General features: G+C 42.7%; 2 protein-coding genes across 6 annotated transcripts in view; one reads left to right on the plus strand and one right to left on the minus strand.

Moving 5' to 3' along the window:
• Window positions 1-560: 560 nt before the first annotated feature.
• LOC119024720 (phospholipid phosphatase-related protein type 5-like) lies at window positions 561-50,682 on the minus strand. Of its 3 annotated transcripts, none has more exons than XM_037107760.1 (8): window positions 50,112-50,682; window positions 45,232-45,342; window positions 27,619-27,807; window positions 7,066-7,186; window positions 5,673-5,923; window positions 4,299-4,475; window positions 2,877-3,007; window positions 561-1,235 (listed from the first exon to the last, which is right to left on the minus strand). In XM_037107760.1, the coding sequence occupies exons 2-8, from the start codon at window positions 45,340-45,342 to the stop codon at window positions 1,127-1,129; spliced, it is 1,089 nt and encodes a 362-aa protein (XP_036963655.1). In that variant the 5' UTR covers window positions 50,112-50,682; the 3' UTR covers window positions 561-1,126. The 3 variants fall into 3 exon arrangements, with proteins under 3 accessions (XP_036963655.1, XP_036963663.1, XP_036963673.1); XM_037107768.1 differs by having other exon boundaries at window positions 2,861-3,007; window positions 50,112-50,680; XM_037107778.1 differs by lacking the exons at window positions 45,232-45,342; window positions 50,112-50,682 and having other exon boundaries at window positions 27,619-28,089.
• Window positions 50,683-58,292: 7,610 nt separating this feature from the next.
• palm3 (paralemmin 3) overlaps window positions 58,293-72,089 on the plus strand; it is a 37,646-nt gene continuing 23,849 nt past the window's right edge. The window contains exons 1-2 of one of the 3 annotated variants that reach the window (XM_037107731.1): window positions 58,293-58,966; window positions 59,100-59,133. The gene's annotated coding sequence lies outside the window, so the exon portion shown is untranslated. Of the gene's footprint in view, window positions 59,134-72,089 lie in introns of all 3 variants that reach the window. The other 2 variants (XM_037107738.1, XM_037107721.1) reach the window with 2 other exon arrangements.

A 72,089-nucleotide genomic window follows, 5' to 3' on the forward strand; every position in this document is an offset into this window, starting at 1 on the left:
GATGCCATACTACACTTATAAAACATTCATTTTGGAAAGCAACGGGAGAGAATAATTTAACATTTAGATACAGTTAAGGAAACAAAAGTGGAATAAATGTGCTGAAGTGGATTAGGGATAGAGAAAGTAAGACTTTTGTGCAAACCAACACGAACAAAGAACACGGTAATAGGCCGTAAGTAAAATGATAAAAAATGCTCCAAATATTTCACAGCATGGACATAACACTTATAAACACACACACACACACCTGAATAGTAAATACATAAAATATATTTGGAAAATTAATGGAAATCTAGTTCAGTTCACCTCAGAGATAATTTAAGTGATGCCCCCAAACAAACGTGGAATCACAAGCACAACTCTAGCATGTATAAATCTCTCTTCTGTCACTTCACACAATGTACAGCAAAAGATCAGACCCACAGTCCCCAACACAAAGAAGTTACAACACAGCTGACAGAACACTTCATCTGTGCTATAATTTACAAAAGTGCTTTCCTCTTTGACAGCATCTCTTCAGTTAGTTATGACGACAGAAAAAAAAAAATATCTGTACCATAACACTGGACGGTACCTGCATTTTGATTACGTAAAGGTCTTTGATTTTAATCTTGTCCCTTTTTTCCATTATATTGTCCTGAGTGTTACAAAATGGTCTTCTGAGGACGATACATCTGTGATTAGGAGTTTCTTTCGTCATTAAAAAACCCTCAGCTCCGCCGAGTTTTTTTGTTTTGATCAAGTGTTTTATCAAGTCATCACCAGCCAACAGTCTTTAGAGTCACTGAAGGGTGTTTGTGGGAAAACAGGACGAGCAAATAGGACACAGTATTGCTTCAACAGCTCTGGCTTTGGCGAGTCTTTCATTGGTTCTTTTACACCTGAAAGAAAAAGGAGGCCATCTTGGAGGACAAACAGGTCAGAAGAGGACGGAAGGACGCATATCCATCTCCTTTTGGTCCTTAGCGGATGACAGGTTACAGCCACGCTTGCCATGTGCACATGTTGCTGTTCTGCCTCCTGTGATTGGTGGACCTTCAAACCTGGGTGGACTTGACTCGTCGGAGAGGATGCCGTCCCTCCGGATGGGCGCGGCAGGGCGGGGGGATTTCAGTGGGCAGGTCTAGACTGCGCTGGTGAGGCAACGCCGTGAGGGAAGGAGCACATCGGGGGGGGTGGGGGACGGGATTGGCTGATGGTCATGTGATCTCAGAATACGGTAGCCCTGGAGCCTAACAGGCAGGAAAAGTACAAAAAGATTAGGAGAGGTAGTGAGGAAGTGAAGCAAAGAATGTAAAACAATTCCTACATTTAAGACATAAAACATGAAGGGAGTAGAGCGGATATACTTTACTTGGCTGAGATAAATCAGACAGTAAGAAGCATCTATTACATCCAGACACAATGAGACAACAAAAGTGACGACAGTTACAGAGTTACAGATACACATTTAGGACCACTAAGAGTCTACAGCCATGCTAGTATGTCTCTGAGGCTGTATGAGGTATGTATGCATGTGGCTAACAACACAGTACCTGACAATACAGTAAGGAAGGAACTTGTGTATGTGGTGTTATGTGCGTTCCATAGTTAACATTGGGAAACACCCATCGTATGCAGAAAAAGCTAGTTAAAGTGAAACTCTCACCAAAAAGCAACCAAGGCTTTATCTATGAGTGTATATGAGTCAAACCTTTGTGTAAAAGCATAATTACGATGAAAGAGGCACTTTTAGGATGTACCATGGTTTCGTTTTCGGGCAAGCTAATTTTCAATGGAGTGCGGGGGGCACTCTTATGCTAGCATCAAAATCACTGTTTTTAAAACACTAAGAAGGCTCGACTCAACATGAAGCTTTGCTTGTAGTATCACCAGGGTCTCTACACATGAATACGAGCATTAAGAACATTGTTTGTGTATACAGAGTTTACTAAAAAGTGAGTTTTTGGACAACTCACATTAGCGGTAGCATCTCCGGCTCGCCGTCGTCATGGCAGACAAAAAGTGTCAATCCCTGAGTGCAACCAGACAGGTAGGAGGTCCACCATTACCCTCCTTCCTGTTGTTGTCCAAAAACTCTCTTTTTAGTAAACTCTGTGTACACAAACAATGTTCTCAATGCTCGTGTTCATGCCTTCTTAGTGTTTTAAAAATAATGATTTTGATGCTAGCATAAGAGTGCCCCCGCACTCCATTGAAAATTAGCTTGCCCGAAAACGAAAATACAGTAAATCTTAAAAGTGCCTCTTTCGTCGTAGTTATACTTTTACATGAAGGTTTGACTCATTCACAGATAAAGCCTAGGTTGCTGTTTGGCGAGAGTTTCCCTTTAAGTTACGTACATAAGTATGTATGTACGTAACTTAAGTTACTTAAGTATGCTAAACAGAACTACCTACATACTTGGTCAAAGTACTAGAACTATAGCTCATGGGAAATTGATTCATTTTGGGTATTTGGCCATAAACCACACTGAAATTTTGACTAGATGACAGTGCTTAAGATCGCCAAAGTAACTACAATTCATCCTGAAGGGGGTATGAACATCTGCATCAAATGTCAGGACAATCTTCTGAATAGTTGTGACATGTGATAGTAATAACCACACATCAACATCATGGTAGCACTAGGGGAGAAATCTGGGGATCAGAGGTGAATGAGATCCATCTGCATTGGAGCATGAATTGTCTGATAGTAGGTGACATATTTAATCTGGACCAAAGTAGTGGACCAATATGTAGGCCTATTTGCCTCAGTGAAAGACACCTTTCAGTCAAAAACAAATACAACATGGACACTATCGATGATCTCTGCAATTTATTTATGTCCTCACAGAATGATTTCCCCCATCCCTTACCTGGAGGCCACTTAACTTTTCGAGTGGACTCTCCACGCGGGGCAGGGTGAGAAGAGGCATCCCCATAGGGGGTTCTTGGCGCTGTGGAGGTGGAGGAGGTGGCGCAGCAATCTGGGTTGGCCGGAAATTGTTGATCACACATGATACCTAATGGAGATCACAGCAAAAAGGTTAAAAGAAGAGAGGAGGAAGAGGGATTTGTTCCACTGCAGCACAGACATGGATGGCTGGTTCTCGAAATGCTCCGAGCGCTATGGGAACAGATTCTGAAGAGGACACTTGTGTGAAGGAGAGCGATAGAGAGATAAGAGAAAGGGAGAGGGAGAGGAAGAAAGAAATAAGGGAAGAGGTCTTACAAGATAGGGGGGGGAGGGGGGACTATGATCTTAAAGTTAACCCTAATGCTAGAAGTTTTTCCAGAAAATTGATTCAGTCCAAGAGATACCAAGACTTGATCGTGCCATTGTAAAGATACAGATCAGTCCATTCACATTCGTGAGTGTAAAAATGTCCTCTATCACACAGGCTCTTTTGCCTCGAGCTCACCTTAATCATCAGGCCATCCTCCCACCATCTCTCCTGCACCCACATCACACCAACACTGCTCTCTCTCTTTGAATTCTTCACCGATTCAATCTTTCCCTTTTCCCTTTATCATACCATCCTATCCTACAAAGGCAAAACACAACACACCCACGTATTTGGTCAAAGTTGAGATAGTTTTGGTGTCTGTTGCGCTATTTAAAAATGATTACATCACCAAAACTACTGCTCCATGGTTTGGACATCTCCGAGCACTGGAGGCTACTCTCAGCATATCAAGCTAAATCCAAAGAGCGAGATAGCCGGGACTGAATTGACAGATTTTTCCCTGTGACTGAAAAAAAAAAAAATACATCTAAATAATCAGAATCATCATTAGCATTTCTACATGACTCAAGGAGCCAGTACAGTAGCTAAATTAAACAGGATGGAGAAGAAAACTAAGCTCAGCTTCTGCTAAAGCTGACTAAAGAGAAGCTGTGGCTTATATGTTGACTCCCGTGAAATGAATCTGATTCCATTTAGATGTATAACAGTCTAAATTAATGTATTATCAAGGCAGATATTTAAATACTAATAACTATGGATTGTTGATAATCAAAATGAAGCTTACTTTCTTAAACATACTCGTAAAAATGGACCAGAAAGGTGACAGATCACATTTTGCTTGTAAATATTCACTTTCCCTGAAGATGATGAAAGGGCAGAGTGCAGTATCCTCTAGACGTTTACTTGTGTCTTTCTACCATTTCCATCCATCCATCCATCCATCCATCCATCCATCCATCCATCCATCCATCCATCCATCCATCCGTTCTCCTTCATCCTTTTTTGATCCCTGTATCCATCTCTTCTTCCACCCTCCTCTCCCTCTCCTCCGTCATCTCATTCTCACCAGGAAGGCAGCGATGGCCCCTCCGGTGATGAACCCAGCCACGACATCGTTCCAGTGGTTTCTGTGTTCGGTCACCCTTATCACCCCCACCAGCACAGCCAGAGACAGCAGCACCAGGCACAGGGTGGGCTTGGTCAGACGAGTCCCTTTGGTCCGGAACACCAGGGTCACGTACATCTGGATGACAGAGAAGCGTCTAACATAAATAAAATAGCATATTATCTGTTCACGGCGAGCTGAAACGTCAGCCAGTTGAGATCATTCAAACGTTGCTACAGCTCGAATGGCTTAATGGGCTGAACAGCTTGAAAAAGCCACAAGAGGCCGCACTCTGCAGCGATTTTAGAGCATCTGGAGGATTTGATGGGGTACAAAAAGAAAGCAGCATGAAAAGGCTGCCTTGACTGGTTTAATGCTTCCAAAAAAATAACGGGAACGTGGCACTGTAATTAAAAAGAGAACAAACGCTCCAAGGTTGTTTTTTTTTCCTGCAGACTGACTGTTGTGACACCGCATGTCTCCTGTGTTCAGGTCAAAAAGCCGTACTTGAACACAGCGCACAGACGACAGCCAACGCTTACCAATCCTGCGATTCACAGGAAACACCTCTGTACTGATATACAAACCGCAGCAAAGTTTTTAAACCACTCTTACTAACAAAGCCACTTCCAATCAAAAATGTGTCTGATGAAAAGTAGCAACTGGCGCCAGGGGAAGAGGCAGAGGAGAAAAACAAGGAGAAACTGTGTTAATGGGTGAAATCATGGATACAACAGCGACAGGCACAGGGGGTTTTTGACTTTTTTTCTGAGGTTTTTCTTCGCATGCACTGATCCGCACACCTGAACTGCCAATCAGAGTGATTACTCTCACCGCCAGGCCGCCAAGCCTTCTACATGCTCAATTGACGGAAAAGCTGCCAACAAGAACGAACGACAAGAGCGAACGACACAAACGTTAACTGATGCCCCGGCGATGCCTGAGGGTTGGCCTGTTGCGTCCGGGCCTTTGGGCTACATAAACTGACCCATCAGAAATAAGCCAGTTGAGAAGCAAGAAGTGTTGAGTCAGTAAAAATCACCCACCGTGTTTCTTCATTTTGAAATAATGTCTGATAATATTATTATACATTATTCCACTGAAGATACAGAGGAGATTGTAACATGTTGCTTTCTGGTCAGGCAACCTTTGTAAAGGTCTGATAGGTCTGATGAACTTACAGTACACTCAGACTGCAAGGCTGTGTGTTGTGCTTCGACCAGTCAAAGGATTTTTTTAGTACAATTTTAGCAAAGAATGATGATGTACAATCATTACGTCCCGCAATTATCCATGTGTGTCTCTTTCACAAGGTGCCTTAATAAAGTTCCCTACCACTGTGTAGATGGCTGAATAAAAGCTGAGCGCTGCGTCCTTGGAGGGGAAGGATTTGCGGGCAGACACCACCAGGTATGGGTTTCCCGTGCAGGCTCTGCGCTCTGCGATGTACTGCAGCGGAGACTGGCAGCCCAGAGCCGTGTAGTTTGGCCTGCAGGCGGACAGGAAGTGAGGCGTCTGGTTTCCTGTCACCACTTGACCTGCGTTGGCAAAGATGGTGGTGGTGAAGAGGCCGAAGGAGTAGACACCTGTGGAACAAAAAAAGAGGGACAGACTGAGAGACAGAAAGGGTGTGTGTGCGGCAGCTCAGAGTAGGTGAATCATTCAGGCTGGTAGGGGTCAAAAAAACAAGCACTTAGATGGGAAGTAAAGGGTTGGGCTGACTGGTGCCTGTGTGGGAGGGAAAAGGCCAGAGAGACGTAGCCTTTGCTTTTATGCTTCATATCTAAAGTCCATCATTCTAAAAGACTCATAACTTTGATAAACAGAAATGATGAAAAACATCAAAGAACATCAACAGAGAGGGACATGAAGAGAAGAGCAGGCGAAATTAGTCCACAAGAGACCTAAACTAAGCACGAGGGCTTTTTATGGCCTTACGACAGAGGAGCACCAGTGTAAGTATTAATGAGCCTTGGTCCCAGAGTACAATGTCACTATTTAGTCCACAGACTTGACTCAAAGGAAGTAGCCTCAGGGTCTGAAAAGTCAATGTGAAGTGCCTTAAACCTGTATTCTTTCTAATGTCCAGCAAGGGGCGCCTCTTCAGGTTCCAAAGTGAAACCCGATTGACTAGAAGGATATCAGCAGACCTGTACTTCTCATGTGATTGATCACCTCAGCAAACAGTTTCCTAATAAGTTTATGATCTCTGTGGCTTACTCAAAGTCTTGCCTGATTGGCTGGGGCTACCTCGTGATTCACAAATTGCTACCATGAGCTTATTTTTGGGTGTTGCCCCCTGTTTTCTCAGTTCATGAAAATTCATAGTGACATTGTGATCACCCCATAATGTCTTATTCAGTGTTTGGTTGCACTAAAAGGCTCTTAAAAGGGAGTCAGACTAAGGTTGGGCGGTTTCATGTCCACAGTAAAATATCATGATTGACGATGGGTAATTAGTGTTTCTGAATTTCTGGTAGTGTGTCCTCTCAGTGTTGACGTAAGACAGGAGCTGCTCTTTAACACACCCGTGCAGTCAAAATAATAAAGACATGAAAACGTAACGTTGCTGTTGATGACTGTCAGCCATCAGCGGTGGACGATGGCAAACACTAGTCAAACAAACCAATGGGTGATGTCATGTCGCGGTGACTGCGTCCACCTGTTTGATGCAGCTTGTGATTTGGTGGGAGCCAAAGAAATTGTGACCTTGAGGACTATTACTGACCCAGAAAACGTACGATCCTCCGGAGGAGAGGGTTGAAATAACAGCAGTCAGCGGTCACTATGGTCTTCTCCTGAGCGCCCTCGCTCTTCACAAAGAAACTGGTCACTTCCCCGATCAGAATCTGGGACAGAGAGAGAGACAGATTTTGTTGTTAAGGATTGATCATCTCCACTGAATATTGTGTCAATAAATATGGTGCACAGGAAAATTATTCATGAGTGTTCCTCCCTCAGCCATGTAACGATTACAGTTCTCCTTGGCCAGCCTGCTTTTTCTTTTTTTTTCTTTTTTTTTTTACTTTCCTCACCATTTGGCTGATTTTATGCTGCTTTACTAAATCCCAACATTAACACCTCCCATCCGCTCACTCGTTCTCATCAGTGGGAGTTTGTCGACCTCAGTGTCTCATAGATCTTCTTTCTCGCTGCTTCTCTTTTTTATTTTTTTTTTCCTGCGGCTCCATAAAACCATGACTGTACTTTGATTAATAATGTCATGTGGGCTAATAACCTCAAAAGGGAGGATTGGCTTTGGCAGATGACATGAATCAAACGCATCTTATACTACTTTTCACGGAATGTTTTAAATATATTAGCAAATATTCCACCCCACCTTTATCACACCTCAGTAAAACCTCCATTATCGTTACAGCCTTAATGCATTTTGAACACCCGTTTAAAGAGCACACCCCCCGAGCCTCTGGCAGACGTTTGAGAAGCCGTTTTAGGAGTTTAAGTCAAATCAGCAGGACATTGATCTCTTTTGACAGGCGGAATAAATTGACATAACACCAAGTAACACGTCCCTGGACACCATTACACCCCGCATACTGAAGCTGTCTGATCAGGGGACCCCCGCTGACAGAAGCATGGATAGATGTAGGTTATACGCTCATACAATATGCATGGGCCAGAGCCAGCAGTGTGGGACGACACTAATGCACCAAAGCTCAGTGCGCCCGGTGTGACGGGCGAAAGGCTGATGTTATGGACTGAGAACCACTGATGGAGGGTTTGGCGAGACTTGAGGAGCTTGTGTGTCAACAGAAATGATTTCTTCTTTGGAGTACAACATGACCTGCAAAACTAACCAGCCCTGAAGTAATGTGTGCTGGGCTGACAAGGTTCTCAGGTGTTTAAGACCTCATATCACGAATTTGAAGGCGGTGTGGTTGTTTTTGCTGTTCCCTTGCTCAAGTTTTGCCAGGTCCTTTTATAGGTTTATTAACTATGAAAGAACCAAAGAAACAGTGTATGTGTGACAGTTAGCTTTAAAAGTAAGGAAAGACAGACAAGTCATATGAAGAGGACAGCTTTTAGTTGGGAGGATCTTGTCTAATAAATATGAAAAGAGTATTCACAGCAATAGCTCAGCAAACCTGAGTAATAAAACTCAACTGAAGAAAGAAAAACGTGTACAATCCAATGCTACTGCACGTGAACACAGTCAGACATTGGCCTCAAATACTTCAAAAACCATGTGAATACAAGACTCAGCTTCTCTCATATTGGGCCTGCTTGAAAACTCTCCCCACCAGGCACACACACACAGGTTTGACTACGCTTCCGTCATTCCTGCAGGGACGTTCGAGTGAAGGGTCAACCATAAATCATTATCCCCAGAGCCGGTGGAGGTTCGCTACCCGGCTGCAGGCGCTGTCGCAGAGCTGGTGGGCGCCGAAGATTAGACAGCTGGATTATGTGTAGCACATTTTTACCTCCAGGCTGCTCCGAAATCACATCAAACACTGCCTGTGATGAAAATGACTCCGTGCTCCCACCAATGCTACAAATAAAAGCCTTAGAAATAACCACTTGAATCAGGTACTAGGTTTGGATATACAGTATGTTAACATTAGGCGGCGTTTGTTATGTCAGCATCGCTTTTTTCAGCCTTTTCTTGGAGGAGAAGTCCTAAAAACTAGATATTTCATCCGGGGTGGCACCTTACATCCTGCGTCACACTGTCTCTGTGTCGTGTGGCTTGTTGTGCGTTGTCACTGGCTCATATTTGGTGTCAATCTAAACCATGATCTCTCCCTAAACCTACCTAGGTAGCATTGTTGCCAAAACCTAACCAAACTTTGACTGATTACTAATAAGAGGTTTCTTTTAAACTTCTCAAAACAATAAATTCACGTCATGTCAAGTGCAAGATCCATTTGTCCAACACAACACGCTGTGTACAATGTCTCTGCCCATCTGACTCCCTGGAGGCATGACAGCGGAACATTTCTCATATAGCTGTCCAAGGCAGACTATAATTACCCATGCACATAGATGTGAGGTCAAAAACACAAATTATTAAAAAGCAAGGTGCACTCAGCCTGGAGCTTGCACTGCTACATCCTGCAAAACCAATCCCAAAGTTTTTTTTTATTTAGACCCACTGCTTGGGTCAGTCTTTGCTGAGCAGGGACTCATACAACACCTTCACCCTGCCATGCTGGTTTCAGAGCGAGATTTGAGTTTGAGATGCTTATGTAGTATGTGTTGGCCTGACATGCACTGTACAGTGATATAATGCTGTGAGAACACTGCCTGCATACAGACAGTGTATGTACATTTCAATGGTCTGCTCATGGTCACAATCCATTTCACTGAAGGAGAACTGCAAAGGTAGGTTATGAAACGAATGGTTTGTTATATAAATATAATTTTTTAAAAAAATGGCTCAATAAATACATGAATATGCCAAAAATAACCCTAACCCACATTGAAAGTAAATGTAAGCATCACTTTTTTTAAATTTCTGTCTTTACATAACGATGCAGAAATGCATTAAGAAAAGTAAAAAGAAATGCAGAAATACAATAGTGTAAACTGCAATAAATAACAGGTGCAAACTAAAGCTAATATCTATTTATGTCACATTTTAGAAATCAATTAATGCCTACATTTATTTTCAGTTTTATTTTCAGTGCATTAAATGGCGTATACTGAGGAGGTTATTTACTCAGGGAACGAAACCATGACAACATTCAAACATGACGAAAGGTTTCTACAACCGAAAACTATGTAGACCCACTTTGACATAAAGCTGACGTGCGCTCTCTCACCCTGACTCATGTCAAACTCAAGAGTCTTGACTAAACTGTTACCGTCGTCATGTTTTTCTGGGAGACGCTCTGGTGAAGTGAGTGTGGGGGGAGAAGAGGAGGAGTGAGTGGAGGAGACGGCAGCCACTGATGACAGTCAGCTCGCAGCCAAAGGGGGCAGAAGGCATAAGAGACTTGGAAATGGTGTTGTTGGCGAATAATCACTGTGAAACTGAGATAACGACAGCAAAGAAAAGAGGTTGATTGTAACATAATTAAAGCTATCAAAGGATCATTTTGAGTGCCAAACTGGCTTCAACAGCTGTCTTAGCAATATGGCCAAAACAAGTTTCTTCCTTTTTTTCAGCAACCCCAAGGCAGTTTTCCACCTTAAATGTGTAGGACTGAGGGAGATGCAGAAATATAATATAATGATATAATATTCAAATTATGCTAGCATATAATAACCTAAATTTAATAAACCGTGGTGGTTTTTGCTTCCTAAAAATCTGTACCTTTTATATCTTCAGGAGGTCTGCCCTGCTTTTACAATAGCCCAGAATGTACAAATCAAATGCTGCCTCGAGAGAGAGACTTTCTTGTTTATTTTTTTTTTTCTGTTTTTAGAGGCCGCCACAGGTTCTCATCCGTGTTTAGAAAGGGAGGATGAGGTGAGGGGTATCCAGTCAGCCGCAATCTGCAATCTCACCAATAAATGCAGTTAATTTCTAAAGACTAGACCTTTAAGTGTCGCCTTAAAGCAGGAGACACACATGTTAAAGGAGACATATTATGCTATTTGTTTTTTTTCCTTCAGTGTTTTATATGTGTTCTTGTGCATGTAAAAGATCTAGAATGCTTAAAAGGTCAAAGCTGGAAACCAACAGAAGCACCTCTCTGAAAACACTGGCCCTGAAATGTCTCGTCAGTAGTCCTGCCTTTAATTCCGTGACTTTGTGATGTCACACATCTGCCTAATTCATGCCTGGCAGCTAGTTTGGCACGTAATAACTGATTAAGCAAAGCTTCTCTATTCCTGTTGGCGATGCTTACTCAGGAGAATAGCTGTATCACTGGATGATATAAGAAAACTGATTTTTGAGCATTAAAGCATACAAACCTGTTCTAGCTGTAACCCGTAATTAAATCATAACCCTGAAATTGAGCATAATATGTCCCCCTTTAAGACAGTTTTAGAGTTGTCACATGCATTACATCAGAGTAGAAGACCTCTTTGCAGTACTACGTGTGCTAAATGGCTGCAGCACATGCATGTGTGTGTACATTCACAATGAACTAATCAAAAAGGTAGTGATAGTGAAGAACAGAATTAAAATGTGAATCTGCTGTCAGATCAATTTGTTCTCATGGCACTGAAGACTGGAGCCATTCTTACAATTAATTAAATGTAACTGCTGAAAGAACTGTAATTTGAGTAAACTGGAATTAAGAGCTTTTTGCCATATATAATATTATACCAGTTATTCTGATATATTTAAAAATGATCACTAACTAATTAAGGTAAACAGTAAGGTATGTTTAGAAGTGAAATCTAGGCATCTTACAGCTTATTGAGCTAGTCCATCTCCAGCTTATACTTTCCTGTACAGGTTTAGTTACACTGACTTTCATACTTTTCATGTTTTTGACGGCATGGAGCCCAACTTCCCTCATTATTCCTTAAAGTGGGACTTCAAACATAATCGGAGAGACTGAGGGGAGTGTAGAAACAGAGCGAGAGAGACGTTTGTGATGTGCACATCTGCACGTGCTTATTAATAATATAAAAGCTCCTGGTGCTGGTTGCTGAAACATCCATTTTAGGTTTTTGCATTTGAGATAATGATTTATTCATTTTGATATGACAACAGCACTGTTTGTAGCCGTACAGCCAGTGTTGTGTCGCCTAAAGCAGCAGCTACAGATAACACCACTGGACACTGAACGGTCTTGTTTCTTCTTCTCCGGCACGTTCTCTCCCTGTTTCTCTGCAAGGTGGAGAACGAAGTCTACGTCCCCATTAAGGAGGCAGTTGCCATGTAATGTCTTTCATCATTCGCTCATAATTACTCTTATATTTTTTACCACTTCCAAGCTAATGTGTTCACTCTGACGTTTGATGGGGATGGGCTCCCACTGAGTTGCCACAATTCCCCCACAGCCGTGTATTCAGAGGTATGTAGAGTCGATACTAATCCCTTTTCATACTGATCTCACTGAAAGGTTGCTTCCTGCTGCTCCACCGAACATCCACTTTAGTCTCGATAAAAGGTCTGCGATAGAAAGAACTAACAAATGCATTGATAGCAACAGGCTCTGATGTAACCAGGGCACTATCCAGCAGCTTCTAACCGAGAAAATTCTATACAGTAATCAATGGTCATGCTATGAATACACAAAAGCTACAATCTTGGCCTTTCACTAATGCTAGCACAAAGTTTGGAGAAATTTAACAGATGTTTTCATGGCAGTTCTGTGTTTACTTTTCTGCGTTTGGAAACAGAATGAAGGTTGGACCAGAAACATTTATCTTCTGTGCTGTTAAAGCGCTTTTTGTACACTCCTCTTAAAAAAACTGCATATTTCAAAACCTAAACTATGTAGACATTTCAAAACTTTGATCAATATGTTTTGTGTTTTCTTTTGGTAACGTCTGATGAAAATGTGTCAGATCTTTAGATTTGTTATTGATTCATGACATAATTTCAAACAGTCCCTGAGCCAAAGAATGAGTGAGAGGCAGCAGCAGAGACAGACTGTTGTTTGCCTGCTAACACCGTAGCACAAAGCACACTGCCCCCGAGACGAATAACAGACCAACTGGCAACAGACTCACTCAGACGCTAAAGTTAGCACAAAGCACACAACCACTGAGCCAAGCATAGGGTGGTCTTTTCAGACTGAGGTAGGTTTGTGACAGCTATTTTGCTTGTGCTTACATGATTGTGGCATTTATCAGAGGTGTTAATTCGTGTATTCATCAGGCTATACGAAGCAATTTAACTGCAAACACTTCTCCCAGCTGGAGAGCAGTTGGTGCCTGTTCATCTTTTTGGTTGGATATTTTCCATCATTAACCATCCTTTATAAATCATCAGTGTGGCTCTCTGTCTGCCTGCTTTCATCCAAACTACCGCCTGATGTCGGCAGAATTTCTGTCAGACAGCAGCAAGACGTCAAAGCAACTACAGTAACTCCCATCTGACATTTACAATACAGCAGCCGCTGATGTCTTTTTCTCGTCATTGTTTTTAAGCATCAAGAAATACACAAGCACAATACTTGTAAAACAAAAGGAGTGAAAGTACACAAATTGAAAACACATCTGATTTTCAATTGCACTAGTCTGCCTCTAAAGGGAGGGAGGGCTGGTGGGTGAAGTTTGAGAGACTTTTTGAGGTTCGGTGGATATGTTTTGAGACGCCAGCATGTAGCTCACAGCAAAATGATGCTCCTGTCAATGCTGAGGTGTCTGCTGCTACCTCTTTGTGTGTCGCCAATCATTCAGGCCTGCCCTTTTTCAGCAGGTCGATCTGAAAGGGCATTTTGAAGCAGCAGTGGCAAAACAGAATGAAGAGCTGAATAACTGTAATGCAAGTTTTCTCGGCACTTCTTTGCAATCACCGTGAAGGCGTAAACAGCGCGGCTCACAGTGTGGCACCCTCCATTTTTTCTTTCAACTCCTCTAAGCTCAAGTAATTGATTGAATGTGTCAGTCATTATGGTGGAAACTGGAATTAAATCTCCATCTAACAATAGTGCAGCAGCCTTCAAGTTTGGGTTTGTGTGTATTTCTTTCAACCAATCACAGTCGACTGGTGACAGCTGCATTATCATTTAAAGGGTAACTCCACCGATTTTACACATTAAAATGTGTTAACATGTCTTGGAGAGAACTACTGAGTATGTTAAAAAGTAGTATAAATGTAAGTGACTGCACGCAATGGCTATGTTGCATTTTGGGTAACATAGGAACCAGATTTTGAAGAGGGAAAAGAATCTGTGGAAAAAGTCGACATCACTAGTGCCATCATGAGTTTGACAGTGTTAACAGAGTACAATGCAGACTAGAGGTCTGCCTTTCGAGAGGTACCTTTTAAATTCATACCATTAGGGCCCAGCCACATCAAACCTACAGCAAAGAACTGAAGGCTGACTTTTCCATAAGTTCTCTTTACATCCCTTTAAAGCAGATGATTCTTCCTGTTTAGGAAAATACAAAAAAATGCATCCAGTTTCAGGATGTTTCAGATTTTAAAAGAGGCTGAGAATATGTTTGACAATGTGCTCACCACCAAAGAAATGTGTTTCTACAAACAACTGCTTACAACCCGCAAATCGGGCTCAGTGTTAACTTTCAAACTGTAATTTCTTAACCAAGTCTCAGTGGAAGAGAAAGTTTTATACTCCACTGGAAAGATACTGGAGCAAAGTGAAAATCACTTGGCAGCCAATTAGTTTTTGAGCAGATGTTGACTGCTTTCTGGAGGCAATCGCTCTGTTTTTTCGCGGGCCCCTTCCCTTTATTTCATCCTTGAACAGTCAGAGAAATCTCAACTAGTCAGAGATGGCGGTATGATTAAGATACAGGCAGACGTTTGTTGCGTAAACACCGGCAGAGACAGAGAGATGACGGAGAACAGAAAGAAAAAGGGCAGGAGAAAGTAAGAGAAAATGGTGGAGCAGGTGAAAAAAAAAGAGAAGCAGGTAAAGAGCAAGATGAAGAATGACTGACACAAACTGTCTTCTCCTGCCTCGGAGAGCAGAGATCACATAACCTTTGTTGAGTGCGTGTCTCTACTGTAGTTTCATCAGGAGGGTTGCAGCTCTGGAGTTTTCCACCTCTGACAACTATATGCGATAAGTTGAAAGGATGCCAGTGGGAACAGAGGTGGCACAGAGACATGGAGGTGTTTGTGAGAGAGTGATGGGGGAAGATCTTGAGGTTGAGTGGGTCTTAATTGGTTTTCTATGGTTTTTCTACCTATTGTGACACCGTGACAGCCAGTTGTAGGGCGCTCTTTATCTTTGTGGGCATGACTCCGAAAAGCATGTTTGTGGAGTCGTGCTTGACGAGAGTTGACGATTGGGATCCAAAGGAGGGAAAATCTGAAGAAAGAAGTTGATCACAACACATTACGGCGCTTCGGGAAAAAAAAAAAAAAAAGAATAACACAAGTTGAAAAGCTAATTCTCAAAGAATGTGTAGAGGGACAATAAAGCATGTGTGAGCTCTGACTATACTGACAGGAACAGCAAAGAAAGATGTATCTGGAGGCTTATACCACCACCACAAGAAAATATACACCAAACCACAGTTCACCACAGGGATGTATACAGAGATCCATACTGTTTTAGAAGAGTATAATATACTCACAGCATGTACTATGATTAAAGCCAACAGCAATCAGAACAGAGACAAGTGACGCAGCAGCAAATTCCTGATTGACGTCACAACATATAAAAAGCAACCTAAGCTCAAGGCGGGGTGTGGAAATGTACGCTACACGTGTAACGCGTGTATTTATTGCAGATGTGTCCGGGATTCTTCGCTCATCATTAACAGCTCTGAGGTATTGTGAGAAAAAAAAACAACAAAACACTAAATTTAGACACGCGCTTACGCCGCAAAGTGTTTCTCAGTGAATCATCTCTGTCGCAGTGTTGAATCCGTTCACGGATGTATGGTGTGCGCTCCGGCGGAAGTGCTTTACTCATACGCGCCTTCTGAAAATGATGCAACGCGGGCTGAAAGCGGCTCTTCGGCTGTTATTGTGAAAAGGAACACTGAAAACCTTCTTGAGTCTACATAAAGCTTCTGCAAATATCACATGACATTTGTTGACACTGCGAGCCCAGTGCTCTACTTTAAACACACACACACACACACACACACACAGTCATGTTCGCAGGCAGCCTTCTCACACACCAGCGATGGTAACCATGACAATTTAGCTGCTTCAGCTTCATCATCACCCACACTCTTTCCATCCATCTCCTTCTCTCTGTCTCACCCTGCTTTCATTCGCTAATGGCCGGGCAGCTTTCCCAGGTCTTTGTGGAGGAGAAACTAGGCTACCAGAAACATCTTCCTTTTTTTTTTTTCCTTTTTCTTTTTTTCTCTCCTGATTCAAATATAAGTCATCCTTTCTGGCCTCCTTCTAACTCTCCCTCTCTCGCACAATTCAAATCCTGTTTGTACCTCGGCGAGGTTTGAGGTATGACCCCATTCGCCTTCTCCCTGCTTTCCTACTTTTCTTTTCATAGCATTTCCCCTCCCCCCATCTGTCCCCGTGCTCCTCTTCTATCCACCTCCTCATATTCTCCTTTTCTTCCAATAAATTCTTCGATCCACCAGCCCGTCCTCCCCGTTCGGAGGAAACAGAGGGATCCTGGATCAGTGCCGGAAGGGACCTTGCAGCTAATCTGCCAGCGTTAGAGTGCAGCTGGATTAGGGTTCTCATCTATGGGATAGAGCGTGTCTTACAGGCTATCACAGTGGGAGTGTGTAGCTGGTCAGGCGCAGCGACATGGGGCTACATGGCCTGCTGTCTTCGCCTCTCAATCCCCTACCCAGTGTGATTGGCAGGGACAGGATAAAGCCGCGATTATCCCTTATTATCCGTGCCCTTTTGTCACTGCTGTGTCTCATGGGCATGACTGCTGCGGCGCTGATCTGCCCGTCTGCCTTTCTCTCTCCGTCTCTGGTTTGCACAGACGAGGAGCAACACATGGACGGACGGACAGACGGAGACGGACAGTTGGTGACAGTCAGTCGCAAAACTAATTATACCATCAAACTTGGCCCTTTTGTTGGGACGGTTAGGATCAGATCAGTATAATAATAGTAAGACACTGGCGCAGGCATTCTCGAGTCACATTTCCTCACATTTCTCTCACGGTGACTGAGAGCAAGGTGAATGTAAAGGGGCAGTTCACCCCAAAATCAAAAGCACATCATTTTCATATTACCTATCGCGCTTATTATCTTTCTACATTGTTTTTGTGTGAGTTGAGGAGATCTCAGTCATAGAGACGTCTTCTTTCTCTAGAATATAATGGACTTAGATGGTACTCAGTTACTCAAGGTAATCCACAGACCTTGTTGTGAGCAGTTTCGTGTTCTACTGCACAACATCCGTATCACTACTCGTGGATGGGACGCTAGCTAGTCTGACTCACCGGATGGTTCACTGTTGGTATGAAGCCTGTCATCGGGCACCATTTCAGGCGGCGTTTCCCTCTTCCTTCCACTATCTGGCATTACTGTTTTCAAAATCCCCGTCCCTATGTGGCACAAAAAAACCCCGTCCAACACTAATCGAGTCGTTTAAATCCTTTAACTGTGCCAATGTGACGGCCATGCCGGTGTCAGTGTCGTACAGTAAGTGAGACAATGTAGTTCATTGGGCAGTTATGCACAAAATGAAATGGCATTTTGTCATCATGTCATTATGTTACTGTTGAACGTTACTGGATGTCACTGGATGAAATGCTTGAGATACCCTCTGGTTTGTGGTTCATCGTGCCCAAACATGTAAACTCTGCAGCAGAGTAAGCATAAATGTGCTAAACTGCAGTGTCAATAACATAACTTGTACGGGCTAACTTTTCACGGCACCGCTAAAATCACTTTCGCCTTTTCTGACTAGGGAATCATCTGATGGATCAAAAGATGGATTGTGAATCCACCGCTTGGGACAGAGAACGAAAGGAGAGTTTCTCCCGCTCGATGGCTCACCCCAATCCTCTTCTGCCTGTCATCGTGACTCCATTATTCATAAAAGATCGTCCAGAGGCTTAACAGTATGCAAACGCCCGGACAATTTGCATATGGGCATTGGGGCTGATGTTTGTGTAAGAAGTCCGTGCTTGTGCGTGGGTGCTCTTTCCTGGCATGTGTGATGAAATACAAGAACGACGACAATCGCAATCAACTCGAAAATGACCAGGAGAAAAGGATGACTGCACAAATGATCAGAAAGACGATCTATGAGCACACTTACTTCAGCTTAACTTTACAGTGCGTTATGTGTAACTGTATGTGTGTCTAAGTGCATTGGTGTGCGATGTTGCCTGTCAAAGATGACAACTCTGATTACAGTGACAATAGGAGGTAAATATAGAATAGAGAAAGGCGTAGAATGAGAACAGGAAAGCCCGGATTTTCTGAACATAATTTGCTGAATATTAGCATAACAATGGAGCAGTCAGGGAACATGATGGAAGCCGTCTAATACAGGGGAGCAATGCTAACAATGGGGCTTACCTACAGCTGCCCAGCATGTACATGAGGATACACATTTCCACATCCAAGTGATTATGACTGAGAGGGGGAGTGTTGCTGGCTGCAGTTCGATTTGACAAGTCCATTTTAATCCTGAGGTCTAATCAAGAAATAAGACCTTTTTTTTCTCATACTGCTGCCTGTTTCCACAGCTGGAAGCATAGCATTGTGGTTAGAGAGAAAGTATCCCTGAAAAGCAAAATCTTCGACAGCTCACCGACAACCTAGTTTGGAAAATTCATGACAGTGACAACAGTCCAATCAGCAGGGGGGAAAATGAACAGGGGCGAGTTTAACTTTGGTGAAATTGATACAGGAATTCAATCTAGAGCAACGATTCTTGCCCAGGTTCTGCTTTGGTCACATCACAGATGTAAAATAATATGCAACCATCCATTTTTTGAAACTGTAATCTGTACTGCGCGTCTGTAATCAGGGATAATAGGCAAGTTGTAACCATAGTAACAACTGCGTGACACAAACTCAGTGCTTCAGCCAACATTAACTGCTTCGGGCTCGAAGACATGAAAAACAAGAACACTACTCTCTTGGACACTGAAAATTATATTTTTTTGTGCTTATTCTGACAAAGAGAAGATTCCCTCTAAGTCGTTTACATGTCTAATGACAATGATTACTCCACTGATATCTCTCTTCAAACATAACAGCTGCCTTTTTCATTCGCTCAACCGCCTTCTCGGATAAACCACGTCTTTTATAATCTTTAAAAGAATGTGTGTTTCTTTTCTTTTGTGCATACATCTCTACGTCCCTTGCTAAACTGTGGGCAAGAGGCCGGAAAAAAACTATTTGAGATGCATATTCTGAATGCATGTGTCAATAGAAATTTAATCGGAAAAAGCTACATTCAGAATAAATGAACGGAATGTGTTGTTTACGTGACGCCTTTTAAAACAGCAGAATGCATAATTGGTGACCTTTGATTGAAGAGAGAGAACAAGAGTCTGATATGAAGTGATGGAACTACCTGGACTAACCGCTTCACAAGGTCTGCTACAGAAGTCCGTGCGGTATCCTCAGGTATCATTGTAAGTGTTCAGAAAAGTGAACAGTGTATAAGTGAAAAGTATATATTGTTGCATCTCCAATAATGCCTGCTTTTAACTCTATAGCTTCTAGCAATATGTCAGACTCACCTCGGGGAGTCTGAGTTTTTCCAGTTATCTGTAGGAAAAAGACGAACCAGCAAACAATGAATAAGCATTTCTTGAAACAGAGTCCTGTTCAGCCTCTCATTTTTTCCAGACCTCACCCTGACCTTTGACCTCTGGAAGGCAAAAAAATAGCCGTCTTAGCATTCTGCAGTTACTCAAATCTGCATCTGCTTTTCTTCTGTCACTTGCCCTCTTCAACTCAGACTATTGTGCCTCCTCATCTCCCCTCACTGAGGCCGGAGCGCATTTAGACTGTGAAATGAAGATTTGACAGCAGCGACAGCACAATGCCTTTTTTTTTTTTCACGTATCGAGAGCTCTCACTTAATAAACTCTGGCATGAGTGGATGATATGGTAATGCCTCCGCGGTTCGCCCCAATCCCCATCTCTCTGTCACACGGAGCTGCATTATGCATGAAAACTCTTCCCGAGCTTTAAACCGACAGCGGCAAACAAACTTGGCATCGGACGGACTCCCTTGTTCCCACTTTCCTCGCCTTCTCTCTTAGTCCTTTCGCTCCCCTGTGTCTCTTTTTGTATAACTTCTGCTTTCGCTTTGGTCCCTCATCTGTTTCACACAACCTGTGTTCCTCCCTCCTCCTCCTCCTTCTCCCCATCATCCTCCTTCTCCTCCTCCTCCTTCCCCTCTTGTTTGGTGTTTGAACTTTCCACTGTCTCTCCTCTCAAAGAGTGCCCTCGCTTCGCCTTCCCGTTCTGTTCGAAGAGGCTTATATTTAGCAGCATTAGAACGGAGCTCTCCGGGGCAAAAGTATTTAGCATTATGCTTCTGACCCACATAAAAAATAGGTGGAAAAATAAACCTCTACATCCAAAAGTTCATTAATTCCCTGCCTAGTATCTTCTTGTTTGAGCTTACAAGTGTGTGTGTGTGTTTGTGGGGTGCAGTGTGAGTCTCCACGTGCCGTGAAGGCTCATTCTTAAGCCTATAATTACTATTTGATCCTGTGATTGGTCGCTGCTTAACTGTATCGACTGACTGGTGGGCTGCGGCTTGCAATCAGCACACACACACACGGTCTCCGTTACACAATACACACCTTCACAAAGACTTAGCTAATGCTTCAAATGGCACTTTTCCCTGCTCTTTCCGCTACCATGGCATGATAATTGGCACGAGTGTTGAAATGTTACCTGCTGCGTCTGCTGAGTATATTGAATATAAGCTAAGCACAGTGTGTGTGTGTCTGTGTGTGTGTGTGTGTGTGTGTGTGTGTGTGTGGTTGGGAAGGGAATTAGCTATGGTTGTGGAGAGCCATAGAGATCGCCTGTAGCCACTCTGACTAGTTCTCAGATCTAGTCAGACTCACAGAATCCGTTTTCAGTGGCAGTGGAGGAGAAGATGTGCGCCGTCATCCACCCACGCACTCACCTCCACTGATGCACCGAAAAACTTAGCAGCATATTTGCCGAGTACCACACAAGTGCCTGTATTTCACCCTCTCACTTCCTCCCTCTCGCTTTGTCTGCCTCTCTCTCACACACGCACAAACACACACGCACACACACACACACACACACACACACACACACACACACACACACACCGTATTGTGCTTGGATTCTAATCTTGTAAGTACATCGGTATTCAACTGTGATCAACCCAGGTGCATGTTGCTTAAATCTTACAGGTTCAGTTGGACACAAAAGCCCACAGAGAAGACAGGCTGCTTTTCATCGTCATCAGTTTCCAGACAGGCTTTTGATCCGGCCCGAGAGACGTGGTGGACGCTGTTTTAACCTGCAGCCAGGGCAGCATCTGAAGAGCCCAAACCCAACTATGAAAAAAACCTAATTTTCATAATGGCCTATGAGAGTCCTTTTCACACGGTGAAAAATAACCAATATCTTATCACCGCTTGTGATGTATATGTGCCAAAAATGTATGAAAGCCTTGATCTACCAAAACAAGAAACCCCAAGAAATGCGTGTGGTAAATATTCAAAATGCGGACCAAAGTCCTTTTACTTTGCTATTCCTCAAGCTTTTGGCTGTCTCTCATATCCTTCTTCAGAGGAGAGAAAAGGCTCAGATGTTGGCAAATGACCTGATTACTGGACTTTGATCAGGTGATGAAGAGGTGGTCATGTAACCCAAACATCATTTAGAAAATCTGTGAGTGATGCGACAAACACACACATTAAAAAAAATAAAGTTTAAAGGATAAGTTCGCCCCCTCAAAAGAAAATTCAGTCATTATCTACTTACCTTCATGCTGATGGAAAGTCGGTTGAAGTTTATTAGTTCACAAAACATTTCTGAAGCTTCACAGTGAAACAGTGCCTTCTAAACAACTGAAGTAGATGTTGAGATGTTTTTCAAATGTACAACAATCTCCATACAGCTCGTCCAGTGTAATCCAAGTCCCTGGAATTTCCAGAGATCCCAAAATGATTTGAAAAGATGTTATGAACACTCTTGAAGCATGGTCGGATTTGTGTAACCACTTGAGACTGGGTGCACACTGATGCCACGTTTAGACTAAACGCGACGCAATTTGCGGACATCCAGAGCTGCACGCTAACATGTCGACTTTCACTGAGAAAAGGACAAATACTGAGCTGTCTTGGAGGGAAGTGAGTGAGAATGTCAGGCAACTTGGAAAGTTTTTTTGGAAATACGTCTCAGCACAGCACAGCATAGATCTTATCAATCGGAGCTCCATTCAGGGAACAAGCATTTAAAGAGATGTTTGATTGTCATCTGGCCAACAGACCTGACGAAGCATGAATTCAGGCTTTATATAAAACGGTATTATGATGTTTTTATTTTGACTTCCTTCTGATCCATTTATTGCAGTGAGATCACAGAGAAACCTCTTCGTTTTGTGTTCATACTGATGTTGTTTATGGTTATTTTTATTCACATTACTTGCATGAGTAGACACGATTAAAAATGATGTAGAATGTATGTTGGTTTTTTTTTTACATTTTAAAACAAATCTCCATGTACTTCAGCTATTCAGGAGAATGCTGCAGTGCTGTTTTGCTGTGAAGCTCCAGAAATATTTTGTGAGCAACAAAATTTCACGAGCCTTTCCATTAAGGGTGAGGAGATAACAACTGAATTTAGATTTTTGGGTGAACTTATCCTTTAAATACATGCATAAAGGCAAACAATAAGATAAAATAAGTAGTAGAATTTAAAAAAGTTAGTTAATCTAAATCAGTCAGAAGGTATTCTTAAAGGTGCCCTGTTGAGTTTTCATTTTAGCAAAATTTTGTGTACATCCAGCGTAACTCGTCGAAACAGTGCAAATCCTTGAGCTCTAACAAATGTGTCAGTGCAGTTTTCATAAAACATTTCCAGCCCTGATTTTCATTTGCTGCTTATCTTGGCACATTACTGCTTCTCATCAGTGGAATACTGTCAAACCACTGGCAGCGTATGTGGAATTGCGAATGCACGAGACAAATGGGTACCCTCCATGGTGCTACTTGAGGTTCAAAACACCACAGGGAAGCTGTGCTGTTGATGAAAGGTAATTTAAAAGATGTTTGAACCTGCAACAAAGATGACAGGGCATCCAGAGTCATGCCTCCCCTCGCTTTGAGTGCAAATAGTTGTCTAGCGCAGCCTATCAGGTACGAAAGAAATAACTTATTACTTCTTCATGAAATTGCGCAAAAAAAAGTAGCAGGATGTAGACTTCGTGATGTGAAAGTAATAGACCATATTCACATGGCGACTATATTTCCTTTCACAGCAGGCTCAGGGTGGGAAGCTCAAATTACATACTGCTGTATTCCAGGTCTGACAAATCATTATTTTGCCGCTTCAAGATTGATGACAATTGAAAAGATAAGGTCTTGTTAACATCTGGAGGGACATCAGGCCTTATTTCAAGGAGAAACAACATATTTAGTAGCCAATTATCTTCCTTCAGACAACAGCCAATGTTAGCATTCAACCACTTACAAGCTAACATCACCGTTTGATGGGATATGATAGGAAAGGTGAAAATGAATTCTAAAATGACCAAGTCAGCGTTTGGGTCCTCACGTTTTTTTGCTTAACCACAACAATGCTCTTCAGAGAATCATCATAGCTAATGCTGTTTTTATTCAAATATTTGCCCTTCTCACACAGAGACTCTTTGCCTGCCGACTGCTTATAATCATGTGGATGCTGTATTAATGTGTTGTGATTGGGATCCTGACCCACCATGCATCCTGGGAAGTGACAAAGTTCCGTTTTTCACTCTTAATTACATAATTACATAATTGCCATCAGTAAACAGCGACCCTGTCTGACTCCCTTACTCTCGGGGAGGGAGGCTGTTTTCTGGAGGAAAGTTCTCTGGAGTGTCGGTCGGGAGGGCTGATCATTGCTGTGTTCTTTTTTTTTATTCAACAAGACAATAGTGGAAGGAGACAAACACTTGGTGAGTTAAAGTTTTTGGCCGGGGACAGACAAGCAGAAATGTGATGAAGAGTTGATAGGACAGACGAGAAGACAGACAGGATGACAGACAACTCTTTACATAAAACTGCAGATTTTCTTTCCACATGTAAGTTGCCAAAGACACTACCAGTTACTACCTTGTTGTTTGGTCCAGTAGCATTGCTTTGCTGGTCATTTTTCTTTATTTTGTTGAGTGAAGAATGTGTTTAGCTGTCAGACAGTGAACACCATCAGATTGTACACTAGTAAGGCCCAATTAGGTGTCTGCCGACACCTACACAGGCTGCATCATTTTTCCAAAAATCTTCACTTGCCTGCCCAGTTATCAATGCTGAAAGTTTCCGAACATCTTCACCCTGGAAGGAGTTTTCCAAAAGGTCCATTTTCAGCGACCTAAAATGCAGTTTAAGCTTTTGAGTTGCATCATGGGAAGTGTGGGATGCAGAATGTCCCAGTCTCTGCCGCAACAATCTGGGAATTGTTTTTGTACCATGTCTGTCTCTGTATGGAAGCACTAACCCTGTCTCTTGAGCAAAGCGCTGCGATGTTTCAACTTGAACAAGGAACTTCAGAAATCCTGACTTGTATGCCTCCTCATCATTATACAAAGAGACAGCAGCAGAGAGAGAGCGGGTATGTAGGAAAAATGAGAGAAAACTTGTGGTGTTTCTGCTAAGTTTATAAATCAGTTGGAGCTGTCACATACATGCACACACACACACACACACACACACACACACACACACACACACTAACACACAGTCAGTATATGTTCTTACAGAAAACATCTGTACTGTCAGTTGAGGAACTCGTCCATTTTCCGTTCGTAGCTAAAAACGGGAGTCAAAAACTGAGAGAACAACTGAGATGAATAATATCTGTTTTTTTTTTTTCTTTTATTGTATCTAAACAGAGGCTCGTGGGATGGAGCAGTATCTTGGAGCGAGAGAGAGCACAGATGCTCCGACTTTCAAAAAAGCCGCTTCACACTCCAGGCAAAATCACGCCACTCCGCTCCCACTCTGCACAGCTCACGCATACCCTAGTGCCTGGCGCAGCCCCCATCCATTCCAGTGCATGCTGGGCTCCATACATACACACACACACGCACGTGCACATAAACACGTACAAAGTGCACCTATGCATCCGTCGTATGTATGAATACATGCTTGTGTGTGCAATTGCGTTGCAGAAAAAAAACAGAGTCAAATGTTCAAGAGTGTTCACATACTTGGTCACTAAAGCTGATTCTGATTGCATCTGATAAAATTGTCAAAAGACAGAAAATAACTCCTACATTGTCAGAATAATATCTTAAAGGTCCCATATTAAACTGTTTTTCATCAATTTCACACAGCTGTCAGAGGTCCATTCGAAATGCATTACCCCAACCCCATCCATGGTCCTGAATTACAGCTGTCTAAAAGTCGCTCTACTGAGCTTTACAGAGAGCAGGCTGTTTCTGTGCCTGCACCTTTAAATGCTAATGAGCTCCGTCTGTCAACGCCTGTCTTGCCTGCTACACACCCCTCTCAGGGAGACGATGCCACTTACACTAGCAGTAGCATACTCTAATGTTTTACGGCAGATGTAAAGCTATGGCTCGCGGAGAGGCTGTCGTTCAACTGAACCAGTTTGACCCAGAATCGGACCCAGACGGAGAGGCTCCTGAAGAAGTACAGACTCTGCGGCTGCAGCAGGATGTTTCAGAATGGTTAGTGTGTCTCAATAGTTAGTTAGTTTGTTAGTATGTGTTGTTACAGTTACTACCATGTAGCTAATGGCTAACAGCTAGCGAAAGCTGTGTTTGTCTCCAACACAGTTTCCAAACTCTTGGACACTGTTCGCATCGTCTCTGTCTCCAGTCTGCTCATGTTTCCAGACTTTTTACTGTGACAATCAAGCTCCCTCATAATATTATTAACATTAAACTCGCTTCAAACGTCATTGCATAGCGGACCGAAGTGGAGCGAACCATACTTGTAGGCAACTGTGAATACTATCAAAACGTGGCAACTCTTACCTGTGGCTCGGATGCAGTTGCTGTGTCCTGTATGGTTGGGACTGATCCTTTTACAAGGGTCAGTGTCGAGGCAAAGCCAGCTTTGTACTGACCCTTGTTACTGAAGCAGTCCGATGTGAAGTGGTTCGCACACACACACAAGCTAACACGAACTGCAACTGGCACGTTGTTGTTAAAAAATGAAACGCAACCACTGTCTCCTCTGTTCTTCTGTGGCTGGGACAGAATATAGGCACTGATGTTGACTTTTACAACCAACAACAGAGTAATTTGCGCGTCTAACTCTGAGTGACAACATTGCGAAACACTACTATCTTACCGCTGGACACACCAAACTTCACCTCGGTGATGAACGCCCCCCTCTCGGACATCTCCTATCACCGCGCAGAGGACAGCCAATGAAAATGACTCCTTTCGTACGTAATGAAAGGAGCAGAATCTGGACAGCCTGTAGGAGCGCCATTTTACCAGTGGGTGGGCTGCAGAGACCATGCAGGAATCGCTTGTTTTCATCTTTCTAGGAGTTGGCAGGCTCAGGGAGGACCAGCTTATATATGTAGAGACCAGAGAAAACGTGTTTTTCATAACATGGGACCTTTAAAAGATATATACAACCATGTCAGTATGATAGACTGAAGATTTGAAAATGGGGAGCAGAAGAGGGGAATGGTCTGGTGTCATCTATAAAGGCGCTAATGACCCAGGACTGCCTCGATCTATGCGATTATGTGCATATGCTTGTGTTTATGATTGTACTTGTGTGTGTGTATGTGTGTGCATGTTAGTGATGCCCTAATATGTGGCACAGAGGCAGCCGTGTCATAACGCCACTTAACTGCAGGACATCAAAGAGACAAGCCCTGGGGGACGAGACAGCCAGCCACGGAGACACAGAGCTTTGATGAGGATCTGAAGCTGTGTTTCATCATTAATAATGTCCCACTGTTCTGAAATAGAAAGTATGGGCGCTGTGGTGGAATGCAGTACATTGTAGATGGATAAATAATAGTTACTGTGCCTTACAAGATTCAACTTAAGCTGCTCTAGTGTCAGTGGAAATGAGTGAGTTACCACAGAAACTGTTTTTTGATTCGTTGCTGCCAAGAATTTCATGACCTGCAAACTGCAGCTCTGTATGGATGATTAATTATTAAAAGGTGCTTCGACATGTGTTTTCAAGTGTTGGATGAATCTGGGGAAAATAACGTAACCCTGCATCCTCGTGTGTGTGCGGAGGAGGGGGAGCCATTTAGCGCTGATGTTTTATTCCCTTTTAGTAGCGTGCCGTCTTGAAATAAGGACTCTCTGTTCGCTGGAGCTATCTCCGACTGCTCTGTGGAGGACAAATATAGTGCCCGTTGCCATGGTTATGACAAAGAACGCATCCACACAAACAGAGCGGTGAGACCACGAGGACACACACCCACACACCTCTCTCCTCTTTCAATCCACAAACGCCACGTGCAGATGAGGAGGATCTATCCATGTTTGCGTGTGTCTCACATGTAGGTGAGGTATGTGTGTGTGTGTGTGTGTGTGTGTGTGTGTGGCCACCTGTGGAAGTACGTTTTTTTCGTTTCATTCTTTACAAGTTGAACACAGACTCACCGTGACAGTGGGGATGGCAGTGACGAGGGAGTAGACGAGGACGGGCGGCGCCTTGCTGTTGTCCTCCGGTCCCGGGTACGGCTTGGAGTAGGCTTTGTCGAAGCAGAAGAAGCCCTGGATGTGCACGGGGAACGTGTCCGTGTACTCAAAGTAGTACGCCAACAGAACGGTCCCTGCCATGATGACCAGCTGGAAATAAAACATATTGGTTCCAGCTTTAGGATCGGAATCCACAGAAAAGAGAGTGTAGGAGTTAGGAAAGAAAAAGACACAAGAGGAGAGCGCAAAATGTTGTCACGGATGAAAAATGTATAAAAAGAAAAAAAAAAGAAAAAAAGGAGAGTTTTTTTTTTCCTTCTCAGAGCAAAATGATGGATGCTTCCGTAATGTGTAAAATGAATCAAGTGTGCGTGGAGAGATAGTGAGGGATGAGGATGAGAGGGAGAGGGAGGACGGGAGGGAGGTAGAGATAGAGACAGAGGGAGACAAATAAGGAAAAAGACAGATAGAGAGGAGGGGGGGAGCAATGACAGAGATAGAGAGGGAGAGAGCGAGAGAGTGTGAGAGAGAGAGAGAGAGAGATCCTTTCAGCGGTGTCAGTATGCAGAGTGGGAGGGTAAAGAAACAAATGGAGAGCGATCAAAGAAAATAGCGCCGTATGGAGGAAGAGGAGAACTGAGGAAGGAGGGGAGAGGGGAGTGTTGGGGGATGGGGGGCAAGACACAGATGGGGTGAAAAAGAGCAGAGCGGTGGAGAAGACAGGAAAAGAGGAAAGAAAAGAGAGAGAGGGGGTAGGATGACGAGAATTATATATGTGTGTGTGACTCTGCATAACTTATGTTGTTATGGTACCACATTGCTATTCTGCCACCTAAAATACCAGCTGTATGCAAAGCACAAAGCCACGGAGCATGAAATACGACCTTCATAACTATTTAAAGAGGAATTTGATAATCAAAATATATTAGCAATTCATAACAGACTGTATGCATGAGGGAGAGATAGAGAGCAAGAGCGGCGGTGGTAAACACAGAAATGGTAAAAAAAAAGAAAAGAAAAGCACAGATGAGACAGATGCACGAGTGCTAATTATTCATTTATACTCCAGTAAACAGCACGCTAACTCCTTTTCCTCAGTTCTCTCAAGGAAGAAAAAAAAAAAAAAAAGAAAGACAGAAGAAGAAACATTTACAACCGCAGAGCGAGCGTCTCTAAATCTGTGAGCTGGAGGTCTGTGCGGTATTTGTTTGCCCCGCAGGGGGAAAAAAAGGCCCGAAAATGAACAACGTGAGTTAAAAAAAAAACAGGAGCGCGAGTTTAAATATAGCGAGCTGCTGATTAGACTCGTCGTAATCTGCAGCCCAAATGTTTTTGCCTGATTGACTCCTTTTGTGTGTGAAGGACAAATTTATCAGCAGCAAAACACGAGGAGCCTCTGCTGGCAGGCCGAGCTGCTTTACAGCTTGGGGGGGGACGTCGAGGCGGGGAAGAAACAGCAGTTTGGTGGGTGTTGGTAATGATTTGTTCTTTTTAGCTTAAAGGACTTAGCAAATGTGTAGTATTTAAAACATTTAAACACTGTAAATTACCATATCAACAAAAGAAATGTTTAACCAAACAAAAAAAAAAAAAAAAAGGAGGATCGGGTGATAATTAATATGTCAAAGCCAGATCTTAAACAAGGACGTGGGCTGTTTAGACCTTTTCACAGCAGACAGTTTTGACCTGTCGAACACGGGTGGAACTAATGTTTTTATTAATTAGTGCATTGCATAGCAATAATTGCCAGTAAGGACATGTCATTCCTCTAATTAGTTCTACCTCCGCTTTTCATGCTTTGACAGTTCAAAGTGTCCACTGTGACTCTGAGATATTTGGAGGACAGGAAAGGAGCAAGAGGGCTCTGGTTGCAGGTCTGCCATCAGGATTCAGGTTAGCAACACTCGATCAGAATGCAAAAAACATGTTACGTCAAAGATGCACCGTGCTTTGATACACAGTCAACAGGTGAGGGTCATCGGCACACAAACGTCGGCGAAATGCAGAACATAAAGGTGTCCACCTTGCTCTCAAGTTCACTGTAAGTCTACTGGGGGATCCTTTTGTCATTTTGTGAAAAGACTCTGGCAGACTGGAAAAGTTGGACCTTAAAAACAGTTCTCATGCACACAATAGCAGCTAGTGAGTCACACGCGCTGTGTCCCAGTTAAGTGATCGCACCCTTCGAAGGCTGCATTTGAAGACCGAATGCGTCGCAGCGGCGCAAACAAGGCCGTCCCATCTCAAACACTCCTTCAAACGAGGCAGAAGAATGCAACCTGTCCTTTTCATCGAGCAACCAGCTATCCGAAGATGCTGGTGATGGTTTGATTTGTTTTTTTCAAAGGACAACTATGGTGGAAACAGCAGCTGAATATGCTTTTGAATGCAAGTGCGTGGTTTCAAATCACTCAAACATCCGACAGTACAATGTTGACAAAAGCAAAGGACCCCAAATTTGTCATGGTTGCTAGACAACAGGAGCAGCGTTTCATGCCTCAAGGGTAGGGCCGAGGAGAGCTGGTGATGTAGATTCCCCACAGACTGGACCATCCCATCTAACAATGCTCGGTTCAGCCTTCTCACTGTATGAAGGCCACGCATTCATAGACTGCATCCCTCGAAGGATGCGGCAAATTAATACACAGCTACTGTTACTGGTTTATCATCATCAACAAAGCAGTTGAGTTTTAGGAGGCAGAGGGCACGCAACAATTATGACTAAACAGCTGCCCTGAGTGCTGTGTTGAAATAGCAGGTAGGAATCGCGAGTGTTTGTCCAGGCGGTAGAATTTGGATGGTGGACGTTCGCCATTCTCTGTCCAAAAGGTGAACAATATAGACCTGTGAGCACATCTATAGATCGCGCACAAAAAGATGATGTTTGTTTCAATCTGTACACAAACGGTAAGGTAAAAAAATGAAATAAGAAAAAAGACACTTTGCACTGGTTGCCTAGCAACCACACAGCCATGACACCGCTCCAGGAAGTCACTGTGCTGGGTGCTGGACAGGAAGCAAATTATTCTGATTGATTTCAATCTTTTACTGTGACTACAAGAACAAAATACATTTGTTTAAATTACAAAATATATAAAAAGAGAGGAAAAAAAAAAGCTGTAGACAGGAAATGTTTCAAGGCGGCAGATGGCAGAGCAAATGACGAACCACTGAGAGAACCTCCTCCAACATGTTTATCCTCTTCAGCAAAGTGACAGAAGACCCACTTGGACTAATGCTACAAGGAGAGGAAGGGGAGGACTTGTTACGCTAACGCGCTTCAGCTTTATTACACACTGAAGAGCGACAATCAGCGCGGGAGGAGAGATGGTGACCTAATTCAAGCCCCTCTGCTCCACTGTCTCATCTGCTGCTCTGCACGTTTCCTCGTCCTGTTTCCTTTTCACCGTCGCTGAAAATCTGCAGATACCCTGTATTGAATTTCAAAGATCAAATAACTGATCTGTTCCTTTCTGTGGCAATGTTCATACATCTCCTACTTCACCTACTTTTTTACATGGAGGGTCCCGAGCGAGGAGAGCCTCGCGCCAGGGGGGACGATACATTCACTGACAAGTTTACGTGCCCTGAGGCCGTTAAAGCGAAATCATAAGGGACACAGAAGCGCACACATGCATGCACACACAAAGCCACGCTCGCTGACAAACTACACAGACACCTCCAGCCTGTAGTTTTATATATAGACTATCAAGCAGCTCCATGTTTCTCCGTGTTTGTTTCCCTCTCCACGCGCGTTTGTGCGTTCGAGCGAGTGGGCGTGTGAGTATCTGTTCCCATGAGCGGAGGGTGTTTGAAAAATGTCTGCAGGCGTGTGGGTGCGTTTCCCATGTCTGAGGAGGAACTCTGACACAGGCACGCTGTGTTGAACATTTCTCTCCATCACCCGCTCCTCTCCTCCTCGCCGAGCCACAGAAGGCTCGAGGGAGGGAGCGAGGGAGGGAGGTGTAGAGAGGTGGGAGGAAGAGAGCGAGGGACCCATCAAAGTTTAAACAAACATTTGAAGACAACTGCAGCAAACCTCCCCGGGAGATCATGCACGTCATTTTGCATCCACTTTTGCACAACATAGGCATTAACACTGGGTGTGCTTATAGAGTGTGGCGTCAGTCTGAGAGATGTAACCGGCGTCTGAAGTCTAATATGACAGTTCACTCCCACGTGGCAAACTAACCACCTTCCTGTGCTCTCTGCAGCCACAGATAGTTTGTCTGAATATTAATAAAGGTCAAAGCAACTCTGAGTCGATGGCTTCCAATTAGCACAGAGACACATCCTGCACGAGTCACCTTGGGAAATTAATTTGCATAAAAACTCATTTCCGAAGCATCACATGCACGCACAGCGTGGAGATACAGAGGAGCTTAAGCAGCAGACGGGGTCAACACAGGCCGACAACCCTCTGTCACGAGTCATCCCCGTGCAGGCTGTTTACCCAGGGTCAGCAGAGGAAAGCAAACAGGAACTCTCTTCTCATGTACAACGCAAATGAATTGAGCTGTATTGTCCACAAAAGCTCCTGATGTTGCGCCTTTTGATTAAAAAAGAAAAAAGATTACAGAGAAAATTCAGCCATAGGAAGCTGTCAGTCCCTTTCGATCAATTCCCTTGTTATCATTCAGACCTCAGACTGACCCTTTCAAATCTGTAAGAAAAACAAAGCTTTAGAGAGATCTCAGAGCTTTGTTTTACCTGAGGGAGAACGCTAACACGGCAGCCTGTTCTAGGGTTCTGATTAAATTTCACTCGCGCTGGCACTCTGGTCCTTGCCTCTTCCAGATTTACTCTCTCGGCTCCAAATCTTTAGCGATCGCTTGGGAAGCCTGGACCGCAGTCAGAATTTAAGAATTTAACGCCACATCGTATAGCGAATCGCCAAATTAACAAAACCAGCAGAGTCCAAATCAAACAACAAAGCACAGAATTTGTCGACAGTGACACATGGAAGCGTTCTCCGAGTTGAGGTCCCCTTCTGCGAGACGACAACATTTGTCTGTTCCAAGACAGTTGACCATTGTCGGCATTCTGTTTTTCACACTCGAGTTTATAATAATGAGAGGCTCTGTCACTCAATTCGAAACCACAAACAGCTGCTCCCGCCACACAATGTCACATCTGCCCGGGCTTGACCTGACTGGTTATCATGTGATAGTACTAGATCTCTAGGTCTCTTGCTGTGTTTACTTGTATTTCTGTATTTTTACAGTACATGCAGTACATGTGTAACAGCAGAGACGTGCTGGTTTGCTCACACCACTTGAAATCTACTGCTTCCCAACACAGAATGATGGCGAGTCGAGGTAAATAAATGCCCTACTGGTTTGTTGTACACATCTGGATTACAGCAGTGGCCCACTGTCCATTTTTTTTTTTTTTTTTTTTTTATTAAAAAAGAACATAAATGATTCACACAGTGGGACATCATTTGTTTACTTGTATATACCAATTACAAAAGGATCAATTGTTCTTTGGCTGACAGATATTCCAGTTCAGGGGAAGACAACTATCAGCTGAAGAGAAGCTGAAGTTCCACAGAAAGGAGGATAATTCAGGATGACCCATAAAAGTGAAGCTTAAATCTGCTGTAAGTGATATTCTTATCAAAATAAGTGTGAACAACTTCTGTATTCCGACATTAATCAGGCGGTCCTGTCTACTGGAGGGATCTCCATGTTTGCTCCTGTGTCTGGTGTTTACCGCCGCGCATTCTTGTGGTGTATTAAGGAAGGGAGGGGATTACTAACTGCAAAATGGAGAGGAGGCCATCTAAAACACCTACAGTGCTTCCAGCAGATGCATTTTACATGCAGGCCTCGTGTCAGTCCTTGGTAATTCAGATTGCAAGTCAGTTCATAATAAAAAAAAAAAGCTTTTTAAAGAAAGATTAATTAAGGGACTATGGTAAGTAGTCTTAATGTTTGCTTATTAACACAAACCTAGCCTTCTGTCATTTTGCAAACATATTCCTGTGAGCTAGAGACCCAGATTGTGAACACACAAAGTCAAACACAATCAATTTGAATAGTATAATTAAGCAATAAAACTGGTTCATCAGTTCCTGAGAAACTGCAGAGAAGGTCATCATTTTTCAAAGCAACAAAATTGAGTATTCAGTCTCGTTCTCATGTCGTCAAAAACAGGAACAGCAACCTCAGGATGAGACTCAACAATCGTCCGTCTTTCCCCAGGAAGTTACATTCTGTTGCTTCAACAACATACCAGACTCTGGCCCCTCAGCCCTCTCTCACACGGTTTCATATCTCATGAGATTTTAGCCAAACACAGACTCTTGTCTTTTCCTTTTGAAAGACAATGGCCTTCGTCTACACACATGCTGGAGGAAACAAAAGAAATCTTGAGATACTGTATGTACCTTTCATTGATGAGGAAAATGAATCTGTAGTGCCTTCAAACATGCACGGCAGCTTTATTTTTAACATACAATGAGGGTTTAACGAATTGTAGATCACAAACTCCCACTCAGACGCAAATAGCATTGTAAAGATTTCACCGCAGTGTGAAAATGAGACCAATTTTAGAGCATTTTTTTCTTTTTTTTTTTTTTCTTTCTTTGGCTAGGAGTAGAAAATGTTGGCCAAATACTCGAATGCACACATCCTGTACGGGTTTGATGTTCCCCGCAGCTATCCGCACTTTGATACCAGATTCTGCTCGTATTACAGCAAACGTAGACATGTTTATTCGCTATGATTCATACAGATTTGGTTTCGCCAACTCATAAATTTAAAAAAAACATCTGGGCTGGTTTCATGGTGACAAATGAGGGATTATTGCTGTTATGCAATGAAACCCAATTTGATTTAGCTTCTCAAATCTGTCAGCGTAAATTTAGCCGTGGGACGAGTTTACAAAATGAGGCAGATAGAAGTTGATGACCCCTTTCTGGCTGACCCAGTAAACTTAAAAGACTTATCAGGCCGTGTAATTAAGGCTTAATGCTCGTACCTCTGCACTTCAAAGGGAGTAAAAGCAAGGAAATCAAAGAGACTAATATGGCACTGATATGACAGAAACAGAGGGAAATCTCTTCCCATAAAAGCCCTTGAACCAGAATGGGAGGAAAATAGGATGTGACAATAATAACGTGGTATGGCGAGGGGGGGGGGGGGGTGAAAATAGACGTGGGCATCACTAATGTCTCCTGGGATCAAACTGTGAGACAGAACATGAGTGGTGCGTGTCTCCCCTCAGCCTGCGCGGAGCGGCCAGATGGCAGAAAAGTCAACTGATAAAAGTCAAACATGTTTACGGACGGTGAGAATGTGCGGATGGAGGCTGGTGTTGAGATGGCAGCACCCTGCTGGGAGAAAACGAATGTCACACTGCTCAGGATCAAGTAGGGGCGCGCTGTTTCGTCGCGCTCTCAAACTGTTTGATATGTGGCTGAAAGAGCGCAAACTATAGTATGAAGGAGTCCCGCTGAGCATGACGGGGCTCGTCCAGTTTTACACTTAAGCGGGAGTCGTGTCACTGCAAGACGCAGACGCACTGGAAAAAGCAACACCTTCGCTTTGATGGATTTTCTTGGTTACATGCAGATAATATTTCCAACCTGATATTCGAGGGGTCCCACGTGAGATTACAAGACAAGGTTGTATGAAATGTCAAACAAATATATCACGCATCTTGTTATGCAAGACCAAATGAGGAAAAACCTCAGCTAAAACATGATACGGTCTTTCAAACAACATATTTATGTGAAACTTGTCACATAAATTGGTCACAGAATGGCAGGAAAAGGAGAAGAAATGCTAATCAAGGATGATGTTTATCCTGATTGAGGGCTTTTTCTCTCATGCCTCTCGTTCTCATCTCAAGGCTCCCTCCGAGTCTAATTTAAATGTTTCACAGCCGGCAAAGTCTTTGTGCATCATTCATATTGACAAAATCTGTGTCTGATTTGATCACAGGAAACAAAGTGCAGTTCCCAGTAAACGGGACAATGAGATATCAAACTGAGCTAATGTTGGATGTCACTGAGAGGCTGCATTGAACATATCTGCTTGTCTTTTTCAAGCAGAGGATAAAACAGGAGTTTATCCAATAATTGTGTCTACAAATTGTGTTCTTTTCCAGGTTTTCCATTTTATTTGAAGTTACTACAAGAATGTGTTTGCACACTTCAATGCTCACATTACAAAACGTTCTGTTTTAGCTCCTGTCTCTTCAAGAACCCCTTCCTAAATACCCAGTCTGCTCTGATTGGTCAGCTCACACATGCCTGAGCCAACACTGCTTACTGTGTCGCCCATTGGCACTCATACATAGCTATGACAGAATTAAAGGCGGGCAAACGACGAGGCATTTAGTCCCTTTGCTTTCGTGTGTTATGGAGGTCTTGAAAGATAAAATCTCCAAAGTCCCTGCTAAAGGGAGCTCCTCTCTCAGTTGTCCCGCCTTTAATTCTGTAATTTTTTGACATCACACTACATCCTGATGTCAAATATTTGCATACTTTCACAGTAAAGGTGAGGCTAACCGGAAGCTGAAATCACCGACCAGTGGACTGGACACACAGTTGAGCAGTGCAGGATCAGGCGTGTGTGAGATGACCAATCAGAGCACACTGGGTATTCAGGAGGAAGTCTCTTAAAGAGACAGGAGCTAAAACAGAAAGTTTCAGACAGAGAAAATTAATTTCTTTGTGTTTTGTACAAAACAGGAAACACTGGCATTTTATAGACCAAACAACTAATAGCTCAACCGAGAAATGTATCAAAAAATAATAAACAATGCAAATAATTGCTAGTTGCAGCTCCCTGTCATATCTCTTTTTTCAAAGTCACTAATTGGCCTCAAATTAATTGACAAATTACAAACATGTCCTCACAGCGTCTGATCAAATTAAGCGATTCCGACCAAAAAACCTGGCATCATCAAGAGCAACACTTTCTTTTTCATTAGTGTCAGGTTGGTTTCACATCACAGACTAACAATCCTCACAGCGTGCAGCACAATAAACTCATTGCCACGAGACAAGGCTACAACACCTCTCCTCACTCTCCTTGTGATCTGGTCTCCCGATGAGCTCACATAATCACCCAGTCACGTGATCACAGGCGGCATTTATTTCACAGGCTTCGTCTCTCGGATTTTCATCTTTATCATGATTTTGGAAAAAAAGAAAAAAAAAAAAAAGGTATGATTTTGGACCACAGACACACACACACACACAGGAGGACACGATACACACACCACCCTCCTCTCTCACACACACTCGTTTGCATTAATAACATGGAAATGACGGAGCAAAAAGCCAAAAAACAAGGACAGATCACAGAATCAACAGGGATGACAAGCGAATGAATGGGCTTGACTGCCGCCTGCTGTCGCTGGATTGTATTACAACACAGTGAGAGAGACAAGATAGATGAGTCCACTGATTGAACACAGTGGACAGGCCAGAGGGCTAGAGCCTTAAAGAGACGACTGGGAGAGGCAACGGAGGGAAAGTGGAAGAAGATAAACAGACGGATAAAGCAGTTAATGAGACATTAGTATATCGTAGACTGCGCCGGGGCAAAGCCGAGTGTACCGCTGGGAAATAAAACTGAGGAAGGCAGCAGGAAAACAACTGGGGAGAGGAGGTGAAAGAGAGTAAATGAGGATATATGAGAGAGGGTGAAGTAGAGGGAAAGGTAAAACACAAAGAGGGAACAAGGGAGAGGAAGAGGATCAAAGTAGGCATTCATTTTTCGGGGCAGCCACGTGCCCTCCCCCCCTTTCTTTCCCCTCTCCTTCTCCACCTCCCTTGTTTGTCTGATTACTGGGTGCATTTTAAGGCCGTGCCTTGTTTATCTTAAACCCACCTGTTTTACTGTTTTGTTTTGTTTTTTTTTTCTCTCCCCTCATCTGTCAAAAAAAACATCATTTTCTGCTGCATTTCCCTCCACGTCTCTCTCAAAATTATCATCCTCCCTGACAAAAAGTCTTCTCGTCTGTCTGCGTCTACAGACAGTATATGCTTCCCCTCACCCATTCTTCCTCCCTTTCACTCCTCACTCAACAATAATTCGAGAAAATCCCCCATCCTCAAGCAAACATCTTACAAAGGAGAGAATAGAAGCAGATGCAGGCTGCAAACGTGTCTCCTGAACAAAGCCCTACAGTGCAATTAAAGGTCTCACTCCTCATTTCCATATATAAACAAGTGTTAACATGGGTTCATTGTTGAAATAAACTATTCTTTGTCATGCATTCCAAATTTTTTCACAAAATTAATTCCAATTTTCATCTTTTTTTAATTCATTTTTTTCACAGCACGGTCAAGAGAACCTTTTTACTAACTAACTAACTAACTGACTTTGATGCAATCAGTCCTTGAGGCAGAAATGATGCCAAATTCATGAATTGTGAATATCTTGATTTTGGAATTAGACACCTCTGTTACAATTTATTCAGAAGACCTCATTCAGAGCAACATGCAGCACGGGTAGCGGCAGCAGCGAGGATCAGTCTGCAGTTCTGAATCCTATAATTGCATGAAGCTCAGACAGTAGCAAGAGCGAGGGACAAGATTATATCTTGCATAAGCAATTTTATTGTAGAGGATCACTCTAGTAAGGATCTTATATCCCTTTTGATAGGTGACTCCTGTATTTAACGTTTGCAGACGATATCAGCCTATATGGTGATGTGCAGGCTCTCTCATGCCTCCCCTCCTCCCTAAAGTGATAACAGGTGGGAAGCAGCCAGCTAACAAGTGTTTCAAACATGCACCCAGGGTGCTGAGAAATCCCAGAGCAGCAGAGAGGCGGGCAGGTGCTATTCATGGAGTCTGGGAGATAATGAGGGGGAAACTAAGGCGAGAAAAATGGGAGAATGAGTCTCTGTGTGTATGCTGAGGAGGAGAGGGACACATTAAAAGAATTTCTGTGAGCATTTTTTTAAAATGAGCACGGAAGCCAGAGAATTAATGAATGAGATATTCTCATGTCAGATGCCGTGTTCAGGGCTGTGATGAAAACTGAATTAGCATGTTCTGCTCTCTCTCTCTCTCTCTCTCTTTAAGGCGGCAATTGGAGATGTAAATTTCATATAAATTGTCCGTAAAAGAAGTTACAGTGAAGTCAAAGATAATCATTAGGTGTAGATAAGGAAAATGCCTTTCAGAGCTCTTACACAAATCTGGAGTGAGTGCGAATCGCGAGCTCTTATGGTTCAGTAAGCATATTTGGTGCTTAGATATGGAGAAACTGTGAGTGGAGTTTGGCTTGGCTGTGTGGAACAAAATATCTTTAGAAAGAGTAAATGCACACAACAAATGTGCTGCTGGGAGGCAGAGGATGTACTGAGGCTGTGTCGTACCCAGCAGGAGATGTGGATGAAGTAAGCACATGCAGAGATGGAAGACGCTTTGTTGTAGGGAGCTGACGGCTTGATGGATTGAGGATGTTATTCATTACTGGAGCTACCAACACTGTGCTGCCTTCACACCTTAGCTGAAAAAAAAAAAAAAAAAAAGCGACGCCAGAGGCTGTCCGTGTTCAGACACAGAAACACATATGCTGTCGATAAGCAAGGTGTTTCCTCGAGTTGATGCACTTCAAAATTCATTCTATGATCAGCAACAGCAGTAACCAGGAGCAACCCTGTCTCCAAGAGACCATTTCTAAAGGCCTGAACAAATGGAGGACAACCCAGAGGATGTTTGTCTACCACACACATCAGGGTTCAGGCTATGAGGGAGCCACATAGGGAGTAAAAAACAATTATTTTAATCACTAAAAACTGATTTTTCAATGTTACAAGTGTTATTTAGGAGGGTAGGAGGACGGGATTTTTGATACTGAGGACTGAATTTGCTCCCTGACGCGTGGTTAGGTTCAGAAAGAAAAGCAATTTGGGGGGGGGGGGGGGTACTATAAGTTACCTGGGGAGGCCCAAGACATTTAAATAAAGAGAATGATGATGATGATGTTGATGATGATGATGATGATGATGATGATGATGATGATGATGATGATGATGATGATGATGGCGCTCTTGAAATCCAAGGATGGGACTTTGATACTTGAGACAGAATTTACTTCCTGAATACCACACGTACCAATTCTGGGGGTAACATGGGTTTGGTTAGATCAGGGTCGTGGGAAGTCAGTCACAGTTGAAGGGTCGGTCTACATAATGTAATAGAATGAAATTTGAATGGCCTGGATAACTTGTATCTTACAGTTACTAACAACAATTCATAACAATTTGAATGTTTTGCACTACGGCAGACGGCAAACATGAACACCAACATATCACAACACAACATGGGAGTAAATATTCCACAGACTGCCTCATAAAATCACTACATTTTGGGATTTGTTGAGTTAGGAGAAACTTTATCAACTTTGTAAAATGCTGTCTGTCACAAATTCTTAATTATTTGGACTGTCGTGTAATTTCAACACAAGTTACATTAAGTTCCTTCTTCCCTTTTGTCAAAGAAATAATTTGTTTTCTAAGTCCTCAAGGGTTAAGGGGATATCCCACTGTCAGATCCTTCAGTGCATGAGGGCTTCCTCCCAGACATGTTTGAGCCCTTTGAAGCCACTTTCAGTAAGCCTGCATTTCAGCAGACTTTGCTCGAAGGTGTTCATAGTTTGTAGCATACTTATGTTAAAGTACTGGCTTATCATGAACAACTTGGGGAAGCCCAAAAGCCCTCTAAATAAGAGAATGATGATGATGGCTCTCTTGAAATCTTTGAAAATTATCTTCTACTTAAGATCTCTGCTCTTCTCCTTGAACAAAATTTCTTCTTACATCACTCATTTTACTAAACAATGGAAAAGTAATAAGCTTTTGAAACATTAGGGAACTTGTATCCCTGAAACCTCTGACTGAATGTGTTTCTATTTGTGTGTATGTACACTTTGTCTTTATTATTATATATTTTAAAACATTAAATACAAACTCCCAAACCCATAATTTAGGAAACTTCACAAAATGCCGCCCCTTTCCTGTTTGTACCATTCCCTCTCCTTGCAGCATCTCTGACTTCAACGCTTAACGTCTTAGGAGAGACACTGGGACTGGGCCCTCAACCACTCAGGGCCTCATCTCACTCGTACTCCTCATCGTTATTGCATGCATGGATGTAGCAATACTATACATTCAGTCAGAGTGAAGTCTCTCCCAATCAAAGTAAACATTCCTTTCGGGCCTCAAGTTACATTAGAATATTTAACCAAGACCACAGTTTATTCCCTGAGTACCTCCGATTCAGCTTTTTACTTCTTTGGTGGGATCCACCACGGTAAGCTTGTTGAAAAAGCATCAAAATTGATGTAGTGGAACCAGAGACTTCATCCATTTTACTCTCTACATTCTTTGTCCTTCCTTGCCTTTGTTAATAACACTTGGAAAAAAAAATGCAGGGTGGTGTAATTTTTATTGCTATTTGTGTTTAAATGTTCTTACCTTGGCTTCTGGTCTGTTTCTTTGTTGTTGTCTGTTTTCTTATAATGGTGCCTTGTAAGCCCGTTGGGTCTGGGCACATTATTTGTGTGTGACACAATAATAACAAAAAAAAATTTAGTTCAAACCTGGTACTTACGTTGAATCACAATGCAGCTCAACTGGTAAGAGATCGGTTGGAGATCGGGTGACGGTAGTAGCAGTAGCAGCTAATGTGGCCTCAACCACATATGAGGAGCAGGCTGCAGATGTCTAGCAAGCAAGCTTGTTTCTTGCTCAAACTTTAACTCCACAGCCCCAGATATTAGTCATTTTTCAAACTTGCAGTCAAACTGAATTCAAACTGAATTCTGGCTGAAGTGACATCAATTGCAGGAATTTATCAGATCTCATGCTACTCCCTCTGGAGCCCCAGAAAGCTTTTTGCAACTTTTAATATGCATTAGTACCCTCAAAGACCTATAAACAGACTTTGATGTGTAAAACTGGTGGATTTCCCCTTTAACCAACTTCCAAAAGATCACTAAAAAAGATTCTCTAATCCTTCTTTGGTTGCTCCAAAAAGATATGATATTGCACAAAAGAATGTCTGAGAGAATGTTTCGCAGCCACATTCACAAACGACAATTTGGAACTTGCCAGATACGTCGAACGACATCTCCTGTATCTTGATTCTTGCAAATTAGCAGCAGATAAACTGAGACAGAAACCTATGCATCACATTTTTTTTATATGGAGCAAAAAAAAAAAAGTAAATCACTGACTGTGCAGAAATTACTGAGCAGGCACAAATGAGGGCATCTGCAGGGAAGCTAGGAGATGAGAGATGCAAGCAGACATGAAGCAACACCTTATAGTATCATGAGAGACAGCGCAGGCCGCAGACCTGAAACATTATGTGGTCCGATGCTCGGCAGTCTGTTTACTTTACAGAGCTCGCTGTGCCACGGGAGGATGCAGCCAACGAGGCATGAGGACGGAACGAGGAGGAGGAAGCAGCGTTGCTCCGAGCTGGCAGTCGAGGCTGAGCGGCAAATCTGGGAAGCCAGAATGCACACTGCAAAGGCTGGGTGCCACTGAGTAGCAGCTACAGTCGTGCATCCGCTTCCAGTTAACAGTAGTGATTATCACATCTGACTAGTGTTACAGCTGATGTAGCTGCAGCTCCTGGCTGCGAGTTGAGATCCAACCAAAGAGTTCTCTTGTGGTCACTCTGTGGCTCAGCTTCAGAGCAGATTTTCACAGTGCTCAGATCGCGGCAGCACACGAGCCGCCAGTGTGTAAAGCAAGTCAGGGATCAGTTGTATCAGAATGACTCTTTAAAGAGGGTCCTTTGAAGCAGTGCCTCTGTCAGACCCCTGACCACTCCCTTGTGTGGCTTCACAGCATGGCGGCAGTGACAGCAGCAGCATGGAGCGAAAAACAAGAGAGACGAGCAACACACACACACGCACAATCACACACACAGAGACAGAGAGACATAGAGATGGAGAGAGATGTTGTTTCAGTCCCAGGCAGTTAAAAGTAAGTATTGTTTGAAATCTCCCTTGATGAGGCCGGTTCTCATATTTTAACCCAGATGAAGATGGCAAGGAGAGACAGAGGCGAGACAGTGGAAGAAAGGAAAATGTGGACAGTGGGAGCAGAAAGGTATGGTGATCAAAGTTAGAGATGGCAGATGCAAGGAGCACTGAACCAGGAGTGGCACCGGCAGAGACAGAGGACAACATCGTACCGATGAAGTGATGCAGGAAAAGGAAATGGAGAGAGAACGGAGACAAGAGAGTCTGGATCCTGAGAAAAAGAGGGAAAGACGGAGGGGATCAGCAACAAGATCATAAGACACAAAGAGGAACGACACCAGGCGTTCGAACTGAAAAGAAATGGGTAATGAGATGCTAATGTAATAACAAAGGAGCGAGTGCCCTCCGGGGGGAGCTATGCTACAGCACGCTGCTTCAGTATGAACTCAGCAGGGGGTGGAGGGGGGGAATTTAATTTAGAAATGCCTTTTATTAAACTACTGCAATGTACACAGATTCATTCAGGTGCATATGCAGTTATTAAAGTCAGATCTGATTCACATCATCCCACCTCTGGCCGTGTTTGAACAAGATAAAAAAAAACAAGAGATGCACCCCGGGAGAAAGAAGTGATTGAGGTGACAAAATGGCACAGAAGACAAAAAGCAGAGACAGTACTAGATTCACATAACACCTTCTCCCCAGAGGTATTTCACCTTCTGGTCAGTGATGTGAGGGGAGTGTGAGGACATGGTCTACTCCCCCTTAGAAGGAGAAAGGGTGAACAGAAACAGTAGGGGGAAATGAAAAGAGGGGAATGAGAAAAGTTGGGAGAGTTGAGGTCTCTGCACTTGTGGACAGGATGGTAAATTGGGGGGAGGGGATGAAGTTCTGTGAGTAAAGGGAGAATAATGGAGAAATCTGTGGTGCAAAAGACGTAATTACTCAAGGGAATAAGCGCTGGAGGAGTGATGTGGAGGATCTGTATTAAAAGAGTGACTGGGCAGTACTCGAGAGACCGTCAAAGAGAATACCGGAGGATGGGAGGAGCTCCGCTGACAGATATAGGCCTAGAGATATTACAGACGCACTATGAAAAAATTAAAAAGCTGGAAAATCATTATAACAAGTCCTCAAGAGGATGCCGAGATTGAGCCAATACCATAGCACAATGGAAATAAAATAAAGGCAAGATTAAGACGGTGCGTAAAAACCTGCAGGGATTGTGCTATAAAGAGATGCGGCGATATCAGTGGTGTGTCGGAGAGCATTGTTATGTGGAAAGAGATGGATGGATGCGTGTGTTGGAAGAGCAGATGAGAAAAGCTATAGTGTGATCTCAAGAGGACGCAAGTGAACGAGTGAATGAGTGAATGAGTACAGAGGAAGGAGGTTGACAAGAATCATTCAGGAGACTCAGGAGCGAAAAGGGAGGAGGTGCAGCTGCAGGTGCGCATGAAAAAGATGCAGTTCTTCAAATAAAGTTTTTTTTTTTTTTTTTTACTGTAACAAGACCAACTCTTAATAAGATCTTTGTTTGCTTAAGTTTGGCTGTTGGGAACAAAAAAAAAATGTCCATGTCTATCCATACTCCCGTTTGCCTGGAGGCTTTATTTATTATTGCAAAACCCAAACTTAAGACTTATCCAGTCAACTCTCCTTGTCCCCATTTGACACAACAATTTTCGCAAACCTCAAAAGAAGATATTTTCAGGGCGGATTCAAAAGCAAAGACGCAGTTTAAATGCTTAAAAAAAAAACAAAAAAAACAAACAAAAACAGCTGATTCAGCGACTTCGGTGTTCGTTGCTCGGAGGACCTGCAGACTTGGAGCCTGTTAGCGGTGGCATGGGCTAATTGGGTTTCCGCTCTTAATTAGGCCAATTAATTAGGAAATGCGACTGAGGCCATGGGCGTCTCCACCGGGTCATGTAAGGATTACAGGCTGAGGAGAAGAGGTGTGGGACGAGGAGAGGAGCGGAGGGAAGGAATCGAGGAGCTTATGAGCCAAAAGGTCACTGGAGAGGGCCTTTGTTGCGAGAAGATACCTCCCGCTGAATGTTATCGCTGATGGATTCACGGGCTGAGGGTAATTACCCGTTTGTGACAATTAAATCAAATCAATCACTTCTTTTGGGAGTCAGCGAATTGAAAACAGAGCCTGCTAATTCACACAATTTCCCAAGTGACGCTCATTGTTGTTAATCTGCCGTGAGAAACGTGTGAAATGATGGAAGAAAGGAAAAGGGGGAGAAGAGGAAGAAGACATTCACAGGCAGAAGACTGTAAAATGTGCTTTCATGATGCCTTCGTGACTCCCGAGTTCCCAGCGGTTTCCAAAATCTCCAACGCCTGCAGAGTTTAAAGCTAACGCTTCATCTCTCCCCGCTTTCACAGACAACCAGGCACACAACTGGCACAAACATCAGAGCACGAAGATTGAGGTCACGTCAGGATAAATATGACAAATGCCGCCTTTGGTTGTAGAGTTCAACATTCAGATCAGATCTGGGTGAAATTTTCAGATGGCAGTCAGTCAGGTCTGATGAGCTCAGCACGCCATCATTGCCGCTGTACATGGTTCCCTTTTGAGCAAAACACTCACCTCCACGAAGAGGAAGCATGGCACAATGTAGGTGCTGGTCTTCTGCAGGCCTCTGTCGTCAGGAAAGCTCTGCACCACCCTCCTCGGCGCTGACAGCTGACCGCCGATCATCTGCAAGGTCATAACAAAGCTTCGGGTTACTTTACTTTGCAAATTTCATTAATATGGGCATCATAGAATAAGTAATAGATGCAGGATTTGCTGACACTGTGAGAGCAGCCTGGGTGAATTTGGGTCTTCTTCAAGCTCATCCCTGTGGGCAATAATTTGCTTTCCTTGTTAGTAAGGAAAACAGACCTGACTGGCACCTGTTCAGAGGTCAACTTTGTAAGTCATTAAACAAGCTTCTGAGTTCCAGGCGATATGAGAGTGGAAATAGTCATCTATTTCTATTCAGTGCCTGGCTTAAAGTAAATCTGAGGGTGAGGGTTTCACATTCTGATGAGGCACACCATAGAGGCAAATCATTTATTTAAACAATTTCAAGTTTAGATCATTTCTGAGCATTTGTCTCCAAAATATACCACTCTAGCTATAAAAAAAAAACAAGAGTTCTTTTAGACTTCATGTGCATCACGTTGGCGCTGCTCCCATTTCTATGTAGGAATGCATATATTCACATTCATAATAGATGAGGTGACTGCGTGTGATTACTTTCACTTGCCAACACTCAAGGTGAGAGGCACATTCAATTTAACGCAAGGCTAAAATTCCCATCTCAAATAATTAACTTTACAAGCAAGCAAGCAGTGGTGAAATGTATCATTTACTTTACTCAGGTACTGGACGTTAGTACAGTTTAGAGGCATTTAAAGTATTTCCATGTTATGCCACTTTGGACTTCTACTCAACTACATTTCAGAGGAACATATGATACTTTTGACCTTATTCCTCCCTAAATCCTACACATCAGGATTTCAACATGACCAAGAGTATTTGTACACTGTGGTATTGAAGTAAAACAAAAAACTACTTTTACCACTGCAATTAATAGAGTTTTTATAACCTCAAAGGGTATGTTCACCAATTTTACACATTAACGTGTGTTTAACGGTCTGGAGGTGTACTTGTGGCACCAAAAAGGCAGCTCCATGTAATCTGATAAACTGCCTCCAGTGATGTCACTCAGTGGCTAAACTGGCACCAGGCTTTGATAAGGAAGAAGAATCCATGGAATAAAAAAAGGTTAAATTTCTGGTTTATATCCATTCTGGTCATGTGTTTTTAAACAGCCCACGATGAGTCCAAAAGTGGCCAGTGGACTGCTCTACCAACATTACCCACAATGCAACTGGACCTCTGTGTGACATCACTAGAGGAGTTAAACAGATTACATGCAGCCTCCTCTGGAGCCGCAGAAGGCTTTATGGTACTTTTTTCAAACATACTGCGGAATTCCCCAAGACCTGTAAAGCACGCTTTAATGTGTAAAAATGGTGGAGTTACCCCTTTAATCTCATCTGACATTCACAGACGTGGAATCAAACCTGTGAACAACAGAGGCACCATGTGTCCTGCATCTTCAATCCTACACCTGGAGCTCAAATTGTGTCATCCATCCATAGATAAACCGACAGCGCCGCTGATAGCTGTTAAGTGCCTCGTGTTGTCAGTTTTACAGATAATCTGTCCGAGCACATAAAGGAAACCTTTTACCATCTGTCATCAGAGTAAAAACACCTATTTTGATACGCACACTACACTTGCGCACATACACAGCACACACAACCTCGCTCACCCATAAGCAGAGATGCCCGCAAAGACAGATTTTGCACGATACATCAAAAATGCACACAAAGACACACACCCATAGGCACACACATAGACACACACACACACACACACACACACACACACACACACACACACACACACACACACACACACACAGGTACACACACATACCCACAAACCAGTACGGATAGGCAATCAAAAGTGTCGGGGGGGAGAAAATGAGGTTGAAAGGAGGAGAAGCAGACTGGAAACAGAGGAGCGATGATCAAAAACAAAAGCCTGACAGAAAGAGATAAGAGAGAGACAAAGTCATGATGCAGACATTCGGAGACTCTTCAGAAGTAAAGGTGTGGGGGGGGGAGCCAGCAGACTCAGCAATGGGAAATTATAGCGATAGGGGGGGATAACAGGTAGAAGTTGAACAAAAACAGCTTCAGTCCCCAAAGTGAGAACAAGAGGGAACAGGGGAAGAGATGGCAAGGAAAGTTAGAGGAGGGAGGCCAGCTTATGTGAGGCTCAGGGCTGTCTGACATGCAAATGACTGCACTGGTGATAAATAATGTCAGCTTCTCTGCTTTTAAATTTAGAGATGCCTCAAAAGGCATTGAAAGGCATTTGAATCAAACGGAAAATGCTGTTTTTTTTTTCCTCTAAGAACCGCAGACTTCGAAATCATGATTTTATCAGTCATAAAGCAAATGCCCTCAGCAAGTCTTCAGTATAATTTCATTGAGTCAAACACCAATTGGTTCTCCTCTCAGATATCGAGCCTGCTCGCTCATCTCCTTGACAACAATTATCTCGCTGTCTTTACAGCTCAGGGCGAATCTCTGCTGCCGTGTCAGCCCTTTCCCCCGATCAATGGTTGTTTTTGGTGAGAGGGCAGGGAGCCGCTTCATGATGTTGGAATGCGTCCATGTCTTCATCGAGCTCCTGAACACCTATTAGTGATATAAGAAAATTTGATGGGTCCAGTGTGCAGGATTTAAGAGGACCAGTTGGCAGAAATGGAATACAGCACCCATAATCATGTTTTCATTAGTGTATAATCACCAGGAGCTAGGAGTCACTGTGTTTTTGTTACTTTAGAATTAGCCTGTTGTATCCTCAGAGGGAGCAGATCCTCCTCCACTCAGTCCACTATATTGATTCGCCAGGTTTCTTCCAGAATGGACAAACCAACCACTGGCTCTTGAAAGGTCCTTTATACTTTATATTTTAGACAGCTTGCAAGCTAACAATGTGAGCTGAATATGCTGTGGGACTTTTAGCTTAAATAAAATATATGAACAACACTATAACAGTCATCACTCGCTCAGTTTGCTAATTTGTTTATGCTGATGTGGTCTTTGCAAAATCTGCAACAAAAGTTCGAATTTTCAAAGGTATTACAGGCAATTCCTGGACTGACGATGAGATGAGGGTTCATTTTCGGGCGAAAAACTGAGCTGAAGTAATCTGATAACACTGCCATGGATCCTTGATTCATTCACTGAGCAGACTGTTTAATCTGACAGGATGGTAAACAAACTCCAGAATCTTTATTTTTGGTGAATATAATTGAAACTTGTCTGAGCCTAGCCTGCAAATAGCACAGGGAAGTCAAGCTGTTGTTGCGGAATATCTCTATCATCTTGACGAAGAATTCGAAAATGTAGATGACAGTCGTAACAGCATTACATTCCAAGTCTAACAATGGCATAGATGGCAGTGCTGAAAGGTTTAACATCGAAAATCATATCAAATCATGACCTTAAGATCAAAAGTCAAATCTTATTGCGCATTTGGAGAAATGAATTACTGAAGCATGAATGGTGTGATAATTAAAACTGAATTATGAGACAATCTCTTATCCGTAACAGTTTGACCTAACAGAGAATGCTGTCGTGAATCAGAATTCTGAGCTTCAAAGAATTGTGCTCAATGTAGATATCCTTTCAAAGCATATGATTTGTAAAGCAAACCTACACACCAGGAATGCACCAGAGCTTCTGAATAATGGTCCCTTCAATTTAAAAATGCAGGATTTCGGGGGGGGATTAGAAATCACTATTTCTGCAAAATCACCTCAGGTGCTCTCACAAACCTAAACTTCAATTATCTGGCAATGAATTCCCTCTTGGCATCGACTCTTCCACGTCATAGCTACATAATTTCTCTATTTATAGCTTCAAATGAGACTTGTTCATGGGTTCAGGATTCAAAAACAGTGGACACACATTTTTTTTTATTGCAGTGTACAATATTTAGCTGAGTGACATGTGCACACACACACACAGCTGCACAGGCTCCGCTCACTGTGGTTAAGAGTGTTAATTATTCATGCTGTGGTTCATATACTCGTTTTCACTGCTCTGCCTCCACTATCCCCCTGTCTGCCTCCTGGGAATCACTATCCTACTATTATCACACTATTTAAATATAAGTACAAGCCTCTGCTGAAGTCCAGCGTCAGCGACACAAAGGGCTTTGATTGGTGAAATGGTGTTCATTGATGCTAAGTAAAGAGAGAGAACATGCCGTACAAGTTGTGGTAGAAGATAAGGGGATTGTAAACACGCACACACACACGCGCACACACAGATTGTCCGCTGTAAATACAGTATTTGGGTCTTCTTTTATGTTCCCATTTTCCAAAGCAGTGAGAGGCAATCAGGCGTAAGGCTGGCATGACTGATTGTCTCTTATGTTGCTGTCCAATGTCGTTCACTCTGATGTGCACGCTTAAGCTTCACACTGGTACCACGGCAACAAAAGACCCGCTCACTTTCTCGCAGGCGCACAAACACCCTCACAGGTGACCATCATCCAAACATTAATTTCATGTTAACTTGGATGTCAGTCCAACAAGTGGTGCTGCACAGCTGATGCCTGTGTGTGTGTGTGTGTGTGTGTGTGTGTGTGTGTGTGTAAGTGTAAGTGTGGCAGACAGACACAGAGAGAGAGAGGGGGAGAGAGAGCTCATCCTGCAAAAAATCCATCCTGTGCTGCACCTCAGGTTCACAATGTGGGTCACAGAGATGCACAATCACGCTCCAACACTTATCTGTCACACACAGAGACACACACACTCATGTTCAGGAAAAATCCCAAAGAAGAAGCAGAAGAAAAACCCCGAGCAGTAACTGGTTCAAAAAAACTCTCACCTTTAAATCTCTGTATGTTGGAAGCTGCTGCACAGTGATCGCTGCCTCCTGCGACTCTCCGTCTCTAGGAGGATTTGCTCCTGCACTGGGCTCCCATTCTGTGGTCGACTTGTGGTCTCGGCTTCGCTCCTCTTTTTTTTTCCCTTTTTCCCCCCTTTCTCGTCTCTTTCAAAGCAAAAAACCGCCCCTCACTTCCTCCGCTCTGCCACTGAGAAGCCCTCGGCACTGAGTGTGAATAGAGAGCGATAGAGAGCTCACAACAGTGCCAGGCACCCAGCCTCCAGCCAGCCCAGTCTATATCTGTCTGCACTCTGCCGCTGGGTCGCTAAGCTAAATATGATGATCTTCAACAGCACTTCAAGGCTAATTAGTCAAGTGAAGGGATCCACAGGCTGGTGAGGGAGGATCCTCAGCGCAGATGCCGGTGGATACGAGGAGAGGAAGACGGAGGGAAGGAGGGAGACAGAGTGCGTGTGCATCTGTATGCGGAGAAAAAGAAAAGGAGAGGCAATGAGGAGGAGGGAAAAAAACACAGAGAGTGGGAAGAGGGAATAAGAGAATGAGACAGCTGGAGTGGAGAGTGAGAGCAGGAGAGAGCCAGTGTGTGTGTGAAAGACAGAGAGAGAGAGGGAGAGAGAGAGAGAGAGAGAGAGAGAGAGAGAGAGACTATGTGTGTCAGAGGCTGAGGCAACACAGTGGCTAAATCTGTAGACACTGTACACTTCAGTACCCCAGGAAACCACTTTGTTACTGACAGACACGATGGGCTCAGTAAGAGTGATGCACAGGTGTGCGTTTCTCTTGCACTGTGTGTGCATGTGTGTGTGTGTGTGTGTGTGTGTGTGTGTGTGTAAGGTGAGAGAGTGAGAGAGAGAAAGAGAGAGAGAGAGAGAGAGAGAGAGAGAGAGAGAGAGAGAGAGAGAGAGAGCAATTATGTCAGTCAAAGCCGGAGATAAAAAGCCATGAGTAAGCTGAGGTTATACTGTCAGTGTTTTTGTGTTTTTCCCACTCTCACGTCTCTGTACTACACATGAGCGACAATAATGACAATGTGAGCACAGGTGAGCGGTGACAACAATCCAGCTCAGCCGCTTTGGATGGTAGACAGTGGGTTAATGATGCATCGCCAAGTGGTAAAGTGGGACGCATCCTGCACATGGCCCTATGTGGGTCAGAGGCTCCCAGGTGCACGCTCACCAGCAGCTTTTGGCTGTTTGTGTGCGAGTGTGTGTGTGTGTAGGTGTGCATTGTTAAACATGCAGAGCGGCATGGGTTTGTGCTCGACACATTCCCCGCATCCCTGAGGAATAGTGCAAAGACAGTGTGCATTCCTGTATGTGTGCGTACGTACACAAATATGTGGGTGCTGCACCGGTGGACTGACTGCTGGATTCTGGGATGTTTCCTGCTGACATTGTCACACATCTGTACTTGTGGTGTGGACTATGTCCCAACTATAAAGCAAAGCCCAACCCATGTTTGTGACCAATACCAATAATAGGAAGCAAAAAATTTGAACATTGATCCATCGGCCGATATAAACAGTTTTGCCAGTGAGCCCTCATGTTGTTATCAAACACTGGAACACTGTTACAGATATGGAACGAAGGCAGGACATCTTACAGTTTAACAATAAATCCTATTGTCTAAGATGGCATCGGTGTGCTGAAACAGTAAACTTAGCTGAGAATTTATATATCCCCATACATCAGTCTCTGCGTCTGATAATGTGCCAGCCGATCAGGAATTAGCTACAAAGTGTCTCATCATATATAATGTTGCTGTCACACAAACACGACTGCAGCCAGGTGAAAATTGCCTGCCAGCGCTGAATAATGGCAGTGCATTATGTGAGGCACACAGAACTCAGTATGCTGGTTTTATAGTCTATTTGAGGAGTCCACCTGAAACGCATCTTTGCGATTGGTCTAGGCCACAACTTCACCAGTCAGAAGTTCATCAAAGTTGTTCACCTGTGCTTACCACCTGCGTGGTTACCATATCATAGCCTTTCTTTTGAGCCCTTCATATTTAACACATTCTCATCCCACTTCTCTTGCCTTTTTCTCACATGGTTAATGTTAAATATCCCTTTGGTGATGTTTGGGCACCAAAACTAAGAGACCACTGACATTTGATGGGACATAAATTATGATCTCCTGGGTGCAGGTCCTGTGTGCGAGCGTCCACTCCACCCTAACCTCCACCCCAGGTGCTCTGATCATTTCACATTTCACTCTGCAACAAATGGGCTTACAATGGAGTTAGTGTAATGTCTGTGCATCTTTATATAGACCTTAAGTAAGTAGTAGAGTAAAAGAGATTCTGGTGGCTGTTGATTTTGTTTAAGGTGACCACATTTCTAAAAGGAAAACCTGGGACATTTCCAGTTCTGTGCTCATGGTTATATCGATTAAATTAAAATTAGGGTCAGTAGTAAAGTTAGCAACCTAGCTGACATCAATCAATCTGTCATCAATCAAAACCAAAATTCAGCATTGACATTAGTTAATTAGTTTACTTTTTGTTATGTTAAAAAAAAGCCATTGAACAGTAATTCCCAATTTCTTCACTTGGTGCCATTTTATGAATCTTAAAGAGATGTTATGAAGAGGGTAGTTGGCAGCTTGTGAGAAGCACCGGTGCATAAGAAAAAGACACACTGAAGAGTAAAATGTGCAAGTGCAGCAACTTCATACCGGTGAATACTGAATCAAGCACTGAGCTAAGCTAACAGGCTGCTAGCGGTAGATAGCATTTACTGAGCGGCTACAAGAGCTGACTCAATCTTCTTGATTTATTTGTGGCCAGAATAAACTTATTTCAAATAATGTCAAACTATTTGCCAAGATTTAGAAAAGTAAAGCTTATCTCCTCTCATACTGTACCCAAAGAATGACATTCAGAAAAAATCTGATCATCCATTTGAGGTCTAGTTTGAGTGGGAAATCAAAGATAAATTGTGTAGTGAGAGTATGCTAAGAGAATGGTGGACTAGGTTAAAGTACAGTAGAGCAGCCCTCATGCCAATCCAAATTACATTTCTTACAAAACGACTTTTAAGTCAAATGTGTGACGGAACATCAGTATGAAAGCTGCCCACCCACTTGCTGCACTCAAAGAAGAAGAAAAAAAATCCCTCACGGCTTGAGAGGGACTATGGACCACTCACAGTAAAGTGTCGCCTTTTTTTCTGAGAATGAAGGATAAAATCACGTGGTGCCAAGGATGTCATAGTTACCATGGCAACACTGCATTCAGTGGAATGACAAGCGAGCAAATGAGCATATACAGAAACACATTTGAACACATTAAGCATGCACATACAATGTCGATGAAACAAGTGCCACTTGAAATGGCCTTGCTTGCAAACCACTGGATTCCCGTGGCTCAATCAATGACCTCTCACAAGTTCACACACCTGATGTACCTAAGCCCGACTCAATGCTGTCTGGGTTGACAACAACTTCAGTGTACCAAAGGTTCAAGAGGAGACATAAAGTGAAATGAGCTCAAACATAAAAACTCAAACTGAATGACCCAGTTTGTAATGTTTTAATCGCTGACATTGAGATCAAAAGCTCCAAAATTAAATAAGAAGGAAGGAATCATATCAAGCGGGTTAAAGCACTTCAATTTCTTCCTCCCCTTCTTCCTTTTCTTCTCATTATCATCATTCTTCCTGCCGTTTGAATAAAAGAGTCCACAAGGGCCAGCTCCTATTGTGCAGTTTCACTAATGTGAAGTCATTAGAGGCAAAGCATTTCTTTTCAAAGGTTTATATGTAACGACAGCACGTGGTCGCTGCAAGGACATAGAAACAGTATGTTTCAGTAACTATCCATCCGTCGTTTGCAGTCTCCCAAAAGTACGTCTATAGTTTATTATCCACCCCATCACTTTAACTGATACACCGCAGGTGAGCAGTTTTCTTTGTCACCTCTTTCATGATGCCTGATGCCTTTAGATATGCTCGTCTGGTCGCATGGAGTGACGAAATAACTCAGGAAGCGTCATACATAAGAAGAATGTAAGGACTAAGAGGAGCTGACAAAGTCAAGGGCGAAACAGGGATGGTGAAACACTGTACTCTGTAAATAGAGCAAGTACACAGAGGTGGGCATGTGTAGCCTACAAACAGACACACACAAGCTTAGCCATGTACACACGCGCACACAAACACACACACACGCGCGCGCGCGCGCACACACACAGAGTATACCTGTCCTTTCTTGACTTTCCCTTGTGCACACTCCTTTCAGCCCAGTACCTGGGAATAACAACTTTACTGGACACTTCCGCATCTTATGAGTTCTATCTAATCCCAATGTATTGGATGTATGTGCCCTTTAGCTGCGGGTGTGGAGGCTGGGTTGTGGGTTTGCGTAAGCCGAATCTGATTCTCATGCAGGAGACCAGAGTTGGTCTCCTGTCACAGACCAGCACTGAATGCATCTTTGTTTTTATGAATTATCGACAAAAATGACAACCAAGCGTGACCGTAATCTTAAAAAGGCTGTAGTCAATAGACAGAAAGAAAGAAAGAAAGAAAGAAAGAAAGAAAGAAAGAAAGAAAGAAAGAAAGAAAGAAAGGATCACATGACTGCTTGCATCTGATGTGGTTCACTCTCACTGCTCTCATTGGTGTTGTTTTTCTGTAACAATGTGTAAAATACCACTGTACACTACCTGATTAGCACACAGGAAGACAGACAAACTAGCTGGTCAACAACATTAATGACCCTAACTTAAACCATCTTTTGCATCTGTCAATATTGCTAAAGTGAGAATTTCAAAGATGGTGCATCCAACATCTGCTGTTGACACTCTTAACTGGTCATAACGTTTCAGCACTCCTTCATATATTGGGCTTTCGCATAAACAATAATTTTCACGTTCACTGATCTAAGTGGTTGGACAAACCATTCTTCACCTGACAAGCTCATGATTTTTTTCTCTACAAATATCTGGAGCTGAAATACTCTTGGATGCCCCTACGGCAGCGAAAACATCAGGAAGTGTCCTATAGTGTGCGCGCTGGTGTCCCAATGCATACAGCTGGTGACCTTTAAATTTCTTTCATCCCTGCCCCTGAAACATCCTGAGCCCCCTATAGGCTGGATGTATAAAAATGATATACACGCAAACAAAAACATGCGTACACATATAAACTATTCAATAAAGAGGTGAACATTAAAGATAAAATGAAAGACATCACTTTAAAGAAAAATGGTTGTGATGTTTTTGCCGTCTCCACCGCGTTCAGTAAGATGTCCCCCTGTGTAAAGTTTGAATTATTCATGATTGATGAAATCTATCGTTTTCTAATTGCATTAGCATTGGAACAATATCTCCATCTTAATCATCTTTTCATTTCATCCTGAATTGTGAAGCCCTTTGTGAAGTCCATCTCTATACGGGCTCTGTAGAATAATCTTTGACGATCCACTACAATGACTGAAATATCATCACAATGGCGCTGTACAGGTACAGGTGGTTCAGATTGATAAAACAGAATCAGGAGTGCCCACAGTTTCATAAATCTCCAGAAAATGACTCTTATTCTCATTTCTCTTTGTGCGTACGTACACAAAGGTTTGGTCATGAATCCATGCAGAGTTTTATGGATCTGGCCCCACCTCCCCACCCCCGGTCTTTCAGCGGTTTCCATGACATTCCTCTCGTTCTTGAAAAGTATATGCAACCCAATGAGCCTCGCCATTTACATGTGCATTGTATGCAGGCGAAACACAAATGGGGCTCTTTCTATATGGTATGCTACACAAGCACATACAACCACACATGCGAGCAGACAAAGGAGAGGTGTTTAGAAGGTGCTGGTGCTCTGTATGCATGAGAACACTGGTACAAAAGCACATGCAGGCTGTATTGTTAAGGAAAGGTTGCTATTCTAACAAATACCAGAGCCCCCGCTGCTCCAACACACACACACACACACACACACACACACACACACACATAAAAGACAGTGAGACAGTTTTTGCCATATTAGTCAGGGGGAGCCTTGTGATACGAGCCTGTGTGCTGACACTGTCTGGCTGCTCATATGAAGCCTCCCTCTTGTCTTGGGGAATCAGAAGTAGGCCGAGACAGTGGATGTGCTCATTTCATACACCATCGCTGTGGATCACAGCCAAGGACATTCTCGCTTCAAACTGCCATGCTAGGGAATTTCAACCATAAAGTATTAATCAGATTTTTTTTTTTTTTTTTTTTTTTTTAGCAAAATGGGATTATAAAGAAGATACAACACAGGTCAGCTGAACTGGAATTTATGTAGCTAAAACACTGACCATCTCTAAAGACACTCTCAGGCCGGGGCTTCAGGGCTTCAAACACGAGATTTGGGAGCATTAAAAAGGCAGTTAATCATGAGAAAATGAGCCTGAAGTATATTGTGAATAAATGAAATATGAGTAAGCTATAATGAAATATACATAAAAATAGCTTGTCCTAGTTTTAAATGATGGAGCGACAGTATAAAGACATTGAGTGGTGCCTTTGGTCCGTCCTTGGTGTTCACTAAATCGTAAGCATAGTGACAAAAAGAGAACTGTACGTTTTGGTTTCAACAATATGAAGAACCTCAGCCAGTATGTCTACAGTCATATGCAAAATACACTCTAAATTAACTACTCCTAACTATTCTCTTCTTCTGATTGCCTTAAATGCAAAATAAAAGTAAACAAAGGCATTTACAAATGTAATCAGCATAAACACATCAAGTCATGTAAGTTCACTGTAAATCCTAAAGCTTCAGAGGACTTCCTGGAGAATATGCCTACCTAAGTCTGACTAAACTCACAAAATGAACGGTACGAGACACTGCGCAAATAACAAAACACGGAAGTAAAGCCTCGAACACAAGAGAGTGCAGAGAAAACACACATTTGGAAATGAAATACCGCATCCTAGCGTGCCCAGATGGATGTGCTGTGTATTCAAGTTCGGCTGATCTTTTAAAAATAGAGGAACGCTCCATGAAAACCTGCGTTAAGACTATGACACACATCTCACCATCAGCTCGAAAGGTGGCACTTCAAAGACGGGAGCTTGAATCCCTCACAGAGGATGACGGCTGCAGCCGACTTGGATTTACAATACACATCTTCACACCTGTTTATCATGTGTTTTCCAAGCACTCATGAAAACTTGGCAAAACCATTTATTTCAGTCCATTGCAACTTTACAAAGCACTTTGTAAACTGTCTTTTTAAAAAGTGATATAATGTGTATCATTATTATCATTATTATTATTATTATTATTATTATAAAGTAGCCAGCTATGTCTGAGCTCGGAGCTCCGATTGAACACAACTGATTAAGTGATGAGAGTGCCGGCCGAACACAAGCAGAGTGGGATCTACACTAACACAGCATCCGGAGTTGGTATCTTGCCAGGTTTAGCTCCTGGCAAACCGGGTTCTAATCAGCTAATAAGTCTGCTTACATTAGCTGCTGTCTGACTGTGTGTTGTCGGAATTATTGGAAAAACAGTTTTTTCTGACTGGGAAAATTTAAAGCGAATGCCCTCTGAAGTCGGACCGATGACTTGAAAAGTCAGAGAAATCTTTGGTACACAAGTTGCTGAGCGGACGTCGCACGAGGCTGAAACATGAAAGTAGACGTTGTGTTGATGGTCAGAGACTATTTCCAAAGTCATTTATTGTTATAGTCACTGTATCGTTTCTTCTGAAGATCGATTGATGGATGGCGTGTTGTTATTGGTTGACACTGGTTGGCACAAGCTTATGCAGCTGAATATCCAATAGTCGTGTCCTCCTGTAAAGTCTTATTTCTGGGCTTTTAGACTGAATTCTTTGAAAGTAATTGGATGGTGAACTTAAAGTGCTTGTTATTACTGTTCTGTTTTTAACAAGGCAGATTCAAACAAGGCAGATTTCACCTCCAGATACACACAAGAGCAACCCCCCCCCCCCCCCAATCCCCAGGAGTTTTATTAAAAATTCAAGATATTCGCTTTCACCAATATTCCCTTTTCATGTTAAAAGGCAGGATGTGAGCCTGAAAAGAGATTTTTTTTATATATATATCTACTTTTCAGGCAGCGCTTTCATTCAGAGAAACGTTTCACATTACAGGTAAAGGGTCTGCTCATAGTCTGGCTGGACTTTTATTCATGAGAAATAGCCTGGTAAAAGATGACCTTTTATTTGAATGTTTTATATCACAGGTGCCTCATTTCATCAAAACCTTGAGCTCCTGAAAGAAAACAGAGACTGACACTTCACATTAGTGTTAAGACAAGGCGCTCAACATCCCAGTTCGAAGTTAACTTGGCATTGCTCTGCAGCACGGAAGCAAGTATTTCAGTAACTTTTACAGCAGTGTTTCAGTCAGCAGCTGGCATGTCACACTGCTGGTCGTTGAATGAAAGCAAGAAAAAGCATCTCAACCTGTTGCTTTAGAGGAAAAGCTGTTTGTGTGCTGTGCAGCCTCTGAGAGCGACAACAACAGGAAACATGAGGCTGCCGCCGCTGCTGCTGCTGCTGTGTGGAGGGCTGGCCTCACCGTAATGACTGGAGTCAGGTAACCAGCGGACACACCGACTCTGTTCCTCCTCGCTGACGGGTTGTGGCACGAAGGGAAAAGGCGGCAGAGAGCCCTTCACCTCCTGGAACCGTTTCACTCCGTCTTCTTCTTTGTTTTTGTTTTTTTTTTCTTCTCCCCCTTCCAAATCAATGCTTCGACTTCCCCCCGCGAAACAAAACTTCACAGGGCTGCACAAGTTTGCTAAATGTGACGACGTGTGTTGCTGTGGTGGCGGCGGGGCGTCGTGTTTCTGGAGCTGGCTCATCGCGGAGGCTTCTCAGGTGTTCACGGGGAACTTTGTGTCGTCTTTTCACTCTCCTCGCCGCATAGTTCACTGAGCCCGAGGGACGAATTCTCACTCTTTCCTTGTATTTTTTTTTTCTTTTCGTCTCGCTTTCGTGTTTCCTCCCTCAGCTTATTGGACTGAAAACATCACAAGTGTGAACAGGTAAGCGTGTTTCGGCTTCACTTTTTGTTTTGTTTTGTTTTTTTTCCTACATGAATTTTAATAGCCAGCAAGTTTTTGGTGTACGTGGTCGGTTGACACCTTTTGAAACCGGGCCAGGGGGGTGGAAGTGAGCCCAGCCGGAGTTGGACAGCCCCAGCAGCTGTTGACTTGTCTGACCCCCTGTTGAAGCATTGCAAACTAAATAGTTCTTGTATTGATTAAAAGCCCTTTGGAGTATTATTTGGCTGTGTAGATAGCACTGTTGATGTTTGGCTTCTTAAACACTCACCCCCCCAAAAAAATACACTTTGTACCTGGATAAAGACACAGTGAGTTTACAGTCCCCACCTTTATAGTTCTATCTTGAGACATATAAAGTTGTTTGTACACTGGTGTCATGTGTTACATCTGCAGGTTCCTCCACTTAACAGGTTTTATGACTAATTGAGTTGAAAAGCCTCAAGTCTGCAGGGCATTTACAGTCTGTGATGCTGTGGTGAAGATAGTGCTGTTATCTTATTTGACACTTTGCTAGCTGCTGCTGCTGCAGCTGCACAACTATGAAATAACACACCCCACGCCAGCACACACCAGGCAGACAGCACACACCAGGCAGGCAGGAGCTAAAGTCTGGTTTATCAGATTAACCACACGTTTGCTGTATGGATGCCTCACTAACTTTAGGGGCGAAGTGCACTGCTGTTTTCATCACTTTTAACCACACATTAACTAGATCTGTGTCATAGCTTCATTTAAAAAAAAAAAAGAAAACACAACATTCCGCTGCTTGGCATGCAGCTGAGCATGCCGATTTACATGCAGAGATCACAGCAGGAGCTCCTGACATGGCTCTTCTTTTGTCAGGCTGATGAACTGAGCGCCTCAAGGCCATATCCAGGGGGGTGTTACTCACCTCAGGCTTAACTCTCTGGAAAAGAGTTACCATCTTGAGGGCTTGTTAACAGGCATGCTTGTGCTTGATTTTTCAAAGGATGGCTCACTGCACGGGATGTGTGGAAATATAAATGTCACAGCAGATCAGCTGTTTCACGACATGATTAAAAAAGGCCAATCACTGTCCTGGCATGAGTGTGAGATAACCTTTAGCTGTCACTCTCAGACAAGCTGTCTTGCTCTAAAATGTTCAGTCAAAGGATGTATAAAACTTTGAAGAAAACGCTGAGCAGCTATATATAACATTAGCGATCACCTCAAGTGATCTTTGCACAGGGATAAGATGAAAGACTGGAGTCGAAAGATCTGCTGTCTGACTAATCACAGAAGGCAGCAGCTTTATGGGTAATTAAGTGTCACCATGCTAGAACACAAGATAAGAAGAGTCAACATTCAGCGGAGTCAAACAGCAGAAAATGTGACGGCAGCATGACAAAGTCATACTTGGTCTAGAATAAATCATTCCACTTCAACAGACTGATAAGCCCAGTGGCGTTTGGGCGTCCGGCTGATGTATCAGCTCTTTGACATTATTTGTAACTAGGATTACAATGAACCTTTTTTCATTAATGATTATTTTCTTGATTAATCTATTAGTTATTTCATCATTAAGATGGCAAAAAATGACCATCAGTGTTTCCCAGAGCCCAACAAGAAGTCCTCAAATGTCTTGGTTTGTCCACAACGCTGATAGTCAGCTTCCTTTCATAGATGAGTGAATAACCAGAAAATGTTAACATTTAAAAAGTTGCTCAAATTGATGTGTTTTCTTTTTCCTTTCCCTCACTGTGTCATATAATTAAGGTTCTTGTGGATTTAAAAGCTCTTGAAGGTTAGAAAGCCCAAAGTCTGCGCCAACTGAAACACTGATCCTGATACACCTTGTCAGTATTCCTGCCTTTATTTCCTGACGTCACTATGTCACCATGCCACAAGTTTGCCTGATTTGTGTCCATATTCACAACAGAAGTGAAGCTAAATGGAAGCTCAAAACAAGACAGATTCGTTTGGAGACACTCTGGCTCAGGCATGTGTGAGCTGGCCAATAGGAGCAGACTGGGTGTTCAGGGGGAGGGGCCATAAAGAGACATTAAAGGGGCATTAAAGCATGTAAACCTATTGTAGTAACCCAAAATAGAATTATGAGCCTAAAAAAATGAGCATAATATTTCCCATTTTAACAGATGGCAACTAATCGATTGATCATTGCTCGTCTATTTGAAACGTATTAGAAATCTATTTTTTGAATTCAGTCCATTGTTGTGCTTTTAAACATTGGCCACTGTGAGCGAGTTATACTGTCATCAGCGTGTATGTAGGCTGATAAATGATCAGCCGGCCTGTTTGTTGCTGTTCAGCTGAAAAGTTTCCTTTTCTTTTACGCACGCACAATATAGCACAGAGCCCAGGTCGATGCGCTGCTGTCGCCACTTGCAAAGCAGCGGTTTTGATATGAATCTGCGAAAATCCACCCAAATGCACAAAGAGGGAGGAAGAGACGGGTAGAGTGGGCGAGGTAGCTGTTAAAGACGGATAAAAGGGCAGTAGAAACTGTGTGGTCGTCAGCACCACCAATCAGTGGGAGTTGTTGAAGAGAGCAGGAGAGAGTCAGGGACTGACAAAGCGGAGGGAGATTAAAAACAGAAAGATAAAGAGGAGGAGACAAAAGAGTAGCTGGGAGTGATGAAACCCACCACTTCTTTGCTTGGAAAACTGGGTGACGGATGAGTTTTCAGCAGGAGGGAAATTCCTCACTGCCTCAGTGCCCCCAGCATGTCTGTCTGTCTGTCTGTCTGTCTGTCCATTCTTAGTCAGAGTGACATGCAGTTTCCATTGGTCTGCTCTGAATCTGTTTCACTCTCACACAATATTTTCTCATCAGAAGTGGATACCACCTTAACTGCACATTTCTGTCTTTCAACAAAGCCCTTTATGGGTTGTAAAGCAGCGCCTGGTTTATGATGTCCCGTGAGCCTTACGTTACAATTTCAGAGTTTCACACCTCTACCTTATGCTCCCTGTCTTAATGTCATGTTGCCACCGCTCCAACTTTCTGTGTGCAGGCTGCACAAACACACTGTGCTTCAGGCTGTTGCTTTCATGGCTGTCCAGAAGAAGAGTGTCTCAGATGCTAGGTGAACAGAGACGGTTCACCTGGAAACAAGAGATGGCCACAGAGAACGCTTTCTTTTTTTTTAGTGGTAGAGAGACAAGAAACAACAATTCTCCTCATAACTCTAAGCCAGGTTTCCATCCAAATGTTCACCAGATTTCGAGGAAATTCAGCAAAAAACGGTGAATGAATGCTTGCTTTCATCCACCATTATTGTGTCATCATTAGAAGTTGGTTTATTGAGATGAGCAATAGAGTATATTTTTTTCTTTTTTTTTGCAATGTTTTGAGATTTATTTGCGTAAAAATACACCCAGGTGTTTCTAAGAGCAAATTGGAAACTCGCATTAGAGACACCAGCTCCTGTCTCAAAGGGTTGTGCCAGAAATTTAGAATTTTACTTAAAAGAAACCTCAAAATGCACCAAAAGCAGACTTTAAGTCCCTATTTTGTGTCATCCCACCAATTCTGAACACCAACGATGCAACAGGAGAGGCTCTGTCAAAAAACCATTTAAGATCCAATGTGTTCTCCACACTTAGAAAACCCTAATGACATCACAATTACATCACCAGGGTCATTTTCCCCTGCCTATAGACCAAAATACACAAATCGTTTACAGTAACTTCAGTGTAGTTCACATTCAGCTTAACTCTGTTATTTCAGTCTAGTCACTTTTCTGTTTTCTGAAACAACACTGAAGAAAATGACAGCTTGTTACAGTTACAGCTGAAAATGACAATAGAAATAAACAAGTATGCAGATTTCACATCTGTGATGCAAATCAGCTGCCAGCTGTCTACCTGGAAGTTGTTGACACCGTGGTTTGGTCAATAGAAAAGCTTCTCTCCAACCACAGAACAGTTTTATCTGACTGCATAGCTCTCATTGCAGTCTGTGTCGGTGTATGATTTTCAACGCTGAGATACCGTAAATAACCAAATAATAGCTGGGTGTTTATTTGTTTCAGTCATTTAACAGAGCAGGCGTTTATTTAGGACCATGCAGCAATATTGAAATGTTAAGATTGTGCTAGGTTGCTCCACAATGAGCTCACCTGGCCTACAGCATGTTTCTGCTTTATGTCACCATGTCAGTCTTCACACACCTGAGGCACCGGCCACGCCCCCATGTTCGAGTGAGAAATCTAAAATTCAGCAGCTCATCCTTTTGTTTGTCCACTTTTCCTCGTGTCTTGTTGAAGCACAGAAGGCAGTTTCCAGACAGCAGCGCTCTTTAAAATCATTCTGCTTGTGTGTCAGTGCGTGGTGTTCCTTTCATTTGAAATAATCTGTTGCTGACTGAAAAGAGAGAGAGAGAGATTCTGCCTGACTGTCGGTTAGAGAGGATAAGAAAACATTCACCATCTCCAGTTCACTCTGTGTCTGTTGCACACATGCCCTTCTTTTGACTCCAGCAACAATGTTTTAATCACGCAGACAAGGATTAGACAGTTAAGTAATGTGTTGTGGTTGTGAAGGTAATGGTCTGAGGAGATAACTAAGAAAGACCTGACCTGCTTAGACAGGATATTATTTTGGTTTCCCCAGTTCACGTCTTCCTCATGAATTACTCTTTAAGGTGTAGTCTTACATTACAGCCTCCATCAAGTTACCTGCTCTTTGGTGGCTTGTAAGAATGCATACGCTTTAGAACCTGAATGAAAGTATTTGAAAAGCTGTGACATTTTATGTATGTGCTCCATTTCCAGTTAATTAGGTACATCTTACTTAAGTGGACAATGCAGTTCTGCAATAAATACTGCCTTCATGGAGGTTTTAATGTTCAGAGGTCTTTCATTAAACTAGTTTTTGGTGCTTTGAAACTGTATTGCAACATGTCGTTTCTGCTGTTGTTTAGCTGGCCCTTGATGATGCAATTAGATGGACAGATTAATAAAACCTAAGGGTGTCACAATTCTCCAGATCTATAATTTGATTACATTTTGACTTTGTTCAGTGGTCAATCAATCAAACCTTCATTGGTCATTGGATTTGTGCCCTAACACATGGCATTTACATTTTCAAATATGTCTTTAAAAAGTCATCACAGTCAACAGCTTGAACTTATCATGGTAGCTTTTTGAAGGTTCACATTATATTTAGCAAATGATTCCAGAATTCCACCTAAGAACAAAAGAACTAAGAACTAAGCTAGATGTGTCGTCTTTTACTTTTCTTCACTCCCAGACATGTGAAAGTAAGGGCTAGAAAGAAAATGATGGGGGATTTGACAATCCTGCTTTTGATTTCAAAATTGAAATCAAATCCTACATACATACAAGTCAGTGATGTTCCTAAATGACTTCAAAAGAAGATGTTTAAATGATCCAACCCCACAACTTCACACATAAACAAATGCACATGACTGCGGTTGTGAGGTGACGGTGTCTGGTTAGCCATTGAGGAGAATCCCCTGTGCTGCGCACGGTCAGAGAACAATTATATGAATGGTGTGTGAATATGTATTTGAATTGCTGGCAAAGCTTAAGTGCGCATTGGAAATGGGATATGCTTAAGGCTACATGCACCAAATTGATTGAACACAACAAATCATTAATGGATGACAGAACTAGGCCCACGTCTCTTGGTGTGTGTGTGTGTGTGTGTGTGTGTGTGTGTGTGTGTGTGTGTGTGTGTGTGTGTCTGTCTGTGTGTGTCTGTCTGTGTGTGTGTGTGTGTGTGTGTGTGTGTGTGTGTGGTGGGAGAGAGGAAGACATGGAGGTGTTCGTACACTTTAGCGATGCCAGCAAGCTGTCTAATGTTCCACCTCCTCCCAGTGCTGCAGCTAATGTGTGATGTTGTTGTCTAGTCAATTAAATGGTTATCGCTGCCAATTCACAACTCGTTTGGAAGACAGTCACCTGGTACTGAATTGCTCAAATTGCCGACAGCAGATTTACATCCCACACTGAAGTGACCTGATTTACCAAGCCTGTTTTTGTTTGTGTGGTTTGGTAGCTGTGGTTTTGTTCGTAGCCCTGACAGAAATCCACACTGCATATACAGTGTAAATATCCTTTAAATCAGCAGAGGACCTGGCGTTTCTATTATACTAATATACAGTTAAATGGTTGAAGTTTGCTGTTTAGGAGGATGGAAGCCAATCTTAATATTCAGCATACACCTGTGTGATGAGAATGGACTGAGAATGGACTTGGATGGTGAAGTAGGAGACAGAATTTTAATGAGGGAGAAAAAGAGGGTGCCATTTCAGTGATATTAATCATCATTAAAAATAATCAATTCTTTACTGTCTGATGAATGCATTTGTAGAACACACATTACAGGCCATATCCATGGAGTATGATAGAGATTTTGACAACAGTTGTGATACTCAGTAAGTAAACACAAGCTGAGTTGTATTTTGAAGTAGGTTAGTCATAGGAAATGCTTTGTTCAGTGAGTTAAGCACTTACCACTATGATCAACAATGCATCTACAGAGCAAATCATTCTTGGCATTTGTTGACAGCAGATCAGTTTGAAATATGTCGGAGTAGTTTTCTTCAGTCTGTGGGAGTGATGGAACAAGAAGGAGTTGTCAAGCAGATGGAGAGCTGCAGAACTTCTCAGCTAGGTAACCAGCTTCCTTTCCCTCATTAACATCATCAGGTTCTCTATCTGCATTGGGTTTAAACCCAAAATATCTGTCTGACCACCATGTAACAGCTGTAAAACCAACAATCATGGCAAGACTAGTGGGTGGTAGAGCACCTTCAACATAGCTGATTGCCACCTTCCCTAAAACAGAAAAAAGATGATGCAGTAACTAGCTGGCTATTACCACAGTGTGTGGCAACTACTGCCACGCAGAATCATGTTGAATGAGATGACAGACAAGACTGAGACACTCGACCCATAATGCAGATAGATTTTGCAATAATATCATCATCATGATTTGTTGTAACAATGCTAATTGTTTGGTGAAAACCTGATTTCATGACAGCCCCACCAATGAAAAGCAATAGTCCATAATTGGAAGCTTCCCGCTGTAAAATGAAACCTTGTCAGACTGTTTAAGATCACTTTTTTGCACAAGTTAATGAACAAGCTTGAGGTATTCAGTTGTTATAACCTTATTTTCTATATACATTAGTGTCCTTGACATAGTTTTTTTTTTTAAAAATGCGCTTTTTGGGGGTATGGTTTAAGAAACATGTGCGTCACACTGTTATCTGAAGTGTGATTTTAACACTGTTTGCAGTCGCACTCTTATTGCGTATGTATTAAGCCATGGATGCAGCTTTCAGTGTGCATGGTCTAGCTGTACGTCTGACTGAAACTTTTAGCTACCCCTGCTTTGGAAAATCAGCCTTGTAGTCTGCTTCATTCTGTATCTGTGATCAGTAAAGTGCCATCAGTGCTTTTCAGACTTATTTCAGTCAACCAGTGGTGAGAACAAATAGCCTATTATTTGCTTGACGAGGTCAAGAGAGCGTACCTTGAGTTTCCTTGCTGATGACCTTGGTGTGTTGCCTAAACCCTGAAGAACACATTTTGTTTCCACGGAGGGAGAACACATTCTTCAGTAGCAGCCTGTTGACCCTGGTTCAGCTGTGGTGTGAAGTGTGTGAAGTGCTGTTGACCCGCATACTTGAAACCTCACAGTGTACAAGTGTATTTGTAAAGAGGCATGTTTAAAAACTGTAATTTCGTTTGATAATTGAATATGTTCAGTTCATGTTAAGATACTTTATCAACATTTAAGACTGTCATGGAAGATCAGATATTAAGATGTCTATGTGAACAAGTTACTGTTTATCGAAGCACTCCCACTGTTGCAAGAGGAAAGTGTATTATGAACAGAGTTGCTGTGTACTTTGTGCATAATTGGTGAAAGGCTGGCATTTCTGTCAAACATTATTTTCTCCACCAAGGAAGTTATGTTTTCACCTTTGTCCATTGCTTGGTTGGTTGGTTGGTTTTTGAGCAGAGTTGCACAAAACCCACTGAAGAGATTTCCATGGAACTTGGGTGAGGACGGGTCTTGGCCCAGAATAGACAGGATTATCTTTTGGTGCAGATCCAGGTCAAGGGACGGATCCAGGGATGATTTTCTGACTTTGTTTAACACTGCCAGATAAGGTGTTTTCAGACATTTCTCAGTTAATAATGTAGGAATCTTAATGAAAAAGATGAGGCATATTTACATGACTGGTATCGATGAGTGAGTTGAATTTGGTGCGGATCCCAGATTTGATGAGCTTAAAATATGGCTGAACAGTTATGAGTGGTTTAAATTTGAACCCCAGTTTCCACCACGTTGCGGACGCTACACCGCCACTGGAAGTGACTGCAGCCATTCTAGACAATACTTGTGTTTCCACTGGCTGCACCACAACACATTTCAGAAGATGAAACTTTGAATAATCAATTGAATTTCAGAAAGTCGTACACGGGCCTCTTACAAAATAACAAAGGCACCATAAAAATATTAAAGAAAGCTATGGTGGAAGAGATGTGGATGAGGGCAGATGTAAGTGGGAGAGACCTGAAAGACAGCTGAGAGCAGAGCAAGAGGGGAAACCTGATGATGACAGGGTCAATCAAATAGCATACCCTATATCTTCATACAGACTCAGTGAATATAAAGAGACCATCAGATCTGTTAAAAATTAATAGAATTCCCTTTAAAATCATCAGTAAAGAGATTAAAGTTAACTGAGATTCAAATAGTGTAGCGAGATATTGATCGGAGGGAACAGCGTTCATGATCTTTTTTATAGCTTTGGACTTGCATTTGTATTTTATTATAACAGAAGTGTGGTTGCTACATTGACATTGAGCTGAATGAGTAGGTGAAGTCAGATCACTGCATTGATGGCGCTGATGCTGCTGTGAATGGGATTCTGATCATGTCTCTTCTATCAGTATTCTTCAGTGCCATCAGTCCTGCATCAAACATGTCTTACATTTGTGTTTTTGAAAGTCATTTTGACCTGAATTCATCCTTCATTGCCTCTAATCACTATAATCTCAGAGATGGTGAGCAGCTGCTGGTTGAAAGACGAGTGTGTTGTCTCTAATTTGTGTGATGATGTACTGGAGTTAAGTTTGTTTGTCTACAGTGATAATGGGGAAGGAGGAAAGTTAAACATCATGGGGACTGACTTGACATTTACAAGGTGACTGGTCGCCTATGCAGTTTAGATTTGCTCAAACTCAAGCTCAACAATATGAAATGTTATGTTGAATCATGTCTGTTGAGAGTTTACTTTAGTGTACCTACAGATAGGGCTGGACAGTGTATCAATATTATATCGTCATCGTGATGTGAGACTTTACATTGTCTGTCATTATATTGTGATGCAGCACAAGTGTTCTTGGTTTGACGGCATCAGTATGATAAAGTGACGTCATTTTCTGAACTTAGTAGACTGTTGTACTTGTTCTGATAATTGCCTTTACTTACTTATTGATTGTGATTATTTTATCAAACATATCATTCTGTTAATATTTTGTTAAAAGCAAAACAAAAACCCAACCGTATTGTGATATTTACTCGCCTGGTCAGAGGTCCACTTTTTAGGAGATTTCCAAATATCGAGATATATATTGTGTATAGCAATGTAAATGTAAAAATTTCAGTATTATTTGAAAGAAATCTTATAAAGAAACTGGCTTTTAGTGTAATTTGGTGACTCCCTCCCTCCAATACCACTGTTATAAATACAAATCCCAGGTCTGTAACATAATGTAGGGGCTAACTACAAACAAAACTCATTATGTGATAACAATGTTATGTGTTGAAGTATGTGTGTAATGCTGTGATCCTCCCCTCTCACTGAAGTTACGTAGTGCAGAAACAAATGATAGCCGTGAGACACCATTCATTCTATTACAAGACACTGTACCATCAAATTGATTTTTAAGATGATGTTTTGGTGTAAAATTACATAATGTTGCTATAAAGTAACATTGCTTGGCTCTATCTACACATTTAGGCTGCAATAAAAGATGATTTTCATGATTAAGTGATAATTCCTTGGCTCATAAAATTACAATTTCCCAAAGTGATGTCAAATTTCTCAAATGTGTCTCACCAACAGTCAAAAACCTAAATGACAAAAAAATGCAGCAAATTCTCACATTCTAGAAGCTGGAACCAATAAATGCTTGATTTTTTTTTTCTTGAAAAATAACAGACGAAAATAATTGCCTAACTGCCTTTCTTCTAATCAACAAATCAATCAGTCAGTTCATTCTTAAAACTCTACTACACATACATGTGTAATGTTGTACTCTGTTGTCCCTGTGTGTGTGATTGTGACTGCAGTGGGTTATGTGAGATGATGTGTGTAATTGCAACTGAGCTACGAGGCCCCGCAGCAGACAGGCCTACAGCCTTTTGACTCAGTGACAATAGCCAAAATGTACCGAGACTGGATTACGCCAGTCCTGCATTCCTTTCCAAACCTGTTGGACACACAGACACACACACGCACATACACACACGCACACACACATGCGCACACACACACACACACACACACACACACACTAATCCTGCGCACACAGACAAAGGAATCACTGAAGCAAGCCAATGCATGTCTTAACTCAAGGTGGCTCAAAGTGCACAGAGAACACTTGCTGTACAAGAAGAGCGGAGGAATCAGAAAACTCATCCTGATCATCAACTCATCAGGTATCACGACAAGAGACAGTTCCTCTGTGCTGTTCACGCACTGTTGTTTGCTAACTTGAATAAAAAGACGTGTCTCTCCAATCTCGCCAAACAAGGCTTTTTTTTGATTAACTGGCGCTGACTGTAAACCGGATGCAGATCACGCCCTTGTTTAATGCAGTCTGTCACGCTGTGGGAATAAACCACCTGTCAGAACCATCTTTCCATTAACACAGTTGAACTTCCTCTGAACGCACAGCTCGGTGAGTGATTAAACCGCAGAGTAGCTTGAGGGCAGAGCCACCCCGGCTTTTTTAAAGGTTCAATTTGCTGTTGTGTCACTGGCATTTTGCAGGTGCACTTTGCATCAGAAGTGCTACAGAACAGCACCCGAACCTCCACTTTTGTTTTTCCACATGCGTCTGTCTAAGTCTTAAGCTCCACAGTAACTCCTACCTCCGTTGAGCCTTAGATCAGATCCAACAAGTATTTTTGTCATCCATTAACACGTTGATTATTTTTGTGCTTAATTGAGTACTTAGTACAATGTAGCATCGGCAGTGAAAAATATCCCCATAGAATTTTCCCCCTCAAATTGCTTGTTTTGTCCAACTGTCCACATACCAAACATATCTTTATTCAATAACCAGTAATTAGAAAAACAGACACAAAGGCAAATCTCTCCACATTAGAGAAGCTGAAACAGAAAATGTTTGACATGGCGATATAATGATTGTGTCCTAAAATCAAATACAAAAATGCTGATATTATGACAATATTAAAGGGAATACTTTTAGTACCTGCCAGCGTTTGACAATTTACTTGTGCTGGTAATGACAGGTGGGACATTGTGGCCATGTACAGTTTATGATGTATATCCTACTGCAGTAGGGTAAAGACGAACAGGTCAGCAGTCCCTGGCTCTGGAATCTGGAGGTCACGTCCTGATTGTCTCGATATCAATTTCCATTCAGCTCAAAAAGCCTGACCTGGAGTCATGCACATGGTCCCAATTGCTGAATAATCACTTGCCTTTCTGATTTGTCAGGAATTGTTCATTCCTTTTACTTCAGCTAAATATGCACATAAAATCTATTATCACCATATTTTGAATGTCCTATACAGGAAATGAATTTCCAAGTTAAGTTGAATAAAATGTCCATGTTTTACATAATTTTAAAATTAAACTAAACAGCTGTGGGCTTGCACTGTCGCACAGTTCCATACGACAATGAGCTCACATAGAGCCTTTGTCTGTAACATGGGTATAATGATGAAGTGGGTAAAGGCAAGAATTTGAACAGTCTGGTCAGTTCATGTTACTTTACTGTAATGCGCACCCAAAGTGTAAGACAGTCTGTAGGCTCACATCATGTTAACAGTGTAATGACATATTTCCCAGCCTTTTTTTATGCTTCTTACTCTCTCTTGCCGTTTGTAAAGCCAACTAATTTTACACAGTTTTAAAGAGAGATTAACATAAAGCCAGGTGGGTTTGTACTGCTAATTGTGTAGAACAGTATCTACTCCATCAGACAAAGACAGGTTTTCTCAAATATCCGATAACTGATAACTTGATTGTGAGATGCCGTTTAAGTTTCTGTCACACAGCCAGCCTTGTGAAACCTCTGTGCATGTGTCTGCATGCGAGACGCCGACAAAACGGAGACTGGCACATACTTTCAGGTGTCGCAGTGTGAACCTGAAGTGTGTCTTTGAGCTGGGTTTCGGTGGAGATGCTGGCAGAGTGTTTATGTTGTGTCACAGCCTCAAGTGTCTCGTCAGGACTTGTCAGAACAGGTGTCTCAAAGTCTGATCCCCCCCGCTTCACATGGCTTCTTCTTGTTCGCGCTCTCTCATTCGTATAAAACCTGCATGATTTTCCATTTCTATGACAACACTCTGTCTTATCTGCCTCCCGTTCGTTTTATTCTCACCTTACATTTTCTCCCCGATCTTCATGACTTGTCTGCTGTCAGGCAAGTCAGGTAGGTCATGGGAATTCAGTGTTGTATCCGTTCATGTTCTTGGAAATGGTTTTGTTTGAACAGGGACTCTATGAAGGAGTCCACAGTGTTGACCTTCTACTTCCTCTGCTGTTTACCCTCTGCTCTCTTTCCAATTTCGTCGTCATTTGATGCCGTCACGCAGAGACTTGACTAATTACAAACTTTCTGAGATTCCCTGAAATTACAGGTACAGGTTGAGATGTTGTTTATCCAGCATATGTCATCAATGACACTGGCACCGTTTACCAGGCGTAA

This window comes from Acanthopagrus latus, chromosome 1 (genome assembly GCF_904848185.1).
Source record: "Acanthopagrus latus isolate v.2019 chromosome 1, fAcaLat1.1, whole genome shotgun sequence".
Classification (NCBI taxonomy): Eukaryota; Metazoa; Chordata; class Actinopteri; order Spariformes; family Sparidae; genus Acanthopagrus; species Acanthopagrus latus.

What these genes read in the sequence shown, in the direction of transcription:
- LOC119024720 (XM_037107760.1), bottom strand. Translation starts at nt 45,342, where the DNA reads ATGATCGGCGGTCAGCTGTCAGCGCCGAGGAGGGTGGTGCAGAGCTTT. An exon ending in CATGCTTCCTCTTCGTGGAG is followed by an intron (nt 27,808 to 45,231) that starts GTGAGTGTTTTG and finishes TTTTATTTCCAG; the next exon opens with CTGGTCATCATGGCAGGGAC. An exon ending in ATTCAGCCATCTACACAGTG is followed by an intron (nt 4,476 to 5,672) that starts GTAGGGAACTTT and finishes TCTGTCATCCAG; the next exon opens with ATGTACGTGACCCTGGTGTT.